The 72089-nt window shown below is 36.4% G+C and overlaps 2 protein-coding genes and 1 pseudogene across 3 annotated transcripts; 1 reads left to right on the forward strand and 2 right to left on the reverse strand.

Annotated features, from left to right (window-relative positions):
- The first annotated feature begins 36455 nt into the window (after window positions 1-36455).
- LOC113297268 lies at window positions 36456-41967 on the forward strand. Of its 2 annotated transcripts, XM_026545697.1 has the most exons (16): window positions 36456-36981; window positions 37105-37184; window positions 37277-37338; window positions 37549-38694; window positions 38844-38910; window positions 39014-39076; window positions 39231-39294; window positions 39396-39489; window positions 39594-39677; window positions 39758-39847; window positions 39950-39977; window positions 40109-40624; window positions 40722-40783; window positions 41017-41126; window positions 41209-41296; window positions 41533-41967. In XM_026545697.1, exons 1-16 carry the CDS (start codon window positions 36767-36769, stop codon window positions 41794-41796), a joined length of 3033 nt encoding a protein of 1010 aa, XP_026401482.1. In that variant the 5' UTR covers window positions 36456-36766; the 3' UTR covers window positions 41797-41967. The 2 variants fall into 2 exon arrangements, with proteins under 2 accessions (XP_026401482.1, XP_026401481.1); XM_026545696.1 differs by having other exon boundaries at window positions 36456-37184.
- Window positions 41968-43988: 2021 nt separating this feature from the next.
- LOC113297270 (probable carboxylesterase 18) lies at window positions 43989-45340 on the reverse strand. The gene has a single exon (XM_026545698.1). It carries the CDS (start codon window positions 45338-45340, stop codon window positions 44315-44317), a length of 1026 nt encoding a protein of 341 aa, XP_026401483.1. The 3' UTR covers window positions 43989-44314.
- Window positions 45341-45497: 157 nt separating this feature from the next.
- On the reverse strand, window positions 45498-49096 carry LOC113297271 (annotated as a pseudogene).
- Window positions 49097-72089: the final 22993 nt, after the last annotated feature.

Raw genomic sequence — 72089 nt, forward strand, 5'->3', positions numbered from 1 at the left:
GTACCCGTCCCTAGCAAAGTTCATTTCGAATTAGACCTTGTGCATGATGAACCCCAAAAACTGCGAGATTTTGTATCCAAAATTTTATCTGTTGAAAAATCCAGGTTTGGGGGTAGCTCATTTTGTTTCACAGCTTCACTTGCATGCCTATCATATTATTATTGTGTGAAGTTGTTGAAACCTCTACACTTTGTCTTTTGGGTTGATCCTCAACTCTTTAGATTGTTAGTGTATGGTGAATTTTTGTATATAATCCAGTAGATAAAATTTCTTAAAAACCTTTTTGTTCCTTTTGTATATATTTTGCTAATCCAATATGATCTCGGCTGACATATGTTGGATTTTTGCCTTGAATAATGGAGTTCAAAACTTGCTTTCGCCAATATCCGGTAATCTCTTTCTTTTTTCTACACTTAGCATCGTTCTCATGGTATGTGTTATAATCATGTTTATCTTTTGAAACATTGAGGATAATGTTTAGTTTAGGTTTGGGGTGAAAAGTAGATACTTTGATAACATGCTATAATCGAAAAATAGAACTCTTCCTTTTTGAAAAAATTAAAAATTCCAAAAAATTAAAAAATAAAAAAAATAAAAAATAAAAAAAATAAAAATGGAGCTCATTTACCTTGAAATGTTGACTCTTGTGCAAATATGTAATTTTTAGGAGTCTTAGTCTAGATATTTAGGCACCCTGATTCTAGCACAATTCACATAGTGATAAGAAATTTGCACGCGCACGATCTACCAATACATGTATAGCCTCGATCTTCAAGGTGTTTGATAGGAAGTCACGATTGCCAATCACTTTAGAATACTGAACGAAACTTGACTAGCTTGTTCTTTGGTTGGTTGGGATAGAAGGTGGAGGTTACATTAAGAAAGACAACCATCGAATTTAACTGGGTGCATCAAAAAGGGCTACCTCTTGCAAAGTGTCATGTAATTTTTTGTTTCTTTTCCTTATGTATCAAAAGTGTTTCCTTGTTTCAAAAAAAAAAAAAAAAATCAAGTATTTTTCAATTCCATCCTCTCTTGTTCCAAAAATAAAAGAGAGTAGTCAATGTAAATAAGAGTCATGTAAAGAGTCATCTTTTGTGTTTTATTGTAATAAGCAAGGAAGGGTGTATGCCATTGATGTACAACGCGAGTAATTGTGAAATACCTCCAACTCATTCACAATTCTCGTAAAGTCCGGACAGCTAGCTAGATTTCGACCTTGGTTCTTAGCCTGAGAAACTATCTCTTGGTGATTAGTAGTCATAACTTCAGATCTTTCTTTACACATGTGTAGATACACTTTACACTCTTATCACATGTCTTTTTTTTTGTTATCAGTGCTAGGATTGTGCCTTTGATAGCTAGATTGACATCTCCATTTTGCTGTGAGCTTAAACTGTCTTGCACATGTCACATTTGATGGAATATGAGCTTATATTTTGACCTAGAACTTTGTAGGTACGTTCTAAGCAAACCTTCACGAAACTTAACTCGTCCACTAGGGACACTTAGTGGTTTAAAAGGCTTAGTGCATACGCTAAATGCATTCGAGAGACCAGCGACAGTGGTATAGGTAGGATTTCCTTAGTTTTGTTTTACTTGAGGACAAGTAAAATTCAGGTTTGGGGGTATTTGATGAGTGCCAAATAATGTATATATTTATCCCTTTTTGTTGGCATTTAACTCATCTTTTGTGCATTAATTCTACATTTTATCCCATATTCTGTATTTTCATTGTTTTCAAGAATAAATATTTTTCTTAATTAATTTTGCATTTTTAGGTACCAAATAAAGTCTGGATGATTTGCGGAGCAGAAAAGTAGTGAAAAGCCGGAAGAAATTACGCAAGGAAGCCGCGAAGAATGGTGCGCATAAACCCAAAAGACTAGAAATGGGCTCAAGAAGGAAGATTTGTTCTTAAAGAAGAAGTGGGCTCAAGATTTCCCAAGCCCAAACTCATTTCTCAAACCCATATTCTATACCCAAAATCCTAAAACCCAAATCCATATCCGCTTGCGTTTTCAGCCGTCAGAACAGTTCTCAGAAGCATCCTACGGTCGCTCCCTTGTTGTGCATCAAAGTTTGATATCTCCGCTTTACACTACAGTACCTAACTCCACCAAGTGCCGTTCGTTTCGTTGTATCCCTTCATCCGACGGTCGCTCATCGCTTGCCTCCGCATCGCCGTCAGATCTACCTACCATCTTCTCATCCTACGGAGAAGATCGCATAACATCTTCCCTCGCTGAAACCGCTCAACACCATAACATCCGAGCCATATACCCCTACCAAACATCCCCTTCCCCTTCTTCCATCGACCTCTCCTCCTCCATACCCTGTGTAGAACCACCACCACCTTCTCCACCTGCTCTGACCCCGCCATCACCACCACCTGCTCTGCCTATACCGCCACCACTACACTCCATCATTCTCCTATCCCCTAGCCACTCATTACATCAACCCCTCAACCTATTCTTCCCACTGAAACCCTAGTTTTAGGGGTTGATGAAATTAGTGAGCTAGAAACGCAATTAAAGGTGTGGGAAGCATCAGGAGACCATAAGGAAGCATGGGCTAATTCAATTTTTGATAAAACCCTAATTTTAGATTTTTGGGGATTTTATGTTTTAATGATTGTATGTATGAAGTGGAAGCGTGGGTGAGAGCTACTGAGTGAATTCAGAGAATTAGGTGAGGTTAATTTGTAATTTTTACAAACCCTAATTTTGCTGATTTGGGGGAATTTTTGGGTTTCAACTGAATGTATAAATAGGGGACTTTGGGTGTTGTAGAGGGTATGTCTGGATTAGCCAGAGCACCACCTTAGAGGCCTGGACTAGCCAGTGCTCTCTACTGTTACCTCTTGTTTAATTTCAAACTCAGTAATTTCAATTGTATTTGTTCACCATGTCTAGTGTGTTTGAATTATCTTGTATGATGAATGTTAATGTTGTTTATATGTTGAGCATGAGCTAAATTGTTGCAGCTGAGGTTTAGATGAAACCTCAGTGCACTGTCTGGTAGTGGAATGCTAGGTTAGAGCCTTAGTGCATTGTTTTGATTGAGCAATGGGAGAAATTAGTGCTCATAGCAAGCTAATTCTCTTTCCATTCCATTTGTATGCTTAGGATCATAAGTTGACCTTAGCTGTCACTTAGTTCCATTAGGAATTCAACCTAGAATTACATTGTCTGGATAGGTCACAAGGGTGGATTCAAGGCCTTAGCTTAACCCACAATTTGTTTTCACAGTCACTTGCAACTCCGAATCTGTTTTTCTTATTGCTTAGTTAAATTTTCCTTGCTGCTTTGTTTAGTTTTTGTGCAATTTACAGCTTGTTGTGCACTGAAATCAGTGCACTGTCTCCCCTGCCCTTGGCTCACAGCCTTGGTTCATGCCATTTTCCCTCTTTGTTTCACTGCCACTATAACATTGTGATCTTGCATCTTGTTTTACATCATCTGCCAGCATAGTTTAACTTCTTTATGCACTCCTAATCCCTGTGGACTGATCCCTTGCTTACTCTCTATACTAAAACTTGGCCTTGTATACTTGCAAGTCTTTTGTGTGTCTTTTCTAACCACACCAATTCTTCCTCGTATAAGAATAAAATTTCTAGTCTTCAACAAGCTAATAATCAGCTTTACGGTATGTTACTTTTTTTTTCTCTTTATTCATTCATCCTGTTGTTTTATCTTATTTAAATAATCCTTTTTTGCAGACATCTATGGTCTTTCTGATGAAGCTACCCTTCTTCGCTCATTTCCTAATGCCTTGGATAATGATACCCTTCTTGAACGTCTTAACAATTCCTTAAATAGCTTTTCAAATGATAGAATTTCATCTCTTTCTCTAAATAAACTTAGATCGAAATTTCGCCTCTTAGAAATTGATCATAGATCCAGTTTAGGCTTAGCCAACAAATTTAAGCGTCTCCTTATTGATTCCAAAGAGAAAACCAATGAATTAAGAACCAGAATTAGCGGTCTCATAGATGATAAGGATCGTATCTCTGATCAAGGTGCCAAGGCTTTAGAGAAATTCCAAGAGGCTCTCCTTGAAGTTCAACTTGAGCGAGATGAAGTTAACCACAAGAATATTGAACTCTGCGAAAGGGAAAATCAAATTCGTTCTCGTCTTCTCGTAAGTAATGAGGATGAATTTGTCTGGGCTGCGAAAATTTTAGATGATGCTAGAAAATATTTAGGCGTAAATGTTAGTCTCCAAGTTGAACATACAACCTTGATTAGAGACATGATTTCTGACAGAGAAGGTTGCTAATTGCTCTTCTTTACTAATCTTTTGCTTCTTATGAAATTTCATCAGGTTAATAATTAATTGTCTTTTGTTCGCAGATTCTGAAAATAAATATAGTGAAAAGATTTAAAAACTTGAAGCCGAAAAAGAGGAACTCGCAAAGAATCTTTCTTCTCGCAACGACAAGTATTCTAGATTGAAGAATCAAAACAAAATCACCGTTGCGAATTTTCAGAATGACGCTATGCATTTTCTCAACCAAACCATCCAAATGGTTTGTGATGATCATAATATCCCACATTCTGATTATCCTTGTCTTTTAGAAATAATCCCACAGAATACTCCCAGTTTGATTATCTCTGATAGCGAAGCTGACGATGAAGAGTCTGATAGTGATGGAAGTTCTGATGGTGATAAAGATTCTGATGCATATGAAGAAGGAAACAAGTCTGGTGAAGATAATGAGGATTAACCAAGAAATAATCTTTACTTCTTTCTTTGATTCTTTGTAATACTTGTACACTTATTTCTTCTTTCTGTATATTTGTGTTTCTTTCATTTTGACATGCATAAATGAAAACAATTCTTCTTTGCAATATAATTAATCAGTAGAATTATTAATTCTTGAATTTTTGAGTAAATCTCTCATATGGAGACAAATAACATCCTCTAATTTCACACATTCCCATACTTGCCTCTGTTATTTGAATCCAAATGAGAGATGTCATAAAACTTTTCTTCTTGTATAATTTCGCAACTTTTTGCGAAGTGGATTTTGTTTCTTTTCAAAATCTCATTCCTGTGTGGTCTTATTTTGCCTTCCTAATTAAAGGTCTTATTATGCCACCTCTTGTCATTGCGACAAAATCGCAGGACGTCCTTGCATTTTCATAAAAAACCCATTGATATTGTCTTAACTTTTTCTTTTGTATTATGGCCTCTTCAGGAATGTTGCAACAATATGACAGGCCTAAATATTCTTGCGAAAATAAATCCCCATGACATTGCCATCTTGCGACGAAATCGCAGGACGTCTTCGCACTTTCATGCGAAAACCCATTGATCTCGTCTTATCCTTTTCTTTTGTATTATTGCCTCTTCAGGATTATTGCACAAATATGACAAGCCATAATATCCTTGTGAATAAAAAGCCTCATGACATTTGCGTCTTAAGACACTTATCAGCTCCCTAATGGAGGGTGCCGCCCTTATCTCCCCCCTGATTGCCCCTTCAAGGAGGCGTACTTCTACCATACAAGGTTAGCTCCTCCCATCCAGTCTTAACAACAACCAGTTGTTTTCGCATCATCTTATCCCTTTTACCTATAGGGATTATGGTTACGAGACTGCACCCTAAGTGGGGTTTTCTTCAGGTCGAGTGCAGTATAAGCCAAGACTTGTCAAGAATGGCAAGGACGCTTCAAACGCCCCCGACACTCTTGACTCAACCGTGTACCTCGGCGCCTTGATCAGATTCTGCACTCGTTGGGAGAGTCCTTATTACCTTAGTCGCCCAACCTAAGTCATATGCTTAAGTTGAGAATCCAAGGTGCCTCTCCCGGATGGGCTTCATTGACCCCAAATCTCCATGATTCAGGTTCCGGTGGAGGTGTAGCCTTTACCTGAACATGCAATAGGTACACCCTTATCTGACGTATTTTAGGTCTTACATTTGCCTCTTGCGAAATTGTATTCGCGAACTAAGGTGTACGCCATAAAGGTTCGCCTCTTTCTCTTTTGTCATTCTTCTCTGATTATTTTCTGTAAAATTCATTATCTCTGCGAGAGTTTCGCAATTCGTACTATTGTATCTGAATTTCGCAATCTAAATTTTGTTGTTCAATCAAATTTATTTTTGAGAATTTTACTTATTGCGAGATTATCGCAACAACTTAATCATTCATACATTTCTTGTTTTTATTACTTTTGCCCTCCTCTGCTTCTTTATGATTTTCTACTACTGCTTCCTTGGTAATGGTATGTTCATCCCTTTTATCCTGAGCTAGCATTAATTTTGCAACATCTCTTCTCCTTTCTTTTCGATTGTATCCACCATCAACTTCTCACTTCTTTGTACATCCTTGATTTTGTGTCGCCAGTTTTCCTTCTTGTTTGCTCTTCCTTCGCAAGATTCTATCTCAGTTTCGTAACATTTCTTTCCTTCAACCCAATCTCCCTTTATGATTCCTACACCATTGGGGTGAGGGAATTTGATGCATTGATGGAAAGTTGAAGCTACACCTAGAATCCCATGTAGCCAAGGTCGACCAATTAATGCATTGTAGGGTGATTCTACATCAACGACACGGAATGAGATTTCAGAAGTTATTCCCTTCAATGGAATTTGCATAGTAACCTCCCCTTTAGGCTTGTTAGCAGTACCATTAAAACCATATATCTTATATGTTGATGGTATAAGATCATCGTCTCTTCCACCCATGGTTTTATAAGTATGATAAAATAAGATGTTCACAGAGCTTCCATTATCGACTAGGATTCTATTGATTGCCCATGAATCTTCAGCTTCATCACCCTCATTTTCTTTTGGGTTTGGATTAATTTCTAATTTTATTACCAATGGATTGTCATGCACCTCTTCTCCTTCGGTAATTTCTTCTGCGGTAAAAGAATGATCTGCTTCTGCCATTCCTCTAGTCGCGAAATTTTCGCAATATTCATAATATCTCTTCCATTATTATCTCTTGCGAACACTCTACTTAAAACATTATCATGAAAATCTTCAATTGTCTTATATGAATGTACGGTAGAGTGACAGAATAGATTTTTTTGCTTTTGCAGCAACTTCTATGAAGAATGTTTCTTTCTTTTTCATCGTATTCACTTTGTGATGTTCTGGCGGTGGTGGTAATGGTTAAGATTGCGGATGCCCTACTAGAAAATCGTTTAGTTTTCCTTGATTTATCATTCTCAAAATAATTCTCTTTAGATTTCTACAATCGTTTGTGGTATGTCCATGAAAATGATGATAAGAACAAAATTCATGACTTCTGTGATTTGGGGGCGGTTCCGTTCCCATGTTCCATGGTGTTGGTATATTCTCCATCAAAATTATAGCTTCCCATATCTTCTCTGCACTTGCCTTTAGAGGTGGCATCTTTATTTCTTCCCATATTACTTTGTGACCTCCTTGCCATCTATTAAAGTTTGGTCTTTGACCTCCATAAGTTTCTTGCGGTTGATCGAGTCTTTGAATCTTGTTATTTCCTCCACGACTGTAGAAATTCCTTTCTCTTTCATACTCTTCTTGATCTCGGCTCCCCGTAGCTACCAATTTCTCCTTTTCTTGTTGTACTTGCGAAGTATTCGCCACTGTGTTTATTAGCTTGGGTAATAAGCTTGCATTCGCTGTTTGTGAGTTGGTGTTCGCAACTGGATATGATTCCATTTCATTTTGTTTTTCCTCTAAAGCAATGTATTCTTCTTGGAGTTCTCGCAATTCAGTCAATGTAATCGTATTCTTGACTCTGAAAATTTGAACATACAACAGATTTGTTGCAAACATAGCATTGATAAATGATAATATAAGATATCTCTCATCTACACGGACATCCATTTCGATACACATAGTTCTCCATCTTTTAGTCAAGTGTTTCAAACTTTCGCCAATCCTTTGTTTTAATCCAAACACATCTTCTATACCAGGTCGTGAGGAATTATTACTTATATATGCTCCCAAGAATGTGGTCTGCAAATGATTGAAGGAGGTTATTGTATTCTTTGGTAAACCTTCAAACCATTTTAACGCTTCTCCTGTTAAGTTGGATGCGAAATATTTGCACAATACCGCATCATGATTTTCCCATTGTAACATGCACCTCACATAAGCTTTAATGTGTTGTATTGCACAAGTTGTTCCATCGAAAATGCTGGTTAATGCGGGCAAATTGCATTTCGTTGGTATTCCTCCTAATTGTACTTCCCTTATAAATGGAGTTTTCGCAGCTTCTTCTATTGCTTCATCCAATTGTCTTCTACCTACTTCTCCTCTGTCATTTAGCATTCCTCTCATTTCTTCTAATTATTTCAAGATTTGTTTATTTACACCTGAATCTTGGCCCATTGGTCTCTTTAATTTTGCTTCTCTTCTTCTGCGTTCACATCTATCTTCTCTTGCGAAATTTCGTATCTCTTCTTCATTATCCTCATCTCGTCTTCTTCTGCGATTCTCTTCCTCATCCCTATCTTGAATTCGCAAATGATGATGTCGTTCATTTTCCCCTCCATAATTTTGTTCATTTCTTAACAACTCAATTCGCTGTCTTTCAGCCATTCTCTTCACTCTATCATACTCCTCATTGAGATTGTCATTATTCCGGTTTTGTATACGCCTTCTTTCTCGATTGCCATGATTGTTCTGGCGAATTGTCTTATGAAGATCTTGCTCTTCCATTTCCGCTCTCAACCTTTCACGTTCGCAGATTAAACGTGCTTGTTCAGCATTATGTCTTTTAATTTCTTCTTCAATTGTCTGTTGATTTCTTTGATTTTCTCTCACATGTAAAATTCTTCTTCCCTCCTCTTGATTTCCTTCGCCATCTTGGTTATTTTGTCTCTGAATTTGCCCGTTCTCTTGATTTCCTCCAATTTTCCCATCATCAAAAGTTTCATTTTGTGGAATGTAACGATCATCAGTTCTTTCTCTATTTTCGCGATATTCTTCATTAGGATTTGATATTTCTTCTTGAATATTGTTTCCAGCATTGATCGTGGGTGAATTTTGCCTCATTTCTCTTCTAGTCGATCTGGAATATGATTTTGTAATACTTCTCGATCTTCTATTCTGCAATATGATATTCTCCATCCTTAATTCGTGATTTTGCCTTGTTAAATTCGCACGTTCTTCTGCCTCGGCTCTTCTTTCTTCATGTATTCTTCGTCTCAATGTTTTTAACGCTCCAATTTCCTCACTTCCATGAATTATTCCTTCATCTGCTTCTTGATTTCTCTCTTTCTGTCTATAATTTCTATTTTGTTGCTCTTCTTCTACTTCTTCTGCTGAATTTGATTGCCAAGTGTGTATACTCACCCTATCATAATATGTATTCCTCCCTTGTACTAGTGTTTGTTGAACTGGTGGTTGAATTTGATTTTCTCTATTACTTCTCATTCTAGTAGATTCTCCCATTTCACTTCTTTCCCTTCCAACAATTCTCTTGCTTCTTCTAACAGTATTTGGTTGTTCTGATGTATTTCTTCTTCTATCCATTTCTTCAATGTTAACGAATTGCAAGAAATTATGTAAAATTCTTAATCAATCACTCCAAATCTTCACAAATCTCAATATTAATCTTCAATTTTTTCTAGAATAATCTTCAATGTTCCATGTTTCTAGCGCCATTATGTAGTTGCAGGAAATCCTACACTACACCCCTCATATGATTTCATTAACACTCAACTCATTTTAGATTAACAATCTTAATTTTATTGATGAATCTTTGAACAATCTTACAAGAAAAGATAAAGGAATCAAGAATAACCACCGCTCTAGATTTTCTCTCTCCTATTTACTTGTTTCTCACCCAGAAAGATCTCTCCCTTTCCTTTACAACTGAACGACTATTTATAGGGAAGTACATAGTGGATGACAGCTAATCCGTCCTTTATTTTCGGATATGTCTTGCGACATTCTCGCAACCTTACAAATGTTAATCTCGCAAACTCTCTTATTTTCGCAGAACCATCACATTTTTCTCATGATTTTAGCTGACGTCGTTTATTATGTCATTTCTGAAATTGTTCTGCGACGCTGTTGTGTTGTGTTGTTGATAATTTCGCTGAGGCATTATTGTTGCGAGATTCTGATCCTACGAATGGTTGAATTCGACAAACGATATCCCAAATATTCTCCTTTGCACGAATGTCCACATGTGCCACAAGGTTGGAAGACTTCAACAACATGGAATCCCACTGCACGAAGCATCCCAAACCAACAGAATATATTCATGGCACGAATAATCAAGTCTAAAAAATTCCAGGAAGGAGATTTAGTTCTCAAAGCAACTAAGCGTAACTTTCATTCTGCAAAGAACTCCAACTGGGAAGGACCTTTTATGATCTCTAAGTCTGTTGCTGGTGGATACTACAAATTAAAAAACATGGACAACAAGGAGATTGTGGCCGTAATACACGAGAATTGGCTCAAGGCCTTTGATGTCTAAGGTGTAGTTGCAGGAAATCCTACACTACACCCCTCATATGATTTCATTGTTAATCAACTCATTTTTAGGTTTACACTCTTAGTTTTATTGATTAATTTTTGAATGTTCTTACAAGAAAGATAAAGAAGTCAAGAATGATCTCTGCTCTGAACTTTCTCTCTCCTATTTACTTGTTTCTTACTCAAGAAAGATCTCTCTCCCCTTTACAACTCGAATGACTATTTATAAGGAAATACATAGTGGATGACAGCTAATTTATCATTTATTTTCGGGTATGGTTTGCGACATTCTCGCAACCTTACAAATGTTAATTTCGCAAGCTCTCTAATTTTCGCAAGACTACCACATCTTTCTCATGATCCTTGCTGACGTCGTTTCTGAAATTGTTCTGCGACGCTATTGTGCTATACCATTGATAACTTCGCTGAGACATAATTGTTGCGAGATTCTGATCCTACATAAGGTTTTGGATATTCGAGGTATTGGATGTTCAAGGCACGAACACCCCAAATATTTTCCGTTTAGAATTTTCTTTCATTGTATTTCAATTCCTCCAAAATGTTTGCAATACTTACATTCAGTAATTTAAATTCAGCAATTTATCAAAATTCAGTCTACTTAAAGAAAATCTCTATCAAACCCAAATAATCCTCAATCATCTACTTATCCAAAACTAATCAAAACCATAAATAAAACCTCACATCTCTCAGAAGTTCTGAAGTTCAAGAGATTATGAAAAGAAATCAAAGAAAATCAGCAAAGAAATACTTTTGCTCTTCTGCATCCTTCAAGACTTGTAAAGCCTCCTTCTCCATGTTCAGCTCTTCAGTCATCCTAGCAATCTTGTCTTCCTTCTCCATCACAGCATCATTTGGAAAGGGTATGTTATTCTCATATGATTCTTTGATAGCATTTATCTTCTTACGAAGCCACTTCATGTTCAAGCCAAGTCTCTTAGAATTCTCCAAGTTGAACTCCCAATCAAAGAGTACATCTGGAGTGACAGTATTTCTATCCCTGGCGCATATGTCACTTACAACACACAATATAACACTTACTTGCATTGATAAAGAATAATCACGCTTGGAATCTCTGGTAACGATGATGTGACCAAATTTCTTCCATATCTTCTCGTACAAGCCGGCATATCCAATGGGAACGCTGAATCCGCCAACTAGTTCGTGATATGGGAGTGATGCATCAAATGGAGGGTCAAAAGCAATCCCTGCACTCGGGTATTCATTCACTACTATATGATTCTCGATTACTGGAGCAACTTCCACGGTCATGGCAACAGTTTCTTCAGTTTCTTCTACTCGCGGATCAGCTTCTTCTGCCACTGAAGCAATAACTATTGAAGTCTCAACATCAGTGATAAACTTCTCATGGCCTTGAAGTGCAGAGATGGTTGTATATCCATCAATAACCCCAGGGTTGCTCGAGTTATCATTATTAGCTCCTTCATTCTCAACTTCGGTATTTGACACCTAATACAAAGATTACATGAGATTAGGATCATCCAAGCATGAAACCAAAGGAAAGCATAAAGTTTAGCATGAAAGTGAACTAATATACTTAATTTCTTCATTTTACATGCTAGACATCAACAAATAACGTGAAAGTCACAAAAACACGTTTTACAACAAGCTCGTCTGAGAAGATTTTACACTGCCCTGTACAAAACGACGATCTGGGAGCAATTGGTGAAGAATCTAAGTCTGAGTTATATACCATTATCTTCGCATGGGTGTTATATACAACCTATAACAATAACAATCGGATGAACGAGCAAAAAGATGTGATCAAAACATCGGACTACATGACAACTGAAAATTTTCTGGAAGTCTCCTGGAAGTTTACTATTTCGCTGATTTCACCTCTTAAAAGTGCTCAAAACTCTAAAAAATTCTTTTCTAAAGCTTGTAAATTTTCTGGTCATAAGGATACATGGGTATATTGAGAAAATTTGACATCGTATGAAGATTCTACAGCATTTTTGCTAAACGACTGAGATCTGAAATTTCTGGTGACGTATTTCGGCAAAACTTTTCGTATATTCACATGAATTCTCATTCACCCATTCTTAAATCAGGAATTTTATGCTCCTATGGATTAAATTTAAGGGAAATACTTACTTGGGTGGTTTCTGAAGCGTTCAAAGAACCTGAATTACCCGCATTAACACCAAGAGCACCGCCACTTTCATTCGGTTTTGAGCTCTGAGAATTTTCTTTATCGCCATTTTCCGAGGATGAATGAACATCACCAGTACTCTCCACCTCCATGGAGACATCCTCCTAGAAATATTCTCAACAATTATCATTTTGTCTACAAAGCATCATAATTGGATATACGAAGAAATACTTACGGCCTTTTCTTCACTCAAGTCAGAAACTGTTTGCCCAGCGGCAGAGAACTGAAGACCGTCAATACTTGATGGAGTAAAATTCTGTAACAAAGTAACAAACATTGGTTTTGCGATCCTAATTACACGTATGAGAAGAAGTCATGGTAAAAGAAATATCGAAAACTCACCAAAGAGATCACTGGGGACTTTATGGTGTTAGATACCATCTTATAGTTCTTAATCCTGCCTTCTCCACCATGAATAGTTGCTTTAGTTTCTGAGAGGTCTACATCAAATTCGAGGTCTTACGTTACGACCGTCCTGTGGAAAATTTTGATGTAATAATCAAAACACAATTATCATAATTTCATGAAAACTACACAAAGAATACTTACTTGTGAACATCCTGGAGATGTTTTCCGTTTATCACTACTAGGAAAATGCTTCAATCTTGGTCGAGTAGCAATCATCTCAGCAGAATGAGGCTCCTTCACCAAAGGTTGATCAACCGACACGAAATCGAGTAAACGCCCGAGTTGTTGATCCCAAAAGTTTATGTAACCTGGAGTTACATATGTAATTCGCTCAGAGCTAGGGAACCAGTATTCACTTCCTTCCACATGTGTGCGGTCTAACCGGGTCATGAGATGTTCAACCGATGGTTTCCTTCTTCAAAAAGTCGGAACACACTGATCCATACCCATTTTCCAAGCTGCTCTATCGATGTTGTATTCTTCCACCAAGAATTCGCCATGCATTATTGATATCAGGTGACCAGGAGTGCAACTCAACATAAAGGACCTCTCACCGTCACTCAAATCAGCACCATATTTCAAAGCCATACTCTCTTCATCATTGAAAGTTGTCAACTGAGAAATATAAGAAGGAACTGACACCCATGGGCGAAAGTTGAATTCAGACTCACGGTCTAACACATCAATGAAGCGAGTCTTGAGTTGAGGTTGCTTTGTGGACCAACGCATGATCCTAGCATTAGTCTTCTCAGAGAAAACGTGGCGAGCATCAACATTCAATCCTTGCAAGATGGTAGTGGAATAGTTGCATAATTCTTGAAACTTTCCCACATCAAAGCTTGAAGAAACATTGTATTGGTATAGCATTCAATCTTCATAAAACCATTCGAGATGCTGGAGTCTATAATCAAGGAGTCTAAGTTAGAGTACAAAGAACCCAAGAACAGACTACCTATTGGGAGTTGCTCACCCTGAGCCATCTTAATTGCAAAAGGAATCACAAACGGCTTCAACAAATTTCCAGTATCTTCAAATACATCTTTGGACAGCCATAAACACAAGAAAGCATCAATAGATAACGTACTGTGAACATGCCACTCCAGAGGAGTATCTCTTGGCCACCAATGTATTAACCAATGAGCATAGCAACCTTTGCTGCCGGATGCCTTATTGATCTCCTCCATTGTAACTATCAAGATGTTAGAGATTGCAGTTTCCTCTAAGGAAGAAAGACCTTCAGGGAGGTTACCCGTGATTGGAAGATGCAATAAAGCAACTACATCTTCTAAAGTAATAGTGAACTCTCCCCGTCTGCATATGAAGGTATGAGTTGGAATACACCAACGAGCAAGTAGAGCTACAATACCTCGCACATCGTGAAAAATGAACAAGTCTCCAGAAGCTTGGATAGCCAGTATTATCTGAGCATCATGCAACTTGGCTCGGACGCGAGGAAAACCCAGCATATACTTCGCCCATCCAGAAAACTTCTCTAAAGGTCGTCGAGAAAGCTTGAATTCAATGATTGATGCAGAAAAATATCCTCGTTCAAGACAGAACCGAATGGCTGCCTGAGGAGTCACCAACTTTTTCTGAGTAGCCCCTCTAGGATTTATCAGAAGCCGAAATGCTGGAGTTCTGAGACGCTTTTCAGGCCCTTGATTTATAAAGAACGCATCCTCTATGTTTGGAACATTCTTGATTCCCGGTGTTTCATCTTCTTCTTCGCCAATGAAAGTCTCATCCATGCATGTATCATCCCTAGAGGCATCATTATCTATGCATGCATCATCTCTGGAGGCGTCATTAGCTTGGGAATCAGACATCCTTGCAAAATAGCTGTAAGGTTCACATAAAATTCTACTTCAGTCATCCATACAAGATGCAAGCTTTGGCAAGATGACGGAATCATGCAAATGATAAATGCTCAACTAGCACCTACAGAAATGGTAATTCTCAACTCTTACCTTTTTACGATTCTACTAACGGTAGTCATTGTGATGCAAGAGTTAACCCTTCAAAACTCGTTCGTTTCTTCGAAATCTACAAAAAATGAGCGAAACTCAGGTTTTCATAAAATCATAAACACTTCTACTGTGTGAGCAATCGTCATGGAGTTATGAAAACTAAAACATTATTTCATCATAAATAATTGTTTACTTCTAATGACTATACAAAATTCAAATTTTGATTTTTAATATATATATTCATATATATATAAATAAAAACGTGATTTATTCACTAAATAAATAAAAAAAAAAACATTTTTTGACGTGAGCAAAGCTCACGTAAATAAAATTCGTGGATATATTCCACAGTTTCATCAAAAAAAAAAACGTGAACAACCCATGGTTTTATAAAAAAAAATATTTTTCCTTCGCATTATCATCTTTCTTTGAAACGAGGGTTTATTTCGATTTTGTGAAAGTTCACACCTTCTTTAAGATGAAGTTTTGGTTCTCATGAAAGCTCATAAACAAAACTTTATCACTGGACACAAGTCTATGTATTAAAAAAAAAATCTCTCTTAAATCAGGGATTATTACTAGTTTCTCAAACTAACGATCGAATGAACGTACGTTCCTAAAACAAGGGTTTTTCCATAAAAATCACATCCAAAGTATGTACATAAACATATTATTTTATGATGAACAACTCATGAACAAACAACAAACTCTTAAAAAAAATTGCTTACCTCGGTGTCGGCCGGAATATGGCCGGCCGGTGGCGTCTGTCGGCGGCGGCAAGATCCGGCGAAAAAACCCTCTCTTTCCTGCTGGCGTGAAGGTGATGAAAGGGTGAAGATGGTGGTTGGTCGTGAAAATAAATATATAAAAAAAAGGATTAATTCCCTTTTATATTAAATTTTATTTCCAAAATCTAATTTCACAAGGATTTCCTTATTGGGTCCGACCCGTGAGTCCTAAACCGACCAAGGTCCTGTCATCAAATCAACAGTTCTACACCAATTTATTATCATTAGTCGATGTTCTATCATGTCACTGGGATCTTCATTCAAGTCGTGGTTCGCTCGCGCAATCGAAAAACCGGTAACATGTTATCTTACGACTAAGTTCAATTACTTGTTTCGTTCGTAACTGGAAAATCACCATTCAATGCTGACTGAGGAACATGACTGTCCCTCACTAAGCAGGGGACTTAATGTAGATGGTGGATTTTCGACAAGGGATAAAATCGTAAAACCATAATTATACGTGCTCCTGATTCAGCAATCAGATGAGTATTGAGGCTCATGTCTCTCATCGAAGCATGCAAGTTCATGCCACAAGAATATCTGACTGAGAATATTGTCTCTCAGAGTGTATGTAGATATGTAGTCTCTCAGCTGAGGCAACAACATATCTCATGAATACTGAGCAATTTCAGTACTTACTCTTATATAGAATCGAAAGATTGGACGGCTCCTAGACAACTTGCATGCTAGTATAGAGCAATAACGTCTTCAGGATGTAACAATGTTTTCCCTGACTATATAAAAGAAATATGACGCTTCAACAAGCTCATATCGCTCAATTCCTGAATAATTAATGCTCCTAGACGATCGTACTAGTATAGAGCCATCAATTAATTATTCATAAATCATTAGATTCATTGACTGAATCCCTGGAAAATATTCTACGTTTTTCATAATATTTCGTTACTTCAATCCACGGTTCTTCCCAACAGAATTCCATGGGTTAGTAATAAATATTCAACACACGGGCATCTGAGCAACTATCGAGTAAGCCCTGACCAAAATGGTGCAAGTGTACTCAGTAATAATGCACTAACGAGCACCTGAATGCACGAACGAGCATTCCAAAACACGAAGGAACGATGAACCTATGCAAAATAGGAAAAAATAAAAAATAATAAACTATTAATTAAAGTGCTGGGGACTGGGCCCACCGGCCGGTCGTATCGTGGCCAGTCCCACGCTCAATTTTATATTTTATCATATTTTATTATTTTCCTTGATCTCATAAAAATCCCTTCATTTGAACAAATATCTTTCGTTTTAAGAAACTCCTCAATTTCATGGTGTTTCCTTCGTATCAAGGAAGTAATATAAAATTTGGAAGGTGTCGTGGGACCATGTATACTAGCCGGACGGCTATGAACTAGTCGTGGCCGGTCCCACACCTCATGATTCCTCATTATTTTATTATTATATCCCTCATCTCATGAAAACTCCTTAATTTCATGATATTTTCTTCAAGTCATGAAAATAATATAAAATTAGGGAAACTCGTGGTACCGGGCCCTAGCCGGCCGGTCATGCCCTAGCCGGCCCCACACGCCCCTTATTTTATTATTATTATTTTTTATGTTTCCTTCATTCCATGAAATTCCTTGATTTCATGATATTTCCTTCAAATCATGAAATAATACATAAAATTAGGGAAAGTTCATGGGTCCGGGCCGTAGCCGGCCGACCATGCCCAAGTCAGTCCCACACGCCCTTATTTTATTATTATTAATGTTACTTTTTTCCTTCATCTCATGGAAACTCCTTCACTTCAAGGAAACTCCTTGATTTCAACAAAACTCCTTGGTTTCAACAAACTCCTTGATTTCATGATATTTCCCTAAAATCATGAAAAATAATATAAAATTAGGAAAAGTGCCATGGGACCGGGTTCTTTGTCCAGCGGCCATTCCTTGGCCATAGCCGGTCCCACACTTCATAATTCCTTAATTTATTATTATTATTTCCTTCATCTTATGAAGTTTTCCCCAGTTTCAGCAAAATCCTTGATTTCTTCATATTTTCTCAAAATGTTGCTCAAACGCACATCAGAAAATATCAAAATTCTCAGGACTGAGACACGGACACTTTGGAGGCGCGAGCATGTTACCTTGACCGACCAAGGTTGGCTCTTTGGCTTGCAAGAGGCCGGTCCCACATACTTTCATCATTTGACCTAATTTTTTCACATTAGGTTCAAATGCTTCCAAACAATTTTGGAATTTCATAAAACGATCGTCAGTCGATCCCGTGACCAACCAGGGCCGGTTTTCATGAACCCTTGGTCGGTCCCTCATCTCTTCATAATTAATTAGGTTTTATCACCTAAGGATCAGACGAGCATTATTTTAATAAATGATTAAACCAGCATTTAATCATCCTTTCACCAACTGGTCTTCAAGAGACTTTGGTATTTTGTTCACTCGAGCATCTGGGCGCTACATGGTCGATCCATCATCCTATGTAGCCGGTCCCTCCTTCACTCCATGGTCGATTTTCAATAAATCATCAATTGATCAAAATTAGGGTTTCGAATCCAAAGCTCTGCAAAAACATAATTCTGAGCAGATTCAAACACTAATAATTTTACGACGATCTCATGATCAACATTTTATTAATTATACTCGGTTCAGTTGCCAGTATCCTAAAATAATATTTTATTTGTTCATGCTACCAATAATTCATCAAACGAGCAACATTTGCTCAAATGAGCAATATTTGCTCAGACTAAGGAATATTGGTTCAACTATCAATATATCCATCGAATGAGCAATATTTGCTCACCTTAACTATCAACATTTATTCGACAATTATACTTCTGTCTCAACAGACACGTTCAATTCATGAGTCTCAAAACATTTTCAAATCACGTTCAACTGAACAATACAAGGACTCATCGTCCCATGAAGTCAGCAACTGACTAACTAAATACACGTCTGCCTTGCAGATTCCATAATCACGAGACATCAATCGCGTTACATGGGGGGATATTAACTAGGGTTTTGGTTTGGCGGTCTATGACACGTGTGTTCATACACACAATGAGAATGTGAGCAAGTCGTGCAATCATTTGAATGAGTTAACAACGTAGTGGGTAGAAAATCAACCAAGTCTCTGCACGATGAGCAATGGTTTTAACACGATTTCCACTTTCCCACTCTTTGACTCCAGAAACTGTCACACTTCATGGGATCAAGGTGTTTACAATTCTAGCAATATAAATAAGTCTCTGAATCATGATTGAAAGACAAGACAATCTTTCGTAAAACATACAACAAGAGATTAACATTTCAACGTCTGAGCAATTACTCTCAACAGAGCAAATTCAATCAATCAGAGATTATCTTATTTCTTTGTGCAGAATACATAACGGACCTACAATCTTCGATCACCATTGATCTCGCACATTTCTCAGCTTCACTCCTATAGATCGACCTATCCTCTCTTGTGACCGAATTGACTCTGGAACGACCATTGTCTTGGTTTAGGTCGGAGTCCTACAGATTGATCTCTCGAATTCAAAGCACTCCCTTCTTGCAGTTCATCTATGTGAGGATGAACATTTCACTCGGTTCAAGGAGTTCCCTCCGTACAGTCGTCTCCTCAATTCCGTAAAAACCAGCAAATCGTTTTTCCCCATCCACATCAGGGGATTCACACATCAGTCGGAAGAAAGACATCTCCAAACGATAATGTCGGGTCTGAGATCTGTAATCACTCCCGTGATCAAAAAGTGTGCCTTTTTTGTGATTCAAAAGGGCATATAGTGTAAAAGAGGAAATCCAAGTTGAAAAACAAATCGTTGGTTCAACTTCAACACACCTTAGATTTAATTCTTAAAGGTGTAACTGACATTCGTATGTCTAAACCAATTGGTTTTAGTACACATCCCGTGTTCCCTACCAGGAATGTCAGTTCGATGAGTTTCTCAAATGCACAAAGGCATAATGGACCTCTTTACAAATATCGTCCAAGAAGAACTCTCGTTCTCTCTCCTATCAGAAATGGAGATAATGATGTGAATCATTTATCAAGTGAAGAATGCAAATATGAGCAGATGAATGACAACCTAAAATTGATTATTGAGGGATATAAGAAAATCATCAACAAATTGTGTAATCCATCTAGACAACACTCTTCAGGTAAAAATCCTTACTATGTATCATATTATGATAATTTTTCACATCATAACAGTCTTCTTCCAAAATACCGAAGAAAGAGGTTTAACCAAAAACAATATTCATTTGATGAGCTAAAAGCTCATACTTGTGCCAATTAATCACAAGGTTGAAATCTCTCACACAAAAATCCTGGTTGAGAGACATGCTCAGGTATAATTATGTCAATAGTATTCTTGGATTCTCAAGCTATTTTCTTATCGTCTTTAGCATGAGTATTTTTGGAAGAATACTAGTACAAGTATTTGTATTTGCTGTGTCAAATTTTTTATTTTTATTATTTGGTTAAACAAGGTGCTACTCACTTACTCTAAAACTGCTTCTCTATGAGACATAGAGTTCTTGAGTCATTTTTTATTTCTTCAAAATTTCAAGAGTCTTCAACATGGTTGTGCGTGCACGACCTTTGTCTTGCTTTTGGGTCAAGATTGATCTCATACAGGTTACCCATGTGACTGGCATGAGCCAATTAAGGAAACCCTAAAAATTCCTTCCCTAAGAAATCTTTTAAGTACCCGACCTACTGAGTTTCGTAAGTCTCGTACGTATACTCTAGGTTATTTTCCGGGTTATCAAGAATGTCATCTTCTTCATCTCGCTACGGTGATTTTGCAAAGGGATTTCTTGAGAAAGGTTTTGGTTTCGAATCAAAAGGGAGGAAGAAAAGAACTCTTGTAGAAGATGGTGCACCTAATGCCTCATGCTACTATGCCTACTCACACCAAGATGTTGATATGAGGATATGGTTTCTGCTGAAGTGGTTCATGACTTTCTTAAATACTATGAGGAAGCAAAACTGCAACTTGTTGATATAATGAAGGATCTTGATGCGGTTAGAATTGAGTTGAAAAAGGTTACTACTGACCTTGGTCTCATAAAATCACATGTTAAGTTGATATTGTGAATCACAAACTCAAAGGCATCGAGTCCCGTGAAGCTGGCGAGCGCGAACCTTAGCTTGTGATCGGTTTCTAGCAGATATTCTGCTTTTTAGTTTATTTATCTAGTGAAACTTCTTAAAAGAATTTTATTCTTGTTTTTGTTTAAGAAGGATAACTAGGGTTTGGAATAGCCATTATTGTGAGTACACATAGCTATGTCCAACATTTTCATTTTCATCTTCATGTTTATAGATTTATTTGTTTAAATTCTAAATTTTGGTTTGGAAGATGACTTTTGCAGTTTTAATCTTTATGGTTTTATATATTGCAATGTGTTATGGTATATGTGTGTTTGCGTCCGTGAACTATTATTGTCCCATACGATGTCAAAAGTTATCTCTTTCATATGTCGATATGCATGTATTGATACAAGATCGATGAACTTTTGACAAACAAAAGTTAATCCTATTATGTCATTTATTAATGGAAGATAGGTTAAAATCTTTTGTTTACAAGGATTATGTCTATTATATGTCATTGAGAAAATAGTGATGGAAAATAGAATGAATCCTTGTATATTCCGTAGTATTGATCTTCCCTGATTCATATTTTATGTATATACTGTGCGGCTCCATAAGTCTTCTTGTGTGAGCATTTACAACTAGACTAATCATAGATTCGTTTGTGGTTATTTTGGTTGTGTATTCCGATTAAATTAATCATGAGTTCTCTTGTGTTTAGTTTAATTGAGAATTTTTGGATACAAAATCATTTTTTGGTTCTTGGTGTCCAAAGAAATCCTTCTTTTCTCGTAAATGTAAGGTCGCTCTTGTTGTTCTTTCCGGAATGACATCAAATGGGGGAGAGTTCTTTTGAACTTGCGCTTAATTGCGATATCTTTGTGAGGAGTGCGGTTGTGGAATATTTGAGGAGTTATCTTGTATCTTTATAAACTCCGTGATGAATGCATTTAGCTTCGGCTTTATGATTGCATCTAAACAAAGTTGATATGTACTTTTCTTTGGTCTTGAAGTGTTTCCATGAAAATTTTCATTAGGATCCCGTTTTCATACCTTTGCCAATTTTATTGACAAAAAGGGGGAGAATTAATATGTAGTTCACACTACAAATACGTATGGTTTTCGGATCATTATGTAAGGGGGAGTGGTTTTCGTGTTGAGATGAAGTATTGAATAAGGGGGAGTGATACATATCACCATAGTATTGTTGTCGAAGTTGTGATGTGAGAACTTTGATGTTGTGTAATAATACTATGACACTATATAACAATGATCGAGAGCTCTTGTTTTCTCATTGTTATGGCTACAGAACTTCAACAACTATGATGCTGAACTTACAACCTTTGGAATCATGGGAGTACTTGGGAAAGACGAATTTTTCGAGTAATGTTGAAGCGCCAAGGAGATCAAGCATGTGGACGTGAAGCTACAAAGTTTTTATCTATTTTGTAATCCATATGTATTGATAGTTTTGTCATTAAAATTGACAAAGGGGGAGATTGTTAGAGCACTGCTCGTTCGAACTCGCATGTGTTGCTATATCAAGCATGTTTGTCAATATTAGTGATCAAAACTATATGTCTTGATTTCTAGTTTACTTATGACTAAGTCTCGGTCTAGGATAGTTAAGTGCAATTGAGCTCCAGACTCCATGGAGATCATCTTACGAAGACGAAGAACTACTCGAGGAATAAGTGGAACTTCATCCGACAAAAAGGTATGTGGAGACTTGAACTTTTCTGTCACTCAAAATTCTATTTTATCTCCTACTCTTGAGACAAAGTCATATAAGTATGATAGTTTTCATACATACACATTTGCTATTTCGAGTAGAGTTTACTCGCATGTATTTTTCTCTAAATATGTGTTGGTGAGATTTTGCTTTAACCATTTTCATCTTTTCCCGTGACGCAAATCATGAAGACGTTTCAATCTTGAAAATAGATTTGATGATGATAGTCGGGAATAACGATTGTTATAGCATTATAGAAGAATGTTTCAATGATTGAAATATAGAGTTGAGATTACCAACTATGGATATAAGCATATATAGTATGTTCGCACATTAGTGTATAAATCCATGTGCCGGAAACCAAGTGCGTGCATACGTGTGCATGCGGTATTGGTGAAGGAGACAGGTTGAGTACGCGTACCTGCGGAAGTTTTCATACCGAAAATTTCTGCTGAGTTTGTAAGTTTGCAAACTAGTAAACCAGTCACCTTAGGTACGCATACCCACAGAGGTTTTCGAACCGAAAATTTCTGGTGAGTTTGTAAACTCAAATCCGGTAGCTAAGGTACGCGTACCCAAGCTGGTTGATTCTCAAATCGGTTGTTCATGAACTTAAAACAATAAATCATAAGGAATGCAATCTTTGCAAACCGTGGATATATTGTTCATGAATTGATTCAAGTGAATCAAACCGATTTTGTTTCAATTGTGTCTATGAATAAAAACCTAAGCAATTTAACAACTCTTGAACTAGTTCTTATGAGTCATTTGAACTAGTTATGAGAAAGATGAATACGGTTAATATGAAAGTACTCATATGGCTAACCATTGGTTAACTATTTATGAACCAACTAAGTGTACACGTTTAGGTATGGTTACTCAAACCTAAATGAATACATTTCATTTGTGTGTGAAAAGCTAAGTCTCGATCTAACGGTTGAAAGATATTAGCTTGGAGAAATCAGGTATTTCATCTAACGGTGAATATTGAATGCCTTGTTACCAAGGTAACTTGCATTGCAAACCCTGATTTGAAAACTATATAAAGGAGACATATAGCAACTGGAAAAACTAATACCCACACCTCATGTGTGATACTAGTTGGTTTTGCTAGAGTCGATTCTCCTTTAACCGTAGGTTTCTTCTCGAGACCCTGTCGGTTAACGACTGAAAGACTTAATTGGGATTGGGAAGCCAGACGAAACTACTTTCTTGTAGTTGAGCGATCTGATCTTGCCATTTTATATCGTAAGATTTCAATTGAATAATTGACTTGAGATTATATCTCTGATAGGGCAATATAAAAAGAAAAACATCTTCGTCTCATCGTTTGTGATTCCACAATATCTAGTTTCGCTACCATACGATTTGGATTATTGTGAGGTGATTGATAATACTAGGCTGTTCTTCGGGAATATAAGTCTGGGTTATCAACTAATTCTTGTTCACCTTGATTTATCAAAAGACGGAACAAAAACTCTTGGGTATTTCTGTGGGAGACAGATTTATTCAATCCTATAGACTTTTCTGTGTGAGACAGATTTGTCTATCAAGTCTTCGACTTTGGGTCGTAGCAACTCTTAGTTGTCGGTGAGATCAACTAAGGGAATCAAGTGTGTAGTATCCTGCTGGGATCAGAGACGTAAGGAGCGCAAATGTACCTTGAATCAGTGTGAGATTGATTAGGGCTCAAATACAGTCCATACCGAAGTTAGTTTGTAGTAGGCTAGTGTCTGTAGCGGCTTAATACAGTGTGGTGTTCAATGTGGACTAGGTCCCGGGGTTTTTCTGCAATTGCAGTTTCCTCGCTAACAAAATTTCTGGTGTATGTGTTATTTCTATTCCGCATTATATTTCGTTATGTAATTGAAATATCACAGGTTGTGCGTTGAGATCAATCAATTAGAATATCCAACCTTTGGTTGTTGATTTACATTGATTGACACTTGGACATTGGTGTTTGGTACCATCCAAGTTTATCTCTCTAGTATTTGATAAGGACTCGCAGATTTCCATTTGCTTGAGTAAAGATCAAATCGAGAGATAGAGATATTAACTCCTTGATATACTTTTTATTAAGATTGAGTCTGACTGTCCAGTTGATTCTCTTAAAAGTATATTAGAGTTAGTCCATACATATTGTTAATCGAAATATTGGGTGAGGTTGTTGTACCCCCGCTTTTTCACTTGTTTTCCTTGGTATTATAGATCTTAAACGAAAGAACCTTGACTCTAAACTTAAAACATCTAATATCTAGTAATTTGATTTGGAAGTGAGTGATTACCAAACATGTCATTCATTCATCGTTTGGAAGATGTTTTAAAGGGTTGGGTTTCCGAAGTCTTCATGTCGGTGAAGCAACTCTTGACATTGGATTCTGTTCAGGGATTCACGTGCATTGGCATTATTGGTTGTAGGCGCAGGGATACTAAGAAAACAGAGTAACTAGAGACAGTTTGTTTGATCTCAACTATATCAGGTTGCAGGTAGGCCTTTGTGCAGCGACTTAACTATGAGAGTATTCAATACTGGACTAGATTTCGGCGGTATTCTTCTAAGAAGTTGTTATCATTAAAAATATCTTGCGTGCATGTGTTGTTTACTTTACTTCCGCTTTATATTGTTCAACTCTATGATTGAAGTAAATACACTTTTATGCTAATCATACCTTGATGGATTCTATAGTCAGTTCTGAGTCTAACTGAGATTATTATCAAAGTCACCTTGGTTGTTTAGTATTTATAAGATCAAAAAGATCATATAAGGCGTGTCTATATAGGTTATAAGCAAAAAATATAGTGGTGTACTCGGTACCCTCGTATTTTTATGAAACCAATCAGTTTTTTAGATACAGACAAACCTAAATGGCCATGAGTTATTTGTTTCATGCACTTGCTACATGTATGGAGGTTGGGAACAACTGGAAATTATTATATTGTAAGACGACGAAAATATCATTCGAGTTCTTCTCTTCCTACTGCGATGCATTTTCTCAAGGCTAATGTTATCCCACTCGGCAACACGGTATAGCTTTATAAGCTAGCATGTTCATAGCCGTTAGATCATGAGATGATATTATCTTTGACTTGGGACGTACATGAGAAAACAAATTATAATTGAAAATTCTTATCGTTAGTTGAAGAAAATTCTCACTGTGTTGTTTCTGCAAAACTTAGATTCAGAGTAGAAGAAGCGAAAATAGATATATGTGTTTTCTTTAGAAGAAAAATTATAACTGTCTTCTCCTCCTAAAAATCTAGCTACTTGTTTGTTTGGTTTGGTTTGGTTTGGTTTGGTGTAAGTAGGTTTTAGGTTTTTATTTTAGTTCTCCTTGCTTTTCAGTTGAAGATGGAGTGGATGATTAATGATTTTTTTCCTGATGGCTTTAGTGGTGGTACAATCAAAGGTGAGGGTACATTTCTAATGTGATGGGAGTTTTATGCAACAACGATGGAAATATTGGTAGTAAATTCCCAAATGGCACATATTTAATTTTCAATTGTAATATTGAAAAACCAAGGAGTTTTAAATAAAAGAAAAAGTATAAATAGAAAACGTGTTAATTGATTTGCGGAAGTGATTTTTTATACAGTCTTTTTTTATATTTGTGGTAGCCAAACTGCCCGATGAGAAATAGAAATTGAATTTTAAAGAAGACTAAAGAAATTTCCAATAACATTTTTACCATTTTTTATAGATCGGATGAATGTGAATGATGCAAGGTCAATTTGCATCAACATCAATACGTTTGTGCTACTAAGCATGGTGGTCTGCAAGCTAGTCGTTATCCTGTGGTTTTCAGTTTCGCGCACTCCATAAAATTGTATTAGAGTTACCATGCTAGACAAATACATTATTTGAACCAAATAAAAATTGGAGTGTGTTTAAAAAGATTTCATACAAAATTAAGTAATTGTTTGCCTTCATCAAGAATAAAGTACTGGTGTATGTTCAGTAAAATTTGACATTGGAGCATCAAAGATTCGAGGTAAACCAAGACAACATGACATCAATATCCACGACGTTCATTGAAGGATGACAATATATCTGATTGGACAACGAGAAAAGGTGAAACATAGGTTTTACCTCAAGAAGAACGTTTGTTAAGTACGTAGGAAGAAAAAATGGCTAATTATATATAGACTATCCCTCCCCCGTACAGCTTGAACGATCCAAAAGTTTAAATCTCATATTAAAAGTTACGTAACGAGTAACTTTATTTTTGACTTCGGTAATTGGTGGATTTAAGATGCTATTGTTGATCATCCCCCGTACAATTTTATTTTGTAATTGCACTGTTCATCGTCCCGGCGTTGATATTTGGGGAATCAATGGAGGACATAATCACAATAACAATAATGAAGTCTATAATGGTGATGATGATTATGATACTGATGTTAATGAAGGCGATGAGTTTCAACACGACGATGAGGATGTGGCAATAGTAGGAATCAACTACAAAATAGATATGGCAATAGTAGGAATCAACTACAAAATATATATTTTCTCACCCGAACGAAGCTCGTAGTTGGTTTGTCTAGCACAAATTTCAATGGTATCCATGCTCCCTCCCTCAGCAGAGGTAGGAGTTGATACCCCGTAATTATCAGACCAACTCTAATTTAAAGGAGTTTAGATGTGGTCTAAGACGTAAGAACCTGTCACGCCCCAAATACTAAACCTGCTTAGCTAATCGTAATATATCCTAAATAGATGAAAACTCTCATATGATATGATTATATTAATGTGTTGTTTTACAAATAATCAAAGAATACATATATATAAAAGATCCATAAACATTCTTAATCTGCTAAAGTTTCAAACTAGGAAACAATTATCTTCATGCGCGCCATCTCTTCTGAAAACTAAAACTGAAGTGGGAACAAGTGAGCACATTATCCCAAAAGGGGCTCAGTGGTTATCATTATAATATTCAAGTAATCACTAACATGCATCACAGTTCTATTAAAGAAAAACGATAAACATCTTTTACAAGCAGCATAGAGCAGAAGATTGCTTCAATTCAAATCCCCAGATATTACGTCCATAGTGGTAATATTCGTGAAAGATCCACCTCCGGATGGATCTACGAGAAGAGAATTAAACAACCTAAACATATGTTATCCCAACCTCGTCTCACTCAATGGAAGAGAAGATGCTAGGAATAACTCCAGTCTCAAATGATAACATGAATCCAGGTACTGTAAGATATTATCGTGGAATGCGTACACCTCATAAAACCCAATGCCACCATCTAAGTCTAGAATATAATAAGATTTTGATTACTACGATCTGACCGCGCACAGCAGGTTCACGAAAGGCCCAATCATTATTCGTAAACCGAAGTCACCGAATAATAACCATATCCAATCATGAACCTAGAATTTCTTCCTAAGTCAAGATCATATTAACACAGCCATACTACTAAGACTGCACAATCAAGTATAATATGCACATGAGTGACTTCCCCAAATAAAATAGTATATATAATAATCAACCGGGGTAAAGCCGAACTACTAGGTAATAATCAACCGGGGTAAAGCCGGACTACTATCTTAAGACAATAAAATGTCATAATATTTATCCGGGGTAAAGCCGGGTTACTAGGTAATATTCAAACAACGTAGCATTGCCCTACTAAACTTAGTTAAGAGCTATGGGGAAACACAGACACTCTTCGCGGGGAAACCACCCAACGCATATTACACAACATACCCATTGAAGTACAAACAATATGCTTACAGAAATTAAAGACTCAGCATGCTCGCAAATAACATAAACTTAATGATTACAAGAAGGTTACAAAGTTCCCACCTGATTTGATGTCAAGCCACGCCTACCTTGAAATCCACAATCCTCTAGTTCATCCTTGGAATCGTTTGTTGTTAATATAGACTAACTATTAATCACACAAGTACTCTAAGAATTAGCCAAAAGGCTCGTAACATAATCTCATACAATTCTCTAGTTATAGGCTAAGTGAACTATCTAATGGTTCTAAGCCCATTTATGTTTTGCATCTTATTATTCTATCTTTAGCACATATAAAGGTTTACTAATTCAATTGGGTTGGTTCTACAGTCAATTAGATAAGTCTTAAGAAGATCTACAACTTTGTAGAAGGAACCAAAGCTCAAATCGGACCACAAGGTCCAATTCATTGTTCAATTGTAAAACTGACTCTAAAACCCAAGTTTACTAAACATGCCCATTAATCAAAGGCCTGGTCCATCCGAGTCAACTGATGGTCACTAACGGTCAAACTAACAGTCAAAGTCCAAGACAAAGGTCAAGGAAAATCAAATGGTCCAAGGTCAACTCGGTCAAACTAGACAAGGTCTGGTCAACTGATTAACTCAGTCTACTAACTGAGCCAGGCGAGTCATTACTGAGTTCAACAGTTTCAACTCAATCAGACCAAACTATTCAGATAAGTCAGTTTAACTGACTAAGATGACTAATAGGTTTAAATTCAACAAACAGGAATTCATACAATTATTATCACTAACAACAACTTCAACAATACAACTTAGTTCTAACTCAGACTATCTCTAGCTGCAATCTTGATTACATATCCATTTCATTGTCATTTGCAAACAACCGCAGATCCATCACCATTCATAATTCAGTTGCATTTCATTAACATATTTCTCTGCACTTCAGCACCACATCATTAGCATAACAATCAAATCCTCCATCATAGAACAACTTCATCAACTCCTACACACCTGCAATCTCCTAACATTCATCTATTCTTCAGATCATTCATATCCTTAGCTGCAACTCATACAATCACTACACTAGCTTCATTCTCTGTAATTCATCAACCCTTCCTTGTGTACATCTGTAACTCAACTACATTCTTTTTGCATTAACACCACCTCCACCACTAACTGCTCATACTCAACTTCATCATCCTCTCAATTTCACTTTCTTTGCACCTGTGATCATTCCCATAATCCCTTCCATGTCTTGCATACCTTCTGCTACAATTACACATGCACAATTCATACATATAGCTCATATCAATCAATTTCGACTCATTCAACACACACAACGTCTATCACCCACACATTCAAACTACATCTGTTGCAACCTTTCACCACCAGCTCCGTTAGCTTCATCAACAATAACTCCAACTTCTCTTAGAAAACACCACCAACTCAGTTCAGCAGCACCACAACCATAACCATCTTATCTGGCTAGCCAATATCCAGTTCATCTCCATCTTCAGATCACAGAACCCTAATTCCAAAACACCAACAACAATCCTAATTCACTAATTCATCTTTCTCATCTGCTAATTCTCATTCAAACATCCTAATTTATAAGAAACCCTAACATCTGGATTTGGGGAAGAACAGGGAAAAACCCTAATTTTCTACCAACTCAAAATTAAACCTCAGACAAAACTGTAACTCAAAATTTACAGAAAACCCATCACTAATTGGACAAACAGTAAATCAAATTCCACTCAAATAGAGCTTATTAAAGAAACCCTAAATTGAATTATCTAAATTACCTTTTTCCTCGATTCTGAAACATCAACCCTAATCAACACCTCCACTGTCAAACATCAAGTTTCTCATCTGAATCACCAATTACTCTTGATGTTCTTCATCTCAGTAACAAAACCTTGTTCTCGATTTACAACAGTAACTCAGAGTTCTTCTTCCGTGCTCAAACAACCATAGCACCAATACCTACTTCTTCTATTCAATGACTACAAGCTTAAAGTGAATTACTCATGAGAGATTCGAGCTCAATCCACAGAAAATGAAATCGACAGAGAGAAAGGAGAAAGAACTGAGAAGGAGAGGAAAGAAGAAAGAAAAGAAGAAAATGAATTCTTCTTATCGAAAGAGAGAAGATAAGGCCAACCAAAAATGTTAAAGACACCCGAGAAACGGATACGGGCAACCAGGCGGTTTGACAGCAAAATCTTCTTCATCTGATATCCAATTGACACGTTCGAGTAGTCCATTCTCGCATAACTTTTCGAGACCTATTCAAAGGCACCAGTTTCGTATCTAAATTGCTGTTAGATTAATTTTTATTAATTAAAATCTATATTACTAATCGAGTCATTATCGGTTAAGACATCTCTTGACTAGTCTAATAGCATTGACGAGCTTGAGGATCCTTACAGAACCGCTGTAATACACTAGCGAAAAAAGAAAAAAACACTAAGTTAATTTATTTATTCTTTAGAGATTGTGTAAGAAAGTCATTTACAACAGCCGTCCCAATTTTAAAAAATTATAGAACACATACGTTAAAGAGTTATTTGAAAGGAAAAAACCAAGGTTTGAAAAATGACCGTTATTTCCCAGAAAACGGCCATTAAAACGGTCACGTCTATGTAGCATGTCCGTGAGGGTCATCGATACCCATATGTATATCGCTGATAACTAGGAAATAACATCGTTATTTAGATCTATTATAACCCTTTTCACGCACGTTATAACAGTTTTTGTAAAATTGAATTTTACGTTTTTTCCATCTAAATAACATTTTAACGCAAGTTTTTTAGACAATGTTCTTATTTTCGCGCCAGTTATAACCGTTTTTTTAGAAAAAAGAATATAAAAATATTTTCTTACAATTCTTTATTTTTTAAATTAAAGATAAAGTTTTTTATTATTAGTAGTAAAAACTGTTTTACAAGGAGTTGGTCGGAAGCCTGGTAGCAACAAGCTGGGCTCCAATACCTTTTTTGGGAAGCAACCTTGACTCAATTGCAGAAGTGTATTTGTACTGCTTGTATGCACCTCCATGCTTGGAGTAGGCCGTGCAAACATGAAGGGTATATCATCCCAAGCCCTTTAAATGGTAAGGGTGCAAATAATTTTTAGTTCATGGCATTGATAAACCATGTGGTGCTGACACTGGTTGCGATGAGAATACTGATGCTACGGGTGAATCAGACTTGCCGATAGGATTCACCTTAGATTTATTGAATCTGATATTTCAGAAGCAAATACAAACAATCTCTAGCATCCATGTACCCTACAGACTGAAATTTTTCCAGGACTTTGAAATCAACACTAGACGAGGTATTGCATAATCCCTCTGACATATCCTCGTGGATACAATTGCTTCCACTCCCCTCCTGCATTCTTCGTCTTTATCAATCTAAATGCACTATGGAAGAGAGGTTAGGTAACTGAAAGAAGTTGCAAATTACAACAATCAATTAGTCCCTGATGCAGTAGAGAGTCTCTAACGGTTGCAGTACCTTAGATTATAAAATGTTGGATCAAACTTTGCAGCCTTGGAACACCAAATTGAACCAAAAGGAACGGAAAAAAGAGAGGCCAGTAACTATACAGCAGCCATCAGGGTGCTTAATTCTGGTGGTATTGCTCCCCAAAATTCAAAGACTATCTGATTTGCAACATAAACACCCTCCTGCACCACCACCAACTATTTCATCTGCACCTATCGATACTCTTGCAATTACTATCAACAACAATTCAGTCCTTGGGGGCTTGAAGAACTTCCCAAAAGGTACCTTATGCGACAGACACGTCCTTCGTTCCCATCACTTGATACACTTAGCGGTCCAGCGACAGCAGTCTCGGATGAGCTACTTTCGTCCATTACAGGCATCGTCAACCTATGGCTTGCCGGTAAATGTCCTCGGAAATTAGGAGAGTTTGTCGCTAGCGCCCTTCTAACCTATTTATTAAAACCAACCGGTGGCATTATACCCATTGCAGTGGGTACAATATGGAGGCGTTTAGTTTCAAAGTTAGTTGCATCTACTGTTGGTAAGGAAATGGCAGAGTATTTGGGAGATTTTCAGTTTGGCGTTGGAATACCGTGTGGTGGTGAGGAAATTTTACACTCTGTTAACGGATTATTGGAGTTCATAGGGACTCAAAACAACATGTCCATGATCCTTGTTGACTTCTGCAATGCGTTCAACCTAGTATATCGAACTGCCATGATACTGGAAGTGCGAAAGCACTGCCCTACGATCTCTAGATGGGTGGAATTTTGCTATGCCAAGCCAGCACGTCTATATTAAATAGACACCATCCTATCCTCATCCACGTGTGTTCAACAAGGCGACCCTTTAGGTCCTTTACTATTTCCCCTAACTCTGCATCCCCTAGTGAAAAAAATTGACAGTTCCTGCAATCTGGACCTGCACGCCTGGTACTTTGATGATGGTACACTAATTGGCGATACAATTGGAGTCAAAAAAGCCCTGGCTATCATTCAGGATGAAGGACACGACAGGGGACTAGAACTCAATATAAGTAAAAATGAAGTTTTTTGGCCAGTCATAGACCCTCGCAACACTGAAATGAGAGTATTTCCCACCAATATCGGCAGACCTTCAGGTGGGGTGAAGCTTCTCGGCGGGCCGGCAAGTTTAGATAATCAATTTTGCAGCCAAATGGTCATAGAAGAATCAACAAGACCATTCAGGTAATGGCGTCAGTTCGAAAACTCTGTGACCCGCAAAGTGAATTGTTGCTCCTCCGTTGTTGTACTGGTGCCTTACATTTATAGTTCATAATGCGCACTACATGCCCAGTTGTTTTACAACAGGTACAGTCTCACTTTGACTGTTACCTCTTCAATTATCTTCGAAAATTAATCACCAGTGATGGCCCTGGGTTCGGACCTTTAAAACATCGTATAACATCACTTCCTCTTAGAGACGGGGGCTTAGGCATATATAATGTGGTTGATACTAGTCAATATTGCTTCCTTGCCTCCTAGGCCCAAACTAAAAGTCTGCAAGACAATATATATCCTCTGAAGCGCTTGTATAACTGGTACCAACTCCTCCTTTCAATATGCCCTTGATAATTACATGCAAGGTATGTGGTTCTTTACCTTCAACTTTCAGCATCGTCGACACTGCCCCCCATCTTATGAAAACTTTGGCAGTCCCATACTTCGAAGCTGTCAAGAAGAAAATACACACAAAGCAGTACCGCATGTCTGAAAGGGAGTCAGTATTGTGGCAATGCAATAAAATAAAAAATGCACAAGATTATCTCATGGATGTACCTATAAGTGGGATTAATCAAAGTATCGGGCCACGGCAATTTAGCTCGGTTCTTTGTTACCGCTTAGACATCCACTTTTTGAGGTTGGTAGTCTTTGCCTAAGCTGCAATTGGGAGATGGATGTCTTCGGCGGTCACACACTTCACTGTGCTAGCGACGTCGGTCTTAGATTTCGCCATGACCTAGTCCGCGACACATTAGCCGATGTTTGTTTTAAAGTGGTGTCCCCATGAGAAAAGAGTTTGCCTAGGCTTTTTATCAGTTGATGGTTCTGCCTTGAGGCCCAATGATATCCTTGTCTACAACTAGGACAATGGTCATGACACAAGCTTCGATGTCACTGGGGTTTCACCTTTCACCGGGGAGGAGTTCGCACATTCAGACCATGTCATGCTGTTTCTGCTGCAGTATCTCGCAAGCGCAAGAAATATCTAGATAAATGTAGTTCTCCTAGATACGGTTTTGGTGTCTTAGGCTTCTCTACTCTTGGTGAGCTAGGCGAGGATATGGTGGTTTTTCTGGAGAGATTGAAGGATTGTTCGCTTGTCATGATGTCAACGCAAAAACATGCAGCTTTTTATTTCATATAATTGGGTTTATAAACTTCAATCATGTCACGGATTCTATCCCTGCATACTGATTTACCCTCACCAAAAAATTGGCGACTGTTTAGGTACTTTAAGGAGGAGCTTTTAGCGAAGCGATGACTGCTAACACCATTACAACCATCGAAACCACTAAAAGGACATTTAATATTAACACTGCAACTCAGAAGAAGGAGAGTGATTTTGAGATGGTTGAGATATTGAAGAACGCCTCGTCCTGGGCATGGTGACTACGAACAAACCCTGAATAATGTAACTGCCTTAACTGCCGATGAGAACCCGAAGAAGAAGAGTGAAAAGGGCATCATTCGAGAGGAAAAATCTAGGGGAGACGAATGAAGTAAGGAAGAAGGAAATCCTGTGAAGAAATCCGACAGAATTGAAGAGAAGCAATCCTAGATTTTCAGTCGCCCAAAACCGCTTCTCTTGTCGCCACTGACAATATATAAATTTTTAGAGATAAAAGAATAAAATAGTAATATATAGAAAACGTTGTAAAAACGTTATTAAACACGTTATAATTGTTTTCACCGCACGTTATAATCTTTAGGTAGGAATTTCAGATGATATTTTTTTTTTTATTTTCTATTTAACAGTTATAACGCTCGTTATTTTAAAATATCATATAAAAACGCGTTTATTTTTCTTAAATAACGCGTTTTTTATCCGAAACGTGCTCACACTCGTTAAAACATGCTATAAAAGTCACGTCCAGTGCTGCGCCTTGAGCCATGACCTTTTTTTTTTTTTTGAAGGAAAGAGGTGATCTCTCAATTTCATTGATATAGAAAGATTGTATACATCATTTTAAGATACATCATTGAAAAACATAATAAAATACAAATTTTTTTGTATCACAGTAATAAGTAAATTATAATACAAACGTATTAAATACATGAATTTTAAGGAAATTGATGATACTTGAGGGATGACACTTGAATTAAAATTTTGCCATTTGGATTTGAAGAATTTGTCTTCTTCATCATTATCTTCTTCATTTAGATGGCATTGTCCCATACAGGAATAACAAGCACAAAACACCATTATCACAATCAAATTCGGTAGTCATTGTTCTTCATGAGAATGTAGAATTACGTCATGCCAGAAGAAATCGTCCTTGATGTACTTGAAACAATTGTAACAATCATTTGAAACGCCTATAAGGCTATGAGAAATCTCTGATGGGTTTGAGAACAGCATGAGAGCAATAATGAAATTGAAATAGGAAAAACCTAAAAATCGCATTGAATAGCGATGTTTATTTAAGAAAATACTAATAGAAAATATTTACTTATTGTATCCAAATCTGATTGGAAGATCTGAATACTTCAAATTATATCCAACGGATTTAGAATACAATTTTGGAGGATCAAAAATTTAGGAAGATTTGTCGTAGAGAATTTTTTGGAAAAAACGGTTACGGGAGAGAAGAGAGAGAATTGATGACCTGTTTTTCAAACCTTGGGAAAAATGGTCCGCGAGTTATAACCCCAGAGGTGTCATCATCCTTCCACAAAAAACCCATCAAAACAAAAGTAACACGAAAACCCCATCAAAACAATATTAACACAAAAATCCCAAATTTAAATGTTGGTTTCATCAAAGTTTATTTTAGTTTCATCAAATTTTATGATGAAACCAAAATAAAATTTGATGAAACCAACATTTAAATTTGGAATTTTTGTATCAATTTTTAAAAATTTGGGATTTTTGTATCAATTTTGTTTACGATGGAGTTTTAGTGGATCCCAACATTTGAGTGGGGTTTTTGTACTACAAGTTTGGTCACCTTGGATTTTTATGACTAGTTTTGTGGGAAAAACTTATAAAAAGCATGAAAAAACGTCCGTTACAACTTTGAATAAACGGTTCCAACAAACAGCGATTATTTAGACAAGGACCGCTTTACCTCGGTTTTCCTGCAAATCAGCCGTTTTTGAAACCCAGCGAAATTTTTTTTGTAGTACCAAAACCAAAAGGGATTGAACAGTAGCCAGCTGTAACCACTACAACGCAACATGATCCCCACTTTTAACGCCGTCAAAGTCTGTTATTAACAGAGTTTCTCAAAATTTTATGGGTTTTGGCGGGAATTTCGTTTGTGTCAAATCTTAAATCTCCACACGAGTACGTTTCCCGCATATTCTCTCGAGACTTTTCAGATAAAGACAACATTTATTAATATATCCCTGTGAGAAATTTTTCTGTCCCTCTCTCTACAGTCGCCCTTAATCGAATCACCTCCGGATCTTCATCAGGTACATCGAAAATCCCTCTACTTCTTTTCTTCAGACTCCCCTCATTTTTAATCTTAAAATTAGGGTTTCTTCAGAATCATTCGCTCTCAAACCCTTAAACCCTTATTTCATTTCATTTCATTTTCTACTTTCTATTAGCTAGATCTGAAAACATTCACAATTATTTTCCCTTAAAAACCCCCTAATCTTCATGAAGACATCCAGATCTAATCTTTCTCAATTGAAATTCTGAAAACAAAATTGATATTTCAATTTAGGGAAAAACCAATCAAATAATGGTAGCTTACATTACAGACACAGAAGGAAGCTGTAGTAGTAATAGTGTAAGTCAAGCTGATAGAAACCAAGCGTGGTATTTGTTTCGAGCGTTACTGTATCTGCGGGGTCCGTGTCGTCTTTCAGAACTCGCCGAGAAGTGTAATTTGTCGACTGACTTTGTTAGGTGTTTGTGTTCACTTCCTGATTCGCCTATACTGTTGAGTAAAGATTTGTATGTAACTATTAGTTTACCTGCGTATTTTTCTGTATTTCCATTGAGTTCTGCCATGAGAGTTACACTTACTAGGGAGTCATCAAAGGGAAATATTGGTGATGTTAGGATGTATTATTACAGGAAGAGAAAGCAACAGAAACTGGATACTTTTTCTTCGACTTCTTTGAAAAGAAGAAGATTAATTTCAGCTCCAGAACCTGGTAACTACCTGCCTTTTTTTTTGTTTCTTGCAGTGAAATTGTTAATTTTTGTTCCTGTATTGTTATTGATTTGATATTGATACTTGAAACAGATGATGATACTGCTGCTTTATTAGCATTAGCAGATAGCATCCTCAGCGTTACATCAACTAAGGTATTCATGATCTCTTGATACCCTAATGTTTTCATTTTGTTACTTTGAGTTGTTCCAAATCTGACCAAGACACCTTTTTTGTGATGCTCAGTTTTTCTTTAAAGTATTCATAGCTGATTTTATAAGAGTTTCAGTTTCTGTTAGACTATATAGTTGCGAGTCATTCAGTTTGTCACTCATGAGGGATTCTGGATTTCATTGTTAATGCAGGATTATGTTGATTTTGCTGATAAGTTAATGAGGAACGTGAGTTTTCTAAAAGATGGCTTGTCCTTTATGCCACATGATTGTGGGATTTTAACCCAAGAAAGAGCACTGCTTCCATTGCTTCTCGGTCCTAATGTCAACGGTTCATGTAAAGAATTGATTGAAATTGAACGTGATGTTAAAAATGATGCTGAGGCAACCACAAATGGGCAAATGGAGTTGGTAGAATATGCATATGGACCGAAACCATTGCGCATTATGCCAAATTGTGTAATAGATCTGAACATTCCTCTAGCTGCAGTAGAGGAAACTAAGGTACTTGATGAGGAACCAACTCTTCTTTTAACTACAACTGAGGGTGAGCAAACTCTTGTAGACCAGATGGATTGTGGAGAAACCATAGCATGTATTGCATCTTCTTGTCTGGAAGGAGGTAACCAGGGTAGTAGTTCGCCAGGCGAGGTTGTCCCTGATAGTGATGATTTTGAAGCTTCGAGAAGTAGAATACCAAGAATTGAGGGAAAAGATGGTTGCAAGGAACGGCAAATTCAAAAATACGAGGGGAAGTATAGTTGTGACACAGGTGAAGATTTGAGGGTTGAGGAGAAGGATAGATGCAACAAACGACAAATTCTAAGAATTGAGGGAAAGAATAGTTTCAAGGAAGGACGTATTTTAAGAAATGAGGAAAAGGATAGTTGCAAGGAAGGACAAACTCAAGCAAATTGTGGAACAAATGAAGAAGGTAGAGGAGTGGCCTTACTTCTTGATCAGGCAACAATATTGCAGGAGGATCTGAAAGGTGTTTTGGGATCTACGGAAATAGCGAACCACAAAGAAATGGTGACATCTTTGGACAGAGAGAAGACAATTGGCATAGTGGAAAGCCAGCTTGTTCTACCTTCAGCTGAGATCTATACTGTCAAGATGCAGTCGACAAGGTTTCCCACTAAAGTGAAAAGCATGGGCAGGGATAAAGCTCCAGGAGTGGGGGTTCTATCTGACTCGCAAAATTGCAATAAGGCTGGGAAATCTCTTAAACAACAGGAGCAATCTAAAAGAGATCAGCAGGTTATGCCCACAAAGCATAAGTTAAAGCAGAGTCGTAATGTTGACATAAGTATCGATTCCACCTCTCTTGCTCCTAAGGTAAGCTCGCTTCCATCTTCGTAATACCATTTTATATACTCGTCCAGGTTGCTTATCTGGTCTTCTGTTCCTTTTTGGATTTTTTTAAATTTCAAGCTTTTCTCTTACAAGCTAAGAAGTTTCTAAGATGCTTAGTGGTCATATTGTAGAATCAATCAGAGACTAGGGAACTGCCAAACTTTGAATCTTTCATCGTAGAGGAGGAAGAAGGTTCAGGTAATGAAGTTTCGTTGGCAAATGATTTCTACATTTAGATCCCTGAAAGAGTGTTATTATGCTTGGATTTTAATTCACCCTTTTACATTATGGGCATATGCAGGTGGTTATGGGACTGTCTACAGGGCACGTCGAAAGAGCGATGGGAAGACATTTGCTATAAAATGTACACCGGAAATTTGCTTCTCCCCTTTTGATTTACTGCAGCTACTTTGATTTTGGAACTAGATCGACAATGAGTTACAAGTTAAAAGAAAGTTATATTTGAGTAGAAGCCCCTCTTAGAGTGATGCTTAACAATGCTAAATATGGTCCTGCAGGTCCTCACGAGAAGGCTCATGCACACCATATGTACAATGAGCTAAAGATGCTGGAGCGATTTGGGTAATGAGACTAAACACTTCTATGTGTATTTAATGAAAATTCGTTGTTTTCTGAACTTAAGAATTTTGACGTTAACGGGTAGTACAATTCTTCAAATGTAGAGGTAAGAATTTCGTCATAAAATATGAGAGCTCTTTCAAAAGCGGCAACTCTGAGTGCTTTGTTTTAGAGCATGTTGATCACGACCGACCAGAGGTAATAGAGGACATCATCTATCGTTTACTTTTGCTAATTCTCTTTTAACAGTAATGGTTGATCTTGTTTCTCTTTCTCTCTAAACAATTTCTATTAACTTTTAGGTGTTGAAGAAAGAGATAGATATGTACGAGCTCCAGTGGTATGGTTATTGTATGTTTAGAGCTCTTGCTAGTTTGCACAAGCAGGTCAGAGAATTCATTGAAGTCTTCTTATTCTATGCTTTTTATTTCTTACATATTTCTAAAAGATCTCCCCCATCTTGCAGTGTGTTGTGCATAGAGATGTAAAACCCGGGAACTTTCTCTTTTCCCGTAAGCTTATAAAAGGTTACCTCATTGACTTTAATCTTGCAATGGTAAGTGATGCTTCACACTGTTATATTTACCTATTTATAACGTTCACATAAAATAATCTAATTTGGGTGGTTTTTGTTTGATTTTTCTTCTGTGTACAACAGGATTTACAACAGAAATACAATGCCACTGGTGAGTTCCTTTTCTCTCTATTGTACGCACCTGATGGTTATATTGTAACTGGGTCTCCATTTTCTATGGTCTTGCACTTTTGCATGTCAGGTGTGTAAAACTGACTAGGAGTTATTTCTTCATCTAAATAGGCAAGTCAAAGAAGAGTTCTAGTGTGAACTTTGGTCATGTTCCACTTCCCAGTATCAATTCTGCTCCACCTGGCATAACTGGGAAAGTTACAAGTAATCAAGTAACAGCAAAGGTCTCAAAACCATCTGTTGAGCCAAAGAGCATTAGGAAGAGAGGATCTGATCTGGGTCCTTCAAAGGCTTACCTGGATTTGGGTACCAGACAAAAATTAAAAACCCAAGTTGCAGATGTTTCAGGCATAACCTCAGCAAATGCAACAAGCACAAGAACCCCTTCAGGGGAGCAGCAGAGAGAACCCATGCCGATGACAACAAGGAAGGAACTGCAACGCTTAGTGGAGGCTATTCAAAGTCCAAATGATCCCAATCAAAAGAGAATAAATCTTCCTTCTTCTCAGAGGAAAAGAGTTGCTGCTCCTTATGGGAAAGTTGACAGAAAGCTTTTTTACTTGACTCCAATGCCTGTGCACTCTGCTAGCTATGCTTTTGTTGGTTCCGGATTGCTTAATAACAAAGGTAGTATACCATGTCAGACAGAAGTGTTCAACATTAATATATTGTTTCTATGAGTCTTGTTTCCTTATCTGTGATTTTTTGTAATTGTCGTTAATAGGCGATGGAAAGCAGAAAAGAGAAGGTCCTTGCGTCGGAACCAAAGGGTTTCGGGCACCAGAGGTACGACTTCCTCATCTTCTTACACCTCCTGATCTGTAGTATAAGCCAACATCCATATCTTCAGCGAGGAACCATCCTTATAAAATTGTATAGTTAACGGTTGTGTATGGTCAGGGGTATATTTTGATGCTGATAAATTTAGAAAGTTTTTCCTCTAATTGCTACCTGTAGATCCCATTACAAATTTGATAAAACGAGTTACAGGAATTAGCTAAAAGATGTGGTTTGTGCAGGTTTTGTTGAAGTCTCCACATCAAGGTCCTAAAGTTGATGTTTGGTCTGCTGGGGTTACTCTTCTTTACCTGATGATAGGAAGATCACCTTTTGGTGGCGATCCTGAACAGTACAAATCTTTCCTAGCTCAGAGTTCATAGAGAATATATCTGTTACACGGCTGTTTTCCTTATTCTGTTATTTGTATGCAGGAATATGAAAGATATTGCGAAGATAAGAGGTAGCGAAGATCTGTGGGAAGTAGCCAAATTACACAACCGCGAATCTTCATTCCCTGTGGTAGCTCCTTAAAACATGTATTTTGTTCAGTAGTTTGCTAAGTGTATGTCGTGAAATTTAGTATTAGCATCCTTCCTACTCTAATGAGCTTAGTTACTTCATATCTTTAACACTTAAAAATCTGAACTTTACAATCGAATTTTATTATCCACTCAAACTTAATAGAGTACTACATTTATTTATTTTTTGGTAAAATAGTGAGATACAATGTTTGAAGGAATTTCCATCTGTGGCAGGAATTGTTGGATTTGGAGTCCTTGCAATCAGTGAAACTACAAGAATGGTGTAAGATTAACACCAAGAGACCCGAGCTCATCGACAAAATCCCGAGATCGCTCTTTGATTTGATAGATAGGTGCTTGACAGTGAACCCAAGGTTGAGAATCAGTGCAGAGGATGCTCTTAACCATGAATTCTTCGCAGAATGCCATGACAGCCTCAGGAGGCAAAGACTAAGACGTAACTCTGGCAGTGCCAATCATTCACAAGAACAGCCATGATTAGGGCTGTGATGCCCATCTGAGTTTACAATTCGAACCAACACATACCAGTCCATAGTTTTTGTAACTGGAAATGCAAATTTCCTATACCTAATGTTGTAAAGTACAGTTTCTAATTAGATGTTCTTCAATTTTCTCCATTAATTCATGTACTATATAATTTTGTACCAATGGTTTAACTACTAAAAATAATTTCGAATGTATATAGCTACCCTGAAATCTGTCACTTTCTATTCTGATTGTATATGTAGTCTCACTCTTATTCTGACTCTTTATCTCTTTTAGCAGAATACAGTACACTACACGGTCTGGTAACGCCCCCCTAAATCTAAAACACCGGCTAGGTAGGAAGCCGGAGCCAGTAAGTGGTGAATTTGTACGCGTTCGTCAGATGGTCCGTAGTCAGTAGCAGAACTATTTTTAGAAGTCAGTGACGAGTCTTGGAAGATACGAAATTAGAAGCCCGTTATAAGCCTTGGAAGACAGGTGATCAGAAATTAGGAAAGTGAAATTTTTTAGAAACCGAGTGAACTACAAGTAACAGAGTGTTTATTAGTAGTCCGCTCCGCTATACGTTCAACTAGTAATAGAGTGTTTTATTTACTTATTTGCTTTTCATAATCTTCCTCTGTGATCTTGAGAGCAAGAAGTTATCTGGTTTGGTAATCAACAATTTCACTTCATTCTCTTGATTGTAGCATTGATTCGACCTCTTTCTTCTAGGGTTTCTCAGCAAAGTTCCTGTTTCATTACTCTGTTGTGTCAAATCTTACAATGGAAGATCAAAAGAAGAGGGCGACACCATCAAAACTCAAGTTTAAAATTAAAAGAAGCATTAATGGAGGTTTCGAAATTGATAATTCTTATTATCAAGAAATTACAGAGAAGAAGACAATGGAATTTCCCCTAAAGTTAAAGAATCAAGTCCCAAGTTCATCTTTTTCTCTTCTACCCCGATGGTGTAAAAAAGCAAAAAGGGGTCGTAAAAGCTCGGTATCATCATCAACAACATCGTTTACTTCTTTATCATCAATTGAGAAGCAAGAAGATGAAGAGGAAGTTGCAGAAGCCTTATTGATGTTGGCCAGTGGATTTTCTCTTGATTTAGCGGAAAACAATCACCCAAAGAAAGACAGAGTCATTACAGAGTTTCCAGCTATGAAAAAGAAACGAAAAATAGAAGATACTAATATGATCAATTATGCAGAAGATCGATCAAAGAAAGAGCGAATTGAGAAGGAAACTAGGGATTACAGATATGGGTTCATGTTAGATGCTGTGAAGAGATCAATACTGTCTTCTGCTTCTACAAAATTCACTTGTGATTTCTGTAGGAAATCTTTCAGCTGTTACCAGGCTTTGGGTGGTCATAAATCAAAGTGCAGATTCAATTGCTCGAAAGGAGAAGTAGCCCAATTAGCACTGCAAGGTTCAATGAACATGTGGGTGAGTTAAGATTATAAATATATTTTTATGATGTTGAATATTCTTTGTTTATAACATTCTTTGGATTCTGATGTTATTCTTATGAACCTGTAATATCTTAATTGAATAATCTCATTTCAGTTTTGAGATGGGGTATTAATATGTTTGTCATTTGTTTTTGCTCATTCCACAAAGTTCAAAAGAATGTTGCAATTTTTCACAAACCTTCTATGGCCTTCTGTACGTTATGCACTGTGGTTGACATTTTTGTAGATTACTCACAAGATCAGAAGGCCGTTTAGTTGGTCCCATAAAATAAGGTTAGAAGTTACAACTGGGAGTAAATTACTGTATCCAGACTATATCATAGTAGGATTCCAAACTCTCTCTTTACAAGTGACTAAAGAATTTCAAGTTCGAGCAATGATAATCTTTGCCACGAGATCACATTCGCAATACTATCTAGGTTACTCACTGCTTCAGTCTTACGCTGCACTGAAGTCTGTGAAACCTGGAGATATACTGCTAACCTTTCTCCTGCACACTATTACTGTCAATTACAATTACCAAGGTTAATACGACAACCGCAACCTGTTTGAGCTGACCGTCAGGTACTGCGGATTTGCACAACTGCCCGGGTTCGGTTGTTTGATAGTGTCACACTTCAGAAAGTCCGATACGACATTTCCGAGAAAAATCTTTGCCTTTCCCCCACAAGTATGGTATCGGTGTTGGTATATAGTCGCACTGTTCTTAGACACGAAACATGAACATGCTCTATAGGTATCAGCACAACCCAGAGAAGTACATTGACAATGAATATAGGACTGACAATATCGACAGTAAGGATAATAAGAAACTTCTACAAGCAGTGTACATATAAAAGCAAACTAATAAATAAAAACAAAGCAAAAACAATGTAGATCGTGAAAAAGAATTCCCAATTGTTGTTACCCGCTAAAAATGACAGTTGAATTCCAGAAGGAGACCAAGTAATTGTTTATGTCATCATTGATGATTACACAGCACTTTCCTCTTGTTCTCAATGCGCATAAGGTTATTGCATCTTCAAATTGGCTAAGAGAAAGTTCTTTCATGTCAAGAGATGAGTTCTCTTTTCAATAAATTTCTTGACATCATTGATTAACAATGAAGACTCAATCAATTCAGGGAACCCATAAAATATATGAATAGCTTTTGGATACTCCACCAAATAAGCTTCTTTTCCAATTCTCTTCAGACCTTCAAAATACCGTCTTTGCCAATCCTGTAATGGATCAAATCCGCCAATTACCACCAGTGTAACTGGAAACTTGCTCAATCCTGAAATGTCAACGGAGTTGGGTCCAAAAACGTTAACTGCTTCGTGATCACGATCACAACCTTCTGGTAAAAAGGCTTTCCAATGCCAATCTGCCTTTTCTACTGAAACGATGGGAACATTTGTTAAACGTAGTTCTGACTCAGTCCGTTCTTCTCCACCAAAGAAAGGCTGAATTGCTATCAGACTGATCACTTTAAGCTCTCGAAAATCGTTTATCTCAGCCGAGTACCGAACCGCAACATTGTGAGCCAAGTTACCACCAGCACTATCACCCGCAAGAAAACACCTTGATAAATCAGCATTAGCCGGAAACCAATTAGAAATTTTCGAGTCAAGAAGACGTAAAGATTGTAATCCATCTTCATACTGTGTTGGAAACCGGTATTCAGGTGAAAGACGGTAATTAGCAGACACGACAATGGCAGGAATGTTCTTAGCCATCCTACGACAGAAGTTATCGTAGAGGAAGAAATCAGGAGAACAAAATGAGAACCCACCACCATGGAAGTAGATAATGACAGGAAGAGTTTGGTCAGAGGAGGCTTTATCAGTTGGGGTGAAGAGACGTAAAAATAAGTTTTTGTTTGGATCAACTACGATATCTACGGCTTTGATGCCTTCGATTGGTTTCTCATTTGGAGGTACCTTCACCAAGTAATTGAACAAGTTTAAGAAGCTTCTATTTATTGTGTCATCAGAACGACGTGAAACATCTGTTAGGATGGATTGGCAAGCAATCATTATCTTGATGTGCAATGGTAGAACTGGTTCTGCTGAAGAAGAAGATGAACCCATTGATTTTGTCTCTCTCTCTCACACTATCCCTGCTCTGTTAAGTATGTGAACACACTTCAACTAACAAATTGACAGGTACCTAAATCTAGTTGAGAATTTAAGTGTGGTTTCATTATAGTGGTGGTGGATGGGAAATACTGGAATGAATACGGGCACTATTCAAAGCAATAGTTGGCATGTCTGTTCAAATTGACTGACCCACCAAAGTACACAACATGTAAGAGTGTCTCAATGGCTATGGACAAACCAAGTAATATCCAATATTAATCCACATCTTGCATTTTTGGAACCTTCTTTCTAAGAAGAAAATATTACATTTTTTAACATGTTCTTCTTACAGGGAATGTGTACAGACGTTACTGAAGAGATTAGCATGAACTGGAGCAACAGAAATAAGGTGAAAAAGGAGGAATCATAGTGGGTCAGACCACCTTCTCTTCACCTCTGTATTCAATCGAACATCTTTAAGTTTACCATCTGTTCCATAATCCTTCTCCATAACAAGGTTGACTCCTTCGTCAGAGTACCAACTGAATCCAATGCAGAGAACATCATCCTTCTTGATGTCTACATACCCTGTTATGCCACCTGGAAGCCAAAGGACAGACACATCCTGCATATCAAGCATCTCTTCTTCTCCAAAGTGGACAGGGTTCTCAGGCAAGTTTTTCTTCTTTAAGGTCTCAGTACAGAGGTACACATAAGGCGTCTCATTGCTCTCCTTCGTCTCCTCTCCGTAAATTGGAGATGCACTCACCTCAAACACCTTCCAATATCCAGTCAACTCTGATGGCTGGATTCGTTTTCACTGAGAAAAGGGTTCCAAATCAAACTCCATGTCACTGCTCAAATACAACAACGCAACCGTTAGGATTCAGAATCTCAGATTGAAGAAGAAGGACAAGGAGAAGAAGAAGGCCAATGCATTGAAAAGTTAAACAACTTGAGTGACACTATGTCTAGAGACGGTATATGAAAATGGTTGATGATAATTTATTGTTATTATAAATGTTTAAAAAAGTAAAAGAACGACTAGAAGATTAAGTAGAGGAACACTCTTAGAAAATTTCTTCCCTAATTCAAGCTGTCGGATGATCTAACAGTAGTGAAAATAAAGCTCTCTTTGGAGCATTATTCAATTTAAGCCTCCTGAATTATCAAATGGATATCATGGCCTAAATATAAATAAACTGAAAAGAGTCTTTTACTAGTAAACAAAATCCAGAATCACATCCTGTGCGAAAATGTTTCGTCTATTTCACTGACGAATCTGCAAGTGGACACTATAAAACAGTAGTCATCGATTTCTCCTAAAAATCTCAGCTCCTAATTTCTCCTGAACTCAGAAGAAATTGTGATCTATCCATTGTGTCTTCAGAAACTAGGAATTCTAAATGAACTTGGAGAAACAATTATATTGTGGTATATACCGAGCAACATTTATACTAGATTTTGAATAATACGCACAGGAGATAGTTGAAGAAGCATATTGTTACCTTAGTTCACTTAAATTAGCAGGACTGACCCCCTTTTCTTCATATGCAGCAACTCTCATTATTTGTATGTCTGAACCACCATTTCCAAATTCTATCGTGTGCACAATGCGTAATCTTTTGTGACATCCTTTAACCAAGCACTACAACATGAAAACTTACATGAGCTCAGATAATTTCTCTTACTTGGACAATATTACTTCCCTGGTATAAGATGATTTGTTTCTTTTCTAGCAGAACACATAAATGATGCTAAATACATGTGAAAGACAATAAAGAAAAACGGAAAATTTTGATAACTAGTAAGCAATGAGTTATCCATCAGATATCATAGCACAATACACAGACAGATAGTTACTTGCTCAAACTTGAATGTTGGCGAGAGGAAATATTTTGAGTCATCTTCTTGTTCTCCAACTGGTATCTCCATAGGGCCTCTAGAATAAGATCCATCCTGCAAATCAAAAACAATTCTGGTTTGACAACAGGAAACTGGACATGCAAGAATATCATAAATTTATTATCTCTAGGTCATCAATGGAGAAAGCTACATCACAAGTATTTACGTGAAAATCATTTATCTTTGCCGTATCTTAGTCTTCAGTTGTTTTTGTTTAACGTGATAAACAGATTGCTATTCAGCAAACCAAAATCAAATGCCCATAAGGTTTCTAATTGTAGCATACGATCCATATAAACAACAAAGAAGACACTGATCAGCTCTAGTTAATCTGTGTGCAAATGACATTTAACCTTATCTTCTCCTACATGCTGATAGCAGTTCACTTGAGGTTCAGGGTTGCACAATGTTAATTCAGCTGGTCAATAGAGGTTTGAGAATCGCACGTGTAATACACATGTTCAAATTTTTAAGTGACCAATACTGATCTAGCAACAATGAGAAACTTTCAAAGAAGTAAATTGAGAACGAGAAACTCACCCCTAATGGATGCGGTATTTTCACAATAAACAGGTTACATTATCATAAATATAACTGAGCTAAAAATGTGAGCTAGCTGTTTATGAAGTCAAAAAGGAATCATAAAGTGTACCTCAAAGAAAACAAGGCCAGGCTCTATCCCCATAATATCGTCTTCCATCAAATCACTTGATCCTAGGTCAAATGATTCGAACGTAGGCAAATCACGATGTTTTGAGCTGGCATCCATCGTTTCCTTCAAGGGCAGAGACAGATCTCTGCTAACTTGCTGTATTTCACCATAAGGGTTCAAAGTAACCCAATTAATTTTCCTTCTAATGTGAGAACTCTGACCTTTGGAAGGTGATGGCACCAGTTCAATGTGAGAAAGAGTGTAGCAGTCATACAAATACTCGTTTTTCTTCCCCACGTTAATTGGCTCCATTTCCGCAGTAATGGGTGAAAAAACAGCTCCAACTCCTTTCCATATCCCACTTACACTACTAGAAAAAGTATTCCATATCGGTCTTATAACAGGTTCCTGACCAAAAAACAAATTCATATTAAAGAACTGAGTACAAATTTTACTCCCCAGTTTGTTTAACAGGAAATACAATCCCTAGAGTATCAAATTATGCATTTCCAATTGATAATTTAAGCAAATTGAAGTTCATAAATCACAATTTGTAATCTAACAAATTACTTTGATCCCTAATTCACAATCCAATAAAAAACAAACCCTAAAATTTCAACCTGGGTATACCTGTGTTTGCAAAACAGTCTCAACTTCATCCCACATAGTGCCAGAAACCATAACCCATTCTTATCTTTCTTCCCCCCTCCAACATTCTTCACTCTCTTACCTCCTCTCTTTCTCCTCCTACTTGGATTTTGTTTCTCCTCCCCTTTTGCTAATTCATTATCTACACTCCACACATTTTTTTTCTCTTTATTAATGATTCTATCTCCGTTATTACTGGTATTATTCCTTTTCTGATTCTTTTCGCTCTAGGGTTTCTATTTCCTCCATTATAACTACAGGAAATTACACTAGAAGAGATGTTTCGATCAGTAAAACACACAATTGAGTTTGAGAACGAATATAAGAAGGGGCGAGTTTGAAACCCTAGAAATGGTCGAGCGTCTGTGAATGATTTTGAAGCATCTGGTAGGCGTAGAGAGTTCATAGTGAAACCCTGACAGATTCACTCTCTGTCTCTCTATCTTCGGGAAATGAAGCGCGGGAACATCGGAACATGGGTGACCGTTACCGTTTTCAGCTCCACAAGCACCGTACTGTGCCGGTTCCCATGCATAATGACAAACTCTCCCATTTGCTATACCAGGTAGCCTGGCAAACTAACCACGCCACTATAGGAAAAGGGCCGGATGATGTCGAGCTATGATATCTAGAGCGGCATCAATAAAGTCACTGTCACTGGCGATTTAGTCTATATATGCGTGGAAATTCTATCTCCAACAGTTCTTTCTCAGTCGTTTGTATATAAGTGGTTTCAAACTTAGATTTACACCAATTTTTTCTCTCATTTTTAATCTCAAAAAATTTCAAATGACGTTCAAACCCAACTTAATTTTTATACAGTAGTACTTGAAGTTGTTGTTAACATATATGATAGTTATACAAAAAAATAGGTAAAAAGCAAAGAAATTTTCAAATTTTGGATATTAACCAGTCAAACCTGCAACCAAAAAGCACATAAGAGTTCCTTCAAATAAAGAAAACCACGAGACCAAAGATTATCGGAGATGTTTACTGAAATTTTTATTTAAGTTTTTATTGTACAAGTTTATATCTTGTAAAATGAGGCAATATTATTAATTAATTCGAAGAATTTGACTTAAAACAAGAAATATTGTTGAAATTCATCATTATATTTTTAATTCATCGATGCTTAATTAAAATATTTACATTTACTTGGACTTACATTTAATCAAAACATAAATTTAATCAGAAAATCTAGAAAAATTAAAATCAACAAATTAAAATTGAGAATTAAGAAATTAAAACTTTACCTAAAATAACAAGACTGGTTTATATTTGGGCATCACTTTTAAGATCTCTTAACAACTTCCATATTCAAAAGGTTTTCCGTTCATGTGGAGCCGCTCCGCCCGACACCTTTCTTCAATGTCCATCAGCCTTTCACTGCTCCTTGGGTTTCCACCGGCTCGCTTTACCCGAGAAACGTACAAACTTACTTTCTTATTGGTTACAATGAAGCGACCACTCAAACCACTCGCCTCAGGATTATCGAGGTTCATGGTTTCTTCTTCAATTTTCGGAAATATATTTTTCCACAATGCCTTGCCTTGATGTTGTGCACCATATCAGTAGACGTAGGGTAAAAAAAACACAATTCCTGCATTTGGCAACAATAAATTTTGCACTCCGTTTTTTTCTAGGATTTTGCACACTGGCTCCGTTAACACATCTTTGATTTTAGGTGGCGTGTGTTTCTATGAACTCAGCGGTGTTAGAATTCATATTACGAAAAATTAGAAGAATTTTGAGAGGTATGGAAGAGGTATGAAAGAGATGTGAGTTGAGTATTTATAGAGGGATGAATTTTGACCATTGGATAATGAATCACTGAGCGAAAATTATAGTGTCGAGAGATAGTCATTATATCGTTGGCAATCTACAGACTATCGAGCGATTTTAGTCTTTATTGCTCGGTAGACTCTATATCGCACCTGGCTAAGTGGTAAATACACCACTAAGCACGTTATGTTTGTCACTTTTCAATACCTATAATGGGTACAAAAATGGAAAAGTAGCGCAAATACCTCATGCAAAGGAACCGGCCTTACTCTAGTCTAATAAAAATCTGCTCCGCCGTATCGGTTGATATACTGAATCGATACAGCCACACGCCGTATCGATTCTGAAAAAGCGGGGGTCTAACAACCACACCCAATATTTCGTTTAGGCAATCTTTATGGACAAACTCTGATATAATTCCAAGAGAGTCAACTAGACAGTCAGACTCAATCAATGGAAATATATCCAAGAGTTGTATCTCTGTTTCACAATGTAATCTAGAAATCAAACAGATAAAAATCCGCGAGCCTGATTATTATGTGAAACAACTTGAACGGTACCAAAGACCGATATTCAAGTGTCAATCAATTTATATCAACAACCAAAGGTTGGATTATCTAATTGATTGAACTACGCGCAACCTATGATATTTCAATTATATAACCAAATATAATGCAGAAAAGAAATAACACAGACACCAGAAATTTTGTCAACGAGGAAACCGCAAATGCAGGACCTAGTCCAGATTTGAACACCATACTGTATTAAGCCGCTTCAGACACTATCCTACTCCAAGTTAACTTTGGACTGGAATGTAGTTGAGCCATAACCAATCTTACACTGATTAAGGTACCGTCGCGTTCCTTACGCCTATAAATCCTAGCAGGACTCTACGCACTTGATTCCCTTAGCTGATCTCACCCACAACTAAGATTTGTTACGAACCAAAGTCAAAGACTTGATAAACCAATCTGTCTCACACAGAAAAGTCTATTGAATAGATAAATCTGCCTCCCACAAAAATACCTATGAGTTTTGTTCCGTCTTTTGATAAATCAAGGTACACAGGAACCAATTGATACACCGGACTTATATTTCCAAAGAACAGTCTAGTAATATCAATCACCTCACAATAATCTTAATTGTATGGTAGCGAAACAAGATAATGTGGAATCACAAACGATTAGACGAATATGTTTGTGACTACTTTTTATCCTGCCTATCGAAGATTAAATCTCGAGAAAATCTTAGAGAAGATAGTACTCAATACGATAGAATACAGCAAGATCGGAACACGCAACTACAGAGAAAATAGTTGGGTCTGGCTTCACAATCCCAACGAAGTCTTTAAGTCGTTAACCTGTAATGGTTTTAGAAAAACCTAGGTTAAAGGAGAATCGAATCTATTCTCAACTAGTATCACACAGGAGGTGTGGGGATTAGGTTTCCCAGTTGCTAGAGTTCTCCCTTATATAGTCTTCAAATCAGGGTTCGCAATCAATATGTTACCTTGGTAACAAAGCATTCAATATTCACCTGGTTAGACTCAAGCTAATATCTTTCAACCGTTAGATCGAACTTAGCTTGTTACACACAAATAAAAAGTGACTTCATTTAGATATGGGTAACCATACCTAAACGTGTACACCTTGTTGGCTCAACAATAGTTAACCGAAGTTAGCCATCTGAACACTTTCATATCAACCTTGTTCATCTTAACACAACTAGTTCAAATGACTCAAATGAAACTAGTGGTTATAGAGTTGTTCAATTGTTTATATTCTCATTGAAGTATACAAGACACAATTGAAGAAAAATCGATTTTGATTCACTCGAATCAATTCATAAACATTATAGCCACGGTTTGCAAAAGATTGCATTCCTTAATTTATAAATGTATTAGTTCATGAACATACCGATTTTAGAACATAATCTACTCAAGTATGCAAACGGGTACGCATACCTAAGTGGCCAGACTTGGTCTGGGTTCGCCATTATGCGAACGGGTATGCATACTTTCGTACACCACCAAACTCAGTTGAATTCCCGAACTTGAACTTACGCCGGTACGCATACGGGTATGCATACTAAGTTCATGGGCTTTTAACTAACCAACCAGTACGCATACGGGTATGCATACTATGGTTCCCGGGACTTGGAATAACTTGCAATAATTAGCATAAAAGTACGCATACTGTGCTATATCCAATCATGGTTAATTGTTCTAAACTCTCATTTCAATCATTAAAACTTTCTTAGAAGACGACAATAGCTGTCTCACACAAACTATTAGCTTCAAAGCAATTTTCAAGTGATCGATAGATCAATACGAAACATTCCAAGTCTACATCAAATGACTGTCTCACACAAATCATGTAAGACGTTACCAGGCGATTTTTACATGATCATCTTTTGACTTTCGTCAAGAATATAAGATGAACTTGGTTAAAGCGAAAGCTTACCAACACATATTTTGAGAGATATGTAAGCGAGTTAAACTCAGCTCGAAATATCAAATGTGTATAATCGAAGTCTATATAGTTATACGACTTTTGTCTTAAATAGGAGATAGAGTAGATAGACTTTTGAGTGATAGATGAGTTCAAGTCTCCACATACCTTTTGTTGATGAAGTTCCACAAGCTCCCCTTAGTAGTTCTTAGTCTTCAATCGATGAACACCGTGAAGTCTAAAGCTCGACCACAGTTTTTATCCTAATCCGAGACTTAGCTATAAGTATACTAGAAATCAAGACTTATAGTTTTGGCAACTAAACTTGACAAACAAGCTTGAGACAACAACACTTGCGAGTTCGACCGAGCAGTGCTCTAACAGATTAGGTGACATATAAACTTATGTTGGACCCTTCTGTATCAGCAGAAAATGTATCGTTCATTTATAGAGTGTGAAATAATGAGGGTACCAAGTACACCACAATCTTTTCGATGTCAACCTATAATTCATATATACCTTGCATGATCTACTATAGACAGAAATTTCCAAGAATATAACAACCACAAGGTATACGCTTGGTATATAGTTTCTAGTTCGAAACTGAAACTATAGGATCAACCTAAGTGTTTGGGATTGACATATAGTGTATTTACTGTTAATTATAACTAAAACAATAATTATTATTGTGGAAATTAAAAGTAAAGACACAACAAGATTTTGTTAACGAGGAAATGCAGAGAAACTCACCTAGTCCAGTTTTGAATACTCTCAGAATTAACCCGTTATACACAGACACTACCAACTTAGTATAGTTGAGACCAAGTAAGCTACCCCTAGTTATCTAGTTTCCTCAATATCCCTACGCCTACAACCAATCTAGACAATGCACGTGAATCCTAAGATAGAGTCTACTTTCTTAAGTTGGTTCAGTCTCTCTGTAAACTTTAAGCACTCAATTCTTTTGATCGTCTTGCAAACAGTAATGACTCATCTGTTTGGTAACCACTCTTCTATTTTAGGAAATTAATCAGAGATACTTGTGTTTAGTGTGACAAAGGCTTTTCTATTTAAAATCATCTAAACTTCTTTGTCGGGTTATAGATCTTCCAACATCTGGATTAAATTACTTAACCAGATCGAGTCAAACAGAACTACCAGATTTGGATACTGAAGAGTACCACCAAATGATAGCTTGTCTATCTAAATTACGACTAGCAATAATAAGTCTATCAAAATATAAACTATATCTAGTCGAACCCCAGCCGATCAAGTTTGTGCACGAAGAAAATCATGAAGATACAAAACCAATAAGAAAAATCTGCTTGTCTTTAATATTCAACAATCTTCTGTACCTGCACAATAACAAACTTGAATCCTGACTTATGATCGATCACGTACGGAACAGAGTCTTAACAATGGATGATTACAAGTCAATGTTAATCTCTTGATCTAGTTTAAGTGACTTTATGTCAGAAGATAAGACTCTCAAGAATAATCAAACTAGGTGCAATCAAGAGCTAAAAACCGTTAGTCAATCAAATTAATAATTGAAAACTAAAATAACAATATAATTCTAGTTTCCCATAAAGGATACTAGTAGAAGGTTCTTGATCCCAAAGAAGTCTTTAAACTAGCGTAGGTAAGAGATTTCGCCTAATTAGGTTATTCTCTTCTCCAAGATAGTATTACGAGAATATTATTAGTCGGCTACACCAGAAACAACAAAGATGAAGTTGGCCTAGCTCAGGATAAGTTTGTAACAAGTAAAAAATTCAATATTTATAGACCAGGGTAGTTTGAACACCAAGGAATTTCCACAACCGAATATATTTTTAAGATATGCAATAAATCACCCAAATTTGGTTTTGTCTAATTCCAACGATTGTCCAACTGTATAACTGAAATCTTCATGGAAAACTCAATATTAGATAGCACTTAACTAATATATCTTTCCAGGGATATGTTTTGATTGCTGGAAAAATAATTTCGAAAATCTCAAAAAGATTATCTATTATTTCGGTTTGGGATCTGACCTTGAGTATCAATGAATATCTTTGAACAATTAAGAAATAAGATTTCAACACATGTTCAAATTACTCGTTATGTCGACATCTTGAACTTTCCTATTTTTTGCAAACCTTATTTCCAAAAGCACACCAACCCCAAAGTGTACGTGACTTAGAGAAATCGGTTTTGCCTATTGGGACCGGTTCTAGCATGACTCCTAAAGCAGGTTAGGATCGGTTCTACTTTGACTCCTAATATAAGTAGGAATCGGTTATACCTTTACTCCCAACATAAGCTAGGATCGGTTTTACCTTGGTTCTATATAGGTTAGGATTGGTTCAACCTTATGATCTTCTACGAAAACCAGACCATCAATCCTCTTGATTTCCTTTAGACTATGAAACAATTTCGTACCCTGATTCCTTAAACTTATGTAATTAAACATAGTTTTCTAGGTATGAATCCAAACCTATGTGTACTACACAATTTAGTAACGAGTTAAAAAGATTATGTTGATGTTGTAATCACGAAGTTCAAAAGATAAGCATTATACTTCGCGATTCAATATACCAATATAAAGCACTTATCACTATTGATATATTGTTTCTTGACACTTTAATCACAATATGATGATCAAGTCTATTATACTAGAGTTTCATATATATAACTTGGAATGTTAAATTTTCAATCAGAAACGACTTGAAAGCTTATGATATAAAAATGGAAACAAGTCAAGTCATGTATTACTAACCTCAAGCGGAAGGATGATGTCATCGTTGATGCCGATACGTCTTCGGAATATTCAGGTCTTCAGAGTGATACTTGTATGTCTCAACATTTCTAGACTTCCTAGTCTAACCTAACGAAGTTGACTCTAGTAATCTAATCAAGCTACTGAGTTTTGATACTAAAATATGACAACCAACCTTGACATACCAAAGCTTGGTGGGTTCAACCGAGCAATGGTCTAACATACTGTCTGGATACACCTTGAAAAAATACTTTTTTGGCATCTAACAATCAAAAACATAACCATTAGTTTGGCGATATTATTTCATTTCAAAATGATTTTTTTGTATTGGAAGGGAAAATTTTATCCATGCATAAAGAATTTACAAGAAGTAAATAGCAAGTATAAAAATAAAATAGAAAGAAAAAACTAAGAAACACTTAAAAAAAATTAAAAAAATCCAAGAGTTGAAAATGCAATAAGCTGGTAGTGCCTATATCATCTTCAAACTCCACTTTACCAAGATTGCACTAATACCACTTCCACAAGTACTACAAATCCCATTGCCAAAAAGCATGTGGAGCAAATACCATAAAACCATTATCACCAAATCCACCCAATACCACCATTTGCACATGAAGCAAATCCCAAATAGAAAAACATTTATCATTATATAACTACCTCCATATAATTGAAAAAGAAGAGATGACATATTCAACCCCCAAAAACTAGAAACAATTGAAGAGGACCTGACATCTTCAACGCCCAATAACCAAAATCAAACACGCCTGCTTCATCAAAATCAAAATCACCAACTCAATACCAAAAAACACCTACCAAAGATATGAATGTTGTCGTTATGCCGTCGTCAACATAACTAAGTTGTTGAAGAAAAATCATTTGTTTCTCCACCACTAGATTTGAATCTGAATTGATCGATCACCACCATCAACTTTTTTCATCCAAAAACATGAAACCTTAGTTATCGTCACCACAGTGATGATCCAGCCATCACATAATCGTTAATCGACATTATCTTTCCAACAACCGACAAAACAAGTTTGATGCCTAGTACCACCATTCATAACCTAGACAAGCAAAAAAAAAATAACCTAGATCTAAAGTAATATAAAAGAATACCTAGTAGTACAGAAGAAAAAACCTTTTCTCGGCACCAGAGCTGAAGAGAATAATGAAAAAACTGAGGGGAATGAGGCAAAAGAAGAGAGAGATTGAAAAGAGAAGGTCTAGTATTGATTAGTATGTTTGGTTTACTTTTTGTAGGTAGTTCAAAATGACTTATCTTGACTTCCAGAATTGATTTTTGTTTCTAATATCTAAACATGCTACTAGTGTTGAGCATTAGTGTTGAACGAATCTTATTAATATATCGACCCGTGTGAATACACTATGATTCATGACAATGCTTGATGTGATTTTAACAGTTGTAGAAACATGGTAATAAGATTCGTTCAACTCGGACTTGTGACGATTCGCTTCTAGACCTAATTCAAAATTAAACTAGAAAATATACAAAAGATGATAACAATATTATTAGAGACTGAGACTCATGATTCCACCATACAACTCATTCATGCGATTCATATATTGATTCTAAAAAATTATAGCTCAAATAGTGACTCTGATTCTTTACCTAAAGTAGATTTTAAAAGTTAATGAGTGTAATCGAAAGCATGGAACATCAAAAGTCTTAAACTAAGCGTGAGTGCATGACCCATCAATTGAAATCACAATCATTCAATAAAAACCATAACTAAATTAATAATCAATGCAGAAAGTCACAAAAAATTAAACATAATTACCACAAGCATGAAATATGACTTCCTCCGCCATCCCAGTGTTAGGGTTTAACTCCTCATGTCGAAAACAATCTCAAAATATTTATTCATGGCTCAAAAAGTGTTTACAATAAAGAAAAAAGAGAAATGAATAAGATCAGTGAATCTGCAGCGCTGTATTAGTGATACAGAATCGTTGTTACAAAGGCTCAGTTGCAAAAGGATGGATGTCAGTTGCTGAAAGCTTTTCGCAAGCACTGCCGAGAGCGATAGTTTCAGCGACTCTCCTTTGAGTTTGCAACTTACTTAAGCAGGTCTTTGTCCTTCTGCTTCTTCTTCTTCACCTGCTACTGAGACTTTGCAACTCCTTCTGCAACGTGATTTCTTCCTCTACTCCACCCCAAAACTACCAATAATCTCTTATGGAACTCCTATAACTCTATATATACACCACATGTACCAAAAATCTCGAGATAATCTTCCCTTTCTTTCACCGGAAGTCGCGTATTATTTTCTATTTTTCTTCTCTTTTTCACACGTTAATAAAAAAGTATGAGATGTTCAAAACTCTCCAAAGATAGACTGAAATCCAACAGGGAAGATATTCTCCTTTTTTACTCCACGTCATTTCCCAAATTAAAACCAGACTTCGAGATATCTCTGTTCCCCTGTTTTCTTGATAACCACGATAATCTTCTATTTTTACGTGAAGAAATATCTTACCGGTCCTGTTTAATCGCAGCAAACAAATACCAATCCAAATCCACCAGAAAAACCGAGAAAATCTCGTTGAAAATCCTTTCCATGAAACACGCAGTATGACTGAATAAATTTCCCCTCAAATTTCTTATCTGAATAGTGGAGAAAATGGGCGCCCCTATCCAATCCATGGGTAATTTTAGGGGTGTCTTTATCAATTTCCAGGGGTCCCTTTATCATTTTTCTTGGGTGCTTTCAAGTAATTCTTCTCGAGGGTGCAAATACCACTTTTCGAGCCAATTTTCCACAGAAGTTTATTTCTCCAAAACACCTACAAACCTATAAAATACCATAATAAGTAAAAACTAACAATTATAGAGAATTGAGACAAATCAAACACAAAAATATGTCTATCAAATAACTCTAATATTATTATTTGATAGTCCTCGAGCAAATCTAATCTAGAATATAAAATCATAACTCACTGTCGAAGGCATTGTGATTTCACTTAACGTGTGCAACAAGCCTTTCAACCCCTATGTGACCCTGGTGGCCGAGTTATAGTCTCGGGAAGGTTTACAAGAGGTGTACCCACAAAAGCTTTAGTCCAAACTCTAGCTACCTGTGAAGAATCTAGGAACGACACTAAACAATCTCCTTAGTTGGCCTACTTCATTGGTTATGGGAGGAAGTACCCTGATGCGAATCCAATTGTTGTACACGAATTTGCGCTCAAACATACTAAAATTTATATATAAGTAAATAGAGCTCTACTCAGATAGTCACACTACGTACATCAAATAAATCACATTAATAGATTAAGAAGATGGATAGTTTACAAATGTTGACTAGGGTGAACGGTGTTTTCCAGAATATCTGTTTGATCGTCAACGCCAATATGAACCCTAACGGATTCAAATACTAGTCTTAATCTTAATTCTAGTATTATAAGAGAAACTTTTAGTTGCATTATGAAATTCTAGAGTTTAGAAACCTGTGCCAATTAGTGATAACACTAACCAATTTAAGTGGATGGAAACATCTTGGTTGTATGAGTTGAGGGACCCAAACTAAAGAGTTCATTCATAAAAGGACAGGGCTCAGGTGTTAGGCATAACATGGTAGTTGTCACTATATATCAGAGTCGTCATATCACTTTCTGTTTATATTTTTGAAAACTTTTTGTTTATTTAAGTAATTTGGTGGGTCACTAGTAAGTAGTATCGCTTTGATTTCCGCTACGATGAAATAGAGTAATTGAGATATTCAAAAAAAAAAAAAGGCCAGACCAGACCAATCAGATAAAATAAAATATATATTATTCAATAAATAAATCGACCGCTGGGTACCTTGTGTATACCAGCTGAGTTGATTTAGAATTAGGATTATCAACCCGACTGGTATATACAAGAGTCTCAGCGGTCTATTATCCTAATCGTAGATCAACTCAGCTGGTATATACAAGGGTCTTATCGGTTAATTTATTTATTGAATAATATATTTATATTTTATCCGGTTGGTCTGGTCTTTTTTTGATCATCACAAGAACGCATTGCACGTGCACATGTTACAATATATCTGAATTTATCTTAGCCGTGGATTTTACTTCTGTTTGATCCTGCCCATTCATTGATACAATAAACCTATGCTAGTCGGATGTACACTTCCACCACCTTCTTCTTCCTTTTTGTTTTTCCTCCTTTCTTTACTTTAGTCGTGATCTTTCTTCCTTTTTCTTTCCCCTCCCTCCGCTACATGGCTCCACTTCTTTCATTCAAATCTTAACCACTGACACCTCAATCATAGTAGCATCTATCTGCACACTAAATAAAAAAATTTAATTGATATTATTTTTAAAGGAGGGATTAGTAATTCGACATGTAAAAAGAGTTGCGGAAGGCTTCGGTTGAACCAATATAAAGATGTTATTTTTACAAATTGGGGATGGTTTATGTTGATGCTTGAGAAATTTTTGATCTTTCACAATCATAATCTAGCAGTAAAGATGAACTTGATTCCTTTTTGATAGCCTTAAGTTAATGTAATGTCCTCACATTGTCATACAAATGCACATTTGAAATATATAAACAGGGGTAAATGTGTAATACTATAAATTCACATTTTTATTTTCTATTATTCCCTCATAGATATTCTACAGTGTGCGTATAATAAATAAAAACAGGGGCAAAATAGTCCATTTTTTTTGCAGCTTCGCTTTGCTACAGTAAGGGATGTTGGCTTTATATAATAGAATAGATTATCTCAATCACTCTACTTCATCCTAATGGATTTCAAGGCGATACTAGTGCCCCACCAAATTAGTTAGAGAAACAAAAAGTATGCAAAAAATAAAAAACAATAAGTGATATGACGACTCCGAGATAGGATGACAACTACCATGTTATTTTTAACACATGAGCCATGTCCTTTTATGAATAAACTCTTTAGTTTGGATCCCTCAACTCATACAACCAAGATGTTTCCATCCACTTGATTGGGCAGTGTTATCCTTAATTGGCACAGGTTTCTAGACTCCAGAGTTTCATAATGCAACTAAAATTTTCTCCCACACCCCCAAACTTAAATCTAACATTGTCATCAATGTTTTAAAGATGAAATTAAAAGCAACAAGGAGAAATTGTTACCACTTGAAGAAAAGGAAATAAAGAAGGATATCATCGTGTCGCATGAGCATATATAGGTTACCTCCCAAGAAGTGTTAAATTTTAAGTCTTCATCCAGACCAAGAAATGATTAGTCACCTCATAAAATCATATAGTAATAGCCAGAACAATTGTGGGTCATTAAAAACAAATAAAGTTGACACAAGTAAAAGGAAACAACAACATGCCAAGAAAATGAACAAACCGAGCACAACCTTATTTAGTGTTTTCTTTAATACCATTATATCTAGTTGTGGTTCAGGTTCATGCTATATAAATGGGTCTAGATAAATCTCTTTGGGATGGATTTCCTCATTGGTAAGATCCAAATGATCATGTTGTAGAGTCGGGAAAAACTCAACAAAAAACTTAGAAGCGCATAATAATTAACCGAATAATTGAGGATCCTCAAAGTCAATCAGGTTTAGCTCACACAGTTGACCACAATGAAAGTGGTGGTCATTCTTAAGAAAATGTGTCGATTCTAATTTCCTAAAGAAATTAGGCTTAATCTGAAAACTTAATAACCGATACATTTAAACTCGTACGTTCCCACAATTAAAAGAATGGGAAAACAAAGTCAATCTTGGTATCATCACCTAGGTAAACCATATCAACCAGAGGATGGGTTCTAACAACTGAACTTCTTTTTGGACATCATTAGGTTCAGGATATTATTGTAAAATGGTTGAGGCACATATATCAAGTCCCAAAGTGATCATATTTAAAATCTTAAAGAGTATATCTTCTTTGTCTAAGACTATTGTTTTCAAATCTTCGGACCCTAAAATAATATTCTCATGATAAACCCGTTCCTGTAAACTATCACCGGCTTCGTAACAAGGAAATACGACATCTTCTAAAACAATAGTATCTCTAGTCATATCCTCGTCCATTTGAATGAGTGAATAATCATTAGAATTATTAGGATCTGAACTAGAAAAAACATGAAGCTCAATTGGAGTAACAAATTTTTGATCACCATGCCTATATATTTTACATAACCTCCCTACTAATTTAAGTAGGGGCGGGTATCTTCCCCGTCTCAATACTATTTATATCTATTTTATTAATATAGTAGCCTGAATACTTTCCCCGGTTAAATATTATCTAGTAAGGAGGCTACCTTCCCCGTCTCTTCCTTTATCATATATATTATTTTATTTTGGGAGATTCACTCGTGTGCATATTATGTTTGTTTGTCTAACTTTATAATCTTGATGGTAATGTTTTGAATCATAAGTTGGACGGACACTTCATGTGGATGATGTTATGATTATTGGTTGGGGTTATTCTTGCGTCGTCTTCTCCAATGAGTTTGGCGAGGTTTGAGTCACACTTGCTTCACGATGCATGAATTATTGAATATTTTATTTACATTATTGTCTTTTCAATTGGTATTCTTTTATAACTGTAAAGCATGTTAGTGATTACTCGAGAGTTATTTGTTTCTACTAAGCACCTCTTTGGGATGATGCTTTTTCAGTTATCATAAGAGATGGTTTACGTGAAGACATGCGTTATCATAGTTAAATATTTAGTGAATTAAAGACGTTTATGTATCTTTTATATATGTAATCTTTGTTATCTGTAAAACAACACATTATTAAAATCATATAATATCGAGAGGTTCTCATTTATAAAGTCTCAGAGAGTTTGGGTTGTATTAGTTTACTTTGTGTATTGAATGATTCCTAAACTCGATAATTTAGATTTGATGCTTAAACTAGGTTGTAATCCTATTAGCTAAGCAGGTTTAGTATTTGGGTTGCTGAGTACATACCTAATGTGGTAATCTTTGATCAACTGTTCTTTTCTAAAAGAGTATCTAACTATTCAAGTACTCAAGTCTTTTATAACTTTTGACATACTGCGCCACAAATAAAACAAAACAAACGATTCAGAAGCAAATATCGAATCTAAATTGTATGCCTATGATTAAAATTTAGTGTTGGAATTTAGTATTTAGATTGATACCTCTTTATAAAATAATTTATCAAGTGAACAAATATTCCAATCCTTGTTATTAATTATGCAATTCTGACTTATGTGAAAATTGGTTATAGTTGTTTATCAACTGAAATTTTATTTAAATCATTTGGTTTGTTTTTCTCTTTAAAAAAATAAATAAACTCTGGTTTGATTGCTCCATGAGTGAAAGTGTAACCCACAATGAATCTTCGAAAATTACTTCTCTTCACAAGAATATTTGGATCCATAGAAATGCAATAGTGTTAATATTATTATGCCAAGTTCAAATGATCTAGTTACAAGGATAATTTGGAATTCGGAGACATTTCAGTTGTAAGAACTATCAACTCTATGATTGTGAATCTTCAAATGATACAACTCGAGGAAGACCGAAATAATAACTCAAAATATGTCTTTCGATGTGCCTCCTTTAAAAGCCAACTTTTTAACAGGTTATGTTATCTAAATCTCCGACAAAACAAGAAGTAGAAGAGATTGTAGGCTGATTAAGAGTAGGCACTAGGGATTTTAATGGATCCGATTCTACCCGGATATCATTGTATCTATTTAAAATAGTCGGGTCCGGTTCTTAATGGTCCCGAATCCGAGTTTTAATTTGATTTTACCAGGTATCCTACGGCTTCAGGTACCCATTGGGTCTTTGAAAAAAACAAAATCCTTCTTAAAAATAATTTATTTTCTTTACTTTAGTTTAAATATAATGCATTTACATTAAAACTACTGTAATTATTTTATTAATATTCTAATCGGAGACTAAATTAAAAACTAAAATGAAAAAAAGGATAGTAACCTAAAGCAAAAGTTATACAAATCTTTTGAATTTTAAATGAAGTTACCAAAAAAAAAAAGATAAATATCTGGGTTCCATATGCCTGTCGGGTAGAACAGGTTAGGAGCCGAAATCTTATTGGTTCACAACAGTTCTACCCGTCAGGTACAAAACTTGCTAATGAGTTCAATAAAATGACCTAAATTATGACGTGAATCATCCGATTCCGTTTCGGGTCCGGGTATACATGTACCCAGTGACTTCCCTAATGAGTGTTAGAGCATAGCTCGGTTGAAACCACCAAGCGTTGGTATGTCAAGTTTGATTGTCATATTTTAGTGAATCAAAACTCATCTAAGAGTAGCTTGATTATATACTAGAGACAACTTCGTATAGGTTAGACTAGAAAGTCTAGGAATATGAGACATACAAGTTGTTAGAGCACTGCTCGGTCGAACTCGCAAGCGTTGCTATCTCAAGCTTGTTGTCAAGTTTAGTTGCCAAAACTATAAGTCTTGATTTCTAGTTTAATTATAGTTAAGTATCGGATTAGTATAGAAAGTGTAGTTGAGTATTAGACTTCACGACGTTCATCGATTGAAGACGAAGAACTACTAAGGGGAGCTTGTGGAACTTCATCAACAAAAGGTATGTGGAGACTTGAACTCATCTATCACTCAAAAGTCTATCTACCCTATCTCCTATTTGAGACAAAAGTCGTATAGATATATAGACTTCGATTATACACATTTGATATTTCGAGCTGAGTTTAACTCGCTTACATATTTCTCGAAATATGTGTTGGTAAGCTTTCGCTTTAACCAAGTTCATCTTATATTCTTGACGAAAGTCAAAAGATGATCATGTGAAAATCGCCTGGTAACATCTTACATGATTTGTGTGAGACAATCATTTGATGTAGACTCGGAATGTTTCGTATTGATCATTCGATCACTTGAAAATTGTTTCGAAGCTAATGGTTTGTGTGAGACAGCTATTGTCGTCTTCTGAGAATGTTTCAATGATTGAAATGGGAGTTTAGAAAAAATAACAATGATTGGATATAGCACATTATGCGTACTTGTATGTTAACTGTTGCAAGTTATTCCAAGTCCTGGAACCATAATATGCATACCCGTGTGCGTACTGGTTGGTTAATGAAAGTCCGGGAACTTAGTATGCATACCGGTATGCGTACTGGCGTAAGTTTCAAGTTCCGTGATTTAGCTGAGTTTGGAAGTTATGCGTACCCGTTCGCATATTGGCGAACCCAAACTTAGTCCGACCACTTAGGTATGCGTACCCATTTGCATACTTGAGTAGGTATGTTCTAAAATCGGTTTGTTCATGAACTAATACATTTATATATTAAGGAATGCAATCTTTTGCAAACCGTAGATATAATGTTCATGAATTGATTCGAGTGAATCAAAATCGATTTTGCTTCAATTGTGTCTTGTATACTTCTATGAGAATATAAACAATTGAATAACTCTAGAACTAGTTTCATTTGAGTCATTTGAACTAATTATGGTTAAGATGAATAAGGTTGATATGAAAGTGTTCATATGGATAACAACGGTTAACTATTATTGAGCCAACAAGGTGCACACGTTTAGGTACGGTTACTCATATCTAAATGAAGTCACTTTTCATTTGTGTGTAACAAACTAAGTTCGATCTAAAAGTTGAAAGATATTAGATTGAGTATAATCAGGTTTTCATCTAACGGTGAATATTGAATGCTTTGTTACCAAGGTAACATTGATTACAAACCCTGATTTGAAGAGTATATAAGGGAGAACTCTAGGAACTGGGAAACTTAATCCCCACACCTCCTGTGTGATACTAGTTGCGACTAGAGTCGATTCTCCTCTAACCTTAGGTTTTTCCAAAACCCTGTAGGTTAACGACCTAAAGACTTCATTGGGATTGTGAATCCAGACCCAATTATTTGTCTGTAGTTGTGTGTTCTGATCTTGTTCTTTTCTATCGTATCGAGTACTATCTTCTCTAAGATTTGCTCGAGATTTAATCTCCGATAGGCAAGATAAAAAGTAGTCACAAACATCTTTGTCTCATCGTTTATGATTACACAATATCTTGTTTCGCTACCATATGATTAAGATTATTGTGAGGTGATTGATATTACTAGGTTGTTCTTCGGGAATATAAGTACGGTGTATCAATTGGTTCCCGTTCACCTTGATTTATCAAAAGACAGAACAAAACTCTTAGGTATTTCTGTGGGAGACAGATTTATCTATTCAATAGACTTTTCTATGTGAAACAGATTGGTTTATCAAGTCTCCGACTTTGGGTCATAGCAACTCTTAGTTGTGGATGAGATCAACTAAGGGAATCAAGTGCGCAGAGTCCTGCTGGGATTCATAGGCGTAAGGAACGCGATTGTACCTTAATCGGTGTGAGATTGGTTAGGGCTCAACTACATTCCGGTTCGAAGTTAACATGGAGTAGGCTAGTGTCTGTAGCGGCCTAATGCAGTGTGATATTCAAATCTGGACTAGGTCCCGGGGTTTTTCTGCATTTGCGGTTTCCTTGTTAACAAAATTTCTTGTATTTGTGTTATTTCTTTTCTGCATTATATTTGTTTATATAATTGAAATATCACAGGTTGTGCGTAGTTCAATCAATTAGATAATCCAACCTTTGGTTGTTGATATAAATTGATTGACACTTGAACATTGGTCTTTGGTACCATTCAAGTTGTTTCACATAATAATCAGGCTCGCGGATTTCTATCTGTTTGATTTGCTGATTACATTGTGAAACATAGATACGACTCTTGGATATATTTACATTGATTGAGTTTGACTGTTTAGTTGATTATCTTGGAATTATATTGGAGTTTTCCTATACAGATTGCTAAACGAAATATTGGGTGAGGTTGTTAGACATGGGTAAACACGTTTAAGACCTTATAAGTCTGTGTTTGTAGCGATCTGACTCTATGGACAGAAGTGTTATCTCTATAAACGTACCACCAGTCTTCGATGGATCGAATTATTCATGGTGGAAAATTGCTATGCGTGCTTTTCTTCAAGCTCGTGATTTTCAAACATGGGTACGTGTTGTTAATGTCTATGATCCTCCGGTTGTTACAGAAGGCGTTGTAACTGTTCCAAAGGATATTGATAGATATGAACCTGACGAGATTCTTGCTGCGAATCAAAATTCTGACGGGTTAAATGCTATCATACATGCCATTACGCCAGATCTGCAGCACCATGTGACTACGTGCACTAAGTCTAAAGAAGCCTGAGATATCTTAGAAACTGTATTCGAAGGAAATTCCTCTGAGAAAGAAGTTAGGCTTCAAAACCTATGTTCTGATTGGGAAAACCTTTGTATAGATGATGAGGATTCATTTGATGAGTTTAATCACAAAGTGTCTGAAATTGTTAATGCATCATTTGCGTTTTTTTTTTTTTTTGAATCTAAAATAGTTGACTTACACGGAAGAGGTTTTAGTTGGTAGCCTCTCGACAAGCTGGGCACCAACCCCCTTTTGAATAGCAACACCCAATTTATGAAAAATAAAAGCACCTAAACCACTACCAGCATCATTGTTTACTAAATTTTTTTCAGACGCGTTGGTTAAGACTATTCCTGAAAAGGACATTGTGGTGAAAATTCTCAGATCGTTGCCAGCCAAATACGATTCTAAGAAACATGCCATCGTTGGAGAAAATAACCTTAATATTTTATCCATAAATCCTATGGTTGGGAAGTTAAAGATCTTTAATCATGAGTTCTTTAAAAGCACAAAAGAACACTAAATTACTTGACCAAAGTAAATGTGTTGGCAACTCTGTGAATGATCCTTGTGAGACTGACTCATCAGATGATGATCTTGATAACTCAGTTTCTCTGATCACAAGACAATTTAGATATCTTCTTTTGAAGAGAAGTGAACTGTTCATCAGAGATAAGCCTAGATCACCAGTTAAACCGCATGATAGTGTTTCTCCTAAAAACAGGGATACAGTCGATACTGATGATAAGAATATGCCTTAGTGCTTCAAGTTTAAAGGTTTTGGTCATTTTTCCAATGAGTGTCCAAATTGTATAAAATATACTGGAAACAGAGGTCTTGCTGCAACTCTTGATGAAATGTCTGATCACTATGATTCAGATGAAGATGAAAAATCAAGTGTTGCGCTCCTTGCTGAGAATATTGATTTTGATAATTGTAGCAATACTCACATCAATCTTGATATGTTTCCTGGAGAAACTTCTTCAACTATTTTGGAGGATAAAATGGATTTTTCTCTATCTACTGGAAATCCTATTTCTAATGTTTCAGGACCACAATTTGTCTAGCAGCGTGCTCCTCTATGGTGTCTGAACCATCCTCCACTTTGACATGTTCTTACTGTACTATTAAGGGTCACGGACTCTCTACTTGTTTCAAGTACAAGCATAAAGTAAGATATGTCAACAAACTTCAACGGAGAGCAAATCGATTAACAAACAAGCTCAAACTTGTTCAGAAGTCGTCTGATGTATGTAAACTCAACTCTTCTCCAAATAAGTTAATTTCTAAAGAGAAAATTAGACCACTTTAGAAAAGAACCTGGGTTCTATGAAAGAGAATTTTAGGAACTATTTCCAAAAGGTTCATGGTGGACAGATTATTGTTCACCCCAACACAAGTTAATTGTGTTTGTTGTGCATCTTGTCTCAAGTGCCTGATCCCAAAGAGACAACAGTTAAGCACTTACAGGTCTTAAGAAAAAGAAAAAAGTTTTTTGTTTCTTTTTGTTTTGGTTTCGGTTGATCTTTTCATATCCTAGATTGATATTGAAAAGAGGTCTCCATATTTGTTCATTAAAAAGGGGGTAAAGTCGACGATTCTGCCTTTTTTGGGGGTTGTGAGTTGTGCGTACGTGAATCTGCTTACTTTGTATAAAGGTTTAGTAACCCTACATTCCCTTTTCCTTCCCTAAAAAACTCTTTTTTATCACAAGTTTGCTTGTAGAGGTTGTTTTGTGAATTTCTCTCACAAACCCATATTTGTATGAAGACTCCAAGCATTATGACTTTTGATGGAAAAGAGGTTAATATGATTGTCAATCCATCAATCATGAAGGAAAAAGATAAATATCTGGTACCCTCTTCCTTGAAAAGAAAAAGGAGGAATGTGAGGAAACCAAGGGATGTACCATCAAATCTTCAGAAGTACTCTGGTATTCTTGAAGAGTTGAAGGAAATAAGAAAGGAGATACAACAAATAAAGGCTATTGTTTTTAGGACTCTTGAAGTTCAGAAGGCCCTGGTTCGGCATCAGTCAAGAAGGTTTGTTGAAGTTGTCTCATACCTTCATGAACCTTATGTTCCAATGACTGTTGACGACAAGGAGTTCGGACGATAACGAATTTTTCAAAGGTCTTAATATCTAGGAAACTTCTTATGAGAATTTATTCTTATGTTTTAAGAAGGATAACTAGGGTTTGGAATAACAATTATTGTGAGTACACATAGCTATTGCCAACGATTTTCATCTTGCAATGTTTTTAGATTTATTTATTTAATAACTAAAGTTTATTTGGAAGATGATTTTGCAGTATTAATCTTTATTGGTTTTATATATTGCAAAAATTGTTATGTGATATGTGTGTTTGCGCCCGAGAACTATGATTGTCCCATATATGTCAAAAGTTAAGCCTATTAAGTCATTACGCAAATATTGATGGAAGATATGATGAACTTTTGATTGCAAAGATTAAGTTTATTTATATGTCCTTATGAAAATATTGATGAAAAATAGAATGAATCTTTGAATATTCCGCAGTATTGATCTTTCCCTGATCCACTTATATGTGAAAGTACTGTGCGGCTCCGTAAGTTCTCTTATGTTGAGCATATCCGATTAAATTAATCATGAGTTCTCTTGTGGTTAATTTAATTGAGTTTTCTGGATACAAATTGATGTCTCATTTAATTTGTTAATGTCCAAAGAAATCCTTCTTTTCTTGTAAAAGTAAGGTTGCTCTTGTTGTTCTTTCGGAAATGACATTTTATGGGGGAGAGTTCTTAATTGAACTTGTGCTTAATTGCCAAATCTTTGTGGGGAGTGCGGCAGTGGAATATTGTAGGAGTTATCTTGTATCTTTATAAACTCCTTCATGAATACACTAAGCTTCGACTATGTGAAATCATCGAAACAAAGTTGATATGTTTTTTCTTTTAGTCATGAAGTATATCTATGAGAATTTCATTATGTTCCCACTAGTTTTCGTACCTTTGCCAATTTATATTAACAAAAAGGGGGAGAATTAGTGTGTAGTTCACACTACAAATACATATGGTTTACGGATCATTATGTAAGGGGGAGTGATTTTCATGTGAGATGAAGTATTGACTAAAGGGGAGTGATACATATCACCATAGTATTGTCGTCAAAGTTGTGACACAATTGGACTTTGATGTTGTGTACTAATACTATGATACTGTATAAAAATGATTGAGAGCTACTGTTTTATCATTATTATAGCTACGGATCTTCAACAACTATGATGCTGAATTGAACACGTTCAGAATCACTGGAGTACTTGGAAGTGACGAAGATTTCGAGTAATGTTGAAGAACCAAGGAAATCAAGCATTTGGATGAGAAGCTACAAAGTTTATTTATTTAAGAGCATAGCTCGGTAGAACCCACCAAGCATTGGTATGTCAAGTTTGGTTGTCATATTTTAGTGAATCAAAACTCATCTAAGGGTCGTTTGATTATGTACTAAAGACAACTTCGTATGGGTTATACTAGAAAGCATAGGAATATGAGACATACAAGTTGTTAGAGCACTGCTCGGTCGAACTCGCAAGCGTTGCTATCTCAAGCTTGTTTGTCAAGTTTAGTTGCCAAAACTATAAGTCTTGATTTCTAGTCTAATTATAGTTAAGTCTCGGATTAGGATAGAAAGTGTAGTTGAGCTTTAGACTTCATGACGTTCATCGATTGAATACGAAGAACTACTAAGGGGAGCTTTTGGAACTTCATCAACAAAAGGTATGTGGATACTTGAACTCATCTATCACTCAAAAGTCTATCTACCCTATCTCCTATTTGAGACAAAAGTCGTATAGATATATAGACTTCAATTATACACATTGGATATTTCGAGCTGAGTTTAACTCGCTTACATATTTCTCGAAATATGTGTTGGTAAGCTTTCGCTTTAACCAATTTCATCTTATATTCTTGACGAAAGTCAAAATATGATCATGTGAAAATCGTCTGGTAACATCTTATATGATTTTTGTGAGACAGTCATTTGATGTAGACTCGGAATGTTTCGTATCGATCATTCGATCACTTGAAAATTGCTTCGAAACTAATGGTTTGTGTGAGACAGCTATTGTCGTGTTCTAAAGATGTTTCAATGATTGAACTGGGAGTTTATAAAAAAATAACCATGATTGGATATAACACAGTATGCATACTTGTATGTTAACTGTTGCAAGTTATTCCAAGTCCGAGAACTATAATATGCATACTCGTATGTGTACTGGTTGGTTAATGAAAATCCGAGAACTTAGTCTGCGTAACGGTATGCGTACTGGCGTGAGTTTCAAGTTCCGGGATTTAACTGAGTTTGGAAGGTATGCGTACCCATTCGCATACTTGCAAACCCAAACTTAGTCCGGCCATTTAGGTATGCGTACCCGTTTGCATACTTGAGTAGGTTATGTTCTAAAATCGGTTTGTTCATGAACTAATACATTTATATATTAAGGAATGCAATCTTTTGCAAACCGTGGCTATAATGTTCATGAATTGATTCGAGTGAATCAAAATCAATTTTGCTTCAATTGTGTCTTGTATACTACTATGAGAATATAAACAATTGAACAACTCTAAAACTAGTTTCATTTGAGTCATTTGAACTAGTTATGGTTAAGATGAATAAGGTTGATATGAAAGTGTTCATATGGCTAACTTCAGTTAACTATTGTTGAGCCAACAAGGTGCAAACGTTTAGGTACAGTTACTCATATCTAAATGAAGTCACTTTTCATTTATGTGTAACAAGCTAATCAGGTTTTCATCTAACGGTGAATATTGAATGCTTTGTTACCAAGGTAACATTGACTCAAACCCTGATTTGAAGACTATATAAGGGAGAACTCTAACAACTGGGAAACCTAATCCCCACACCTCCTGTGTGATACTAGTTGCGACTAGAGTCGATTCTCCTTTAACCTTAGTTTTTTCCAAAACCCTGTAGGTTAACGACTAAAAGACTTCATTGGGATTGTGAAGCCAGACCCAACTATTTCTCTGTAGTTGCGTATTCTGATCTTGTTGTTTTCTATCGTATTGAGTACTATCTTCTCTAAGATTTTCTCGAGATTTAATCTCCGATAGGCAAGATAAAAAGTAGTCACAAACTTTTAGAGCATTGCTCGGTTGAACCCACTAGCGTTGGTATGTAAAGTTAGTTGTCAATTTTAGTTGCCAAAATGCATTCTTGATTTAGCATACTAAAGATAGTTTCGGACTAGATTAGGTCTAAGAAGTTGAATCGAAGCTATCCTTAAAGGATGAAGATTGAAGACTACAAGAAGACATCAACAAAGGTATGTGATTGATTTCATCTTGTTTAATTCTACCTTTCTAATCTATCGAGATAAATGCT

Source organism: Papaver somniferum, chromosome 7 (genome assembly GCF_003573695.1).
Source record: "Papaver somniferum cultivar HN1 chromosome 7, ASM357369v1, whole genome shotgun sequence".
NCBI lineage: Eukaryota > Viridiplantae > Streptophyta > Magnoliopsida > Ranunculales > Papaveraceae > Papaver > Papaver somniferum.

Coding starts and splice junctions, on each gene's coding strand:
- LOC113297268 (XM_026545696.1), top strand. CDS start 36,767: ATGGTAGCTTACATTACAGACACAGAAGGAAGCTGTAGTAGTAATAGT. Junction 39,077..39,230: donor GAAGACATTTGCTATAAAAT/GTACACCGGAAA, acceptor ATGGTCCTGCAG/GTCCTCACGAGAAGGCTCAT. Junction 40,784..41,016: donor AAGGGTTTCGGGCACCAGAG/GTACGACTTCCT, acceptor TGGTTTGTGCAG/GTTTTGTTGAAGTCTCCACA.
- LOC113297270 (XM_026545698.1), bottom strand. CDS start 45,340: ATGGGTTCATCTTCTTCTTCAGCAGAACCAGTTCTACCATTGCACATC.